Raw genomic sequence first — 72,089 nt, forward strand, 5'->3', positions numbered from 1 at the left:
CATTGCAGTCATAGTTACGAATGTTGTGATTAACAATGGCACATGCATGGGTCATTGGCTGCAGAGGCCCATCATTAGGAGTGTTTGGTGCACTGTGTGTTCAAACACACTTGTACTCTGCACAGCATTAAAGTATGATGTTAATACTGCCACAATTCACTGCCTGTCCTGTTTGACCAGTCTCCCCAGCCTATGACTTCTGACATCTGTAATGAGGAGTAGTTACCCAAACCCACAAGTCTGGATGTGGTTTCACCACACATTGAAGACAGTCACCACAGCACTCCTCAAACACCTGACAAGTCCTTCAGTTTTTGAAATGCTCATGCCAAGCCTCTGGCCCAAAACAATCTGCCCTCGGACAATCTCAGGAAGATTGCACACCTTCCCCATTCTACACATAGACAGCACAATCACGGATACTACATGCACCGTGCATATTTCTGACTAGCATTCATTCATCAGGTGATGCTGCCTTCACCTGGATGGGTTCATGTCGATGGTAGGTCAATGGTCATAATGTTCCGGCTGATCAGTGTAATTCTGGCATATTGCATCAGCACAAACAGCTGTTGTTTCAAAACTTTTAGCAGTCAGCAGAAATTTTATTACCACCCAATTTCAACTCAGTCAGTGGGAATATCAGCTATCTTTACGGCATCAAAATATTCGAGCACTAAATAGTAAAATTAATGTACTAATTATCTCCATTCATGAGTCACAGTCATCAAGCCCAGCTGACAAAATCTACCTCTCTGGACATTATATGACCACTGGTATAGGTGTGTTAAGTGTTAGGCACTTGATTTTGAATTGATGAGTAATCATGTACATGTAGATGTAAAAACTGACAGCCTGAAAAAAGCCTTCTTTCAAAGTGTAGTTGCACGAGTAGGACTAAAAAACAATGTGTTGATTAATGTTAACAATAATCATGTATAAGTATCCCATAAACTCACTCATTTCATGCCATTCTGATACAAGATTTTAAATTATCTACAGGGTATGTAAATTACTAACTAATACTTTTTTATTTATTATGCATTTTTAAGCAGTAAAAAAAATGTCTTTTGTGTACACACACACACACACACACACACACACACACACACACACACCTACATAAATAACATATGTGGTGTAACAGATATTTTAGATCCTTATTGTCTGTCAAGATACGAAATTGTCCATCATACTATGCATGATATACTCAACATAATACATAAGTTTAGTCTAAGTGAAATTATATCTCCTTTATTGTAAGTGAAATTATAATTAGTACTTAAGATCATCTTTAGGGCATATTTTGAGCCCTTTGATTGTACAAAATGCTTTTTCTCTAAGCCATTTCAGTGTGGTGTTTCTAAACATTCTCAGTGACACAGTATGTGCCTGCAACAAGTTAAATATTTTAACCCCCATGTGTCTGTAATTATCCTGAGCTTTCTTAAATCTAGCGACTGATATCAATCTGATCTTTTTGGCTTCCAAGTCTTTTCGAGCTGTAACAAAAGTGCTAGGGTATGGATTTACACAACATAATACAAGGCAAGTGATTTACATGTATTATGAAGAGTAAATGTCCAAACACAGTACCTTGTGGCACTCCCTGCTTTATATTCAAGACATTTAACTTCAAATTATTGAACTGCACAATTTGTTTACTGTCACACAGGAAGGATCTGATCAGGGAGTTCTGAGCCTCTAAAAATGTAACAGTAGTGTTTCTAATGGAATTCTATGACTGATAGAGTCAAATGCCTTACTGAGATCCACAAGCATAGCATTAAAAAATTCTCTAGATTCTAATGACGGTAGTGTAAATGAAACAATACTGTCAACTGCTTCTACTGTTGACAGGCTGGACTTGGAGCCATATTGTGAGTCACTTAGAATATTTTTTACTGACAGCTTTGACCGATTTGGAGCTTTATGTAATTTTTTTAGTTTTCAGTTTAGTTTATTAGCATACTTTGCATCACTTGTGTGATATGGGAACTGTCACAATTCTTCAAATTAATACAACAAAATATAAAATTATTATTTTACAATGTTTTAAAAATGACACAATGAACTAATGCAGTGGAGTTAAACATCCTCTCTGAACAAGTAAATAAGGATTCGACATACATATAGTACACTTCAAGAACACACATTTATCATATCATTTACAGTCAAAAGAGTAAACAAACGAAATATAAAATTTACAACGAGAACAGCATGATTGTACTGATAATGAAGAAAATACAAGTGTTTGTTGGTGATTTAGGGATACAAAATATCCCTCCATGTTATAAAGACATTTATTTAACAGTTAACTTTCTAATTTCAGACTTAAATTGTCCCTCCTCTACGATTCCCTTGATGCAAATTGGCAGAGCATTATACAGCTTTATTCCATAAAAACTCAAATGTTTTTCAGTTTTTTGTTTTTCTTGCTGTTTCTACTGCAGATTTTTACTGGCACATATATCATCATTTTGGAAATCTGAATTTATATGTAAACTACTCAAGTGTGTTCTTGTGCATAGTACTCTTTTGAATACATACAAATATGGTGCTGTATGTGTTTTTAACTGCATGAATGAGGGCCCGCAGTGTGTTTGTGGAGAGCTGTGTGTAATAATTCTAATGGCTCTTTTCTGTAATTTAAAAATGCTTCTCAAATGAGATTTTTTTACACCCCAGAACATTATTCCGTAAGATACAATAGAGCAGATATAAGAAAAATGCACTATCTTGCAAAATATGTGCTACAAGAGGAATTATTCTTAGTGCAAAACGAGCAGAACTGAGTTTTGAGGATATGCATATGACATGCTCTTTCCAGCTCAAGTCATGATCAGTATACATGCCCAAAATTTTTGTAAACTGTACTTTCTGTGTTCCTGGTCACCCAATAATAAATGGTCATCCTTTTCATTTACTTTACTATACTGGCATGCAATTTGTTTTGTTTAAATTAAGTGCTAACTTATTAGCATTAAACCACTGTTGCACATGATTCAGAACTTTTTCAGCTGTAGTGAATAAATATTTTCTGTCATCACTTATAATTTTGTTTGTGTCATCTCCAAATAACATAATTTTGGATGAACTGTTTGGGATTTTAATGTCATTATATAGATCAAGAAAAATAGTGGGCCAAGAACTCTAACCTGCAGGACACCTGCTTCCACTTTCTTAGCATGTGATGCTTTATTTTTACTTATTTTAAGGTGAGTTCCACAACTTAAGTTCTATCTTGGAGACAGGATTCAAACAATTTCCTCCCAATTCCTCCAATGCCTATTGCCTCCAATTTGTCAAGTATAATTTGATGGTTTACTGTATCAAAGGCCTTGGAAAGCTCTAGGTTGATTCTCACCACACTTTTGCTATTGTGTTAATTCATAACATACTCTTCTGTATAGGCTTGCATAGCTGTTTCTGTGTTGTAACCTGTTTGAAAGATATGCTGGCAATAATTCAGAATACTGAAGGTGTCAAGGTATCTTATGAGTTGGATTTTTATCAGTTTTTCAAATATTTTTGAAAAAGATTGAAGGAAGGACATAGGTCTGTAGTTTCCTACCTTAACCTTACATGCATCTCCATGTTTGAATAGTCGTCTAACCTGAAAGATTTTCAGCCTCTAGGGGAACACACCTTCACTGAATGAGAAACTGGCAATATCTATCAGTGGTTTTAAACTCTGTGAGGCAACTTTTTTTTTGTGACACTGGCACTTCATCCATTCCTGCAGACATTTTTGATTTCAGACTATTACTTGCTTTCAACATTTCATGTTCATCTGTGGGACTTACTCTCAAACTGCTGACTACTTCATTGTTGTTATTTTCTCTTGTTTGATAAAGTTCTTGCTTAGTTTCTCAGGTACACTTGGAAAGTAATTATTAGTGTAACTTTATATCTTATGGAAAACTATTTTTACTCAGTATCACAGTATCTTAAAAACTGAATTTGTAAATATACTGTACATCTGATGCCAGGAAGCTCTCTCCTGAAAAATATGTACATACAAGTATTGTAAAAATGAGAGTGCAAAAGTGCCAAATTGCATTATATGTGAAAGATATCCCACTTAACTAAAGAAAATTACGTAAAATGCCTAAGTAAAGAATTTTCTGTTGCAAATTATGCTCAGACAAACATCATAAAAATGACCCTACCAAATAATACTCAATATAACAGTATTGAAATTAATGAAATTTTGTCCAACATCTAGGGTAAAATATATGTACATAAAAGATCTTGGGATGTAAATAAATAAAGACAGACAAGGCTTCCATCTTTATTGTTATGTTATCTTTAGATTTAAGTACAATATCCTGTAGCTTACTGTCTCTTTCATTTCTCTTTGAACAATTTCTCATGGAGTTCTTGATTTATTGGCCGACTTCCTTATTAATCTAGCATTATTTAGTATTTTTGCTAGATTAATTATCCTTCTATACACTTTTTGTAGTTTGTTACTTTTTTTAATTAGAATCAGTACAGCCTTTCATTTCAGAGTCTTGGAAGAATTTTTTATATCAGATGTGATCCATGAATTTCTGTGTCTATGCCTATGTGAGTTGATTTTGACTAATCTTTTTGGAAAGAACATTTCAAAATCTGTCATGAAAAGATAAGGGAAAACATTGTATGAAGCAATACTGCACCTCAGGATTGGTTAGACAGTGTGATAGCAAACTGGCTACAGTTTTCAGTGGAGAAAATTGGTTTGTACATATGATGTACTGTTTTTGTATTTATCTGAACTGTGAAAACTTTAATGAGTGCATTGTGATCAGATATGCCTAGGTCAATATTCAAAACTTCTCTATCTGAGGTTTCTATATTTCAAAATAAATTTGCTATGAGACATTTTGAAGCATTTGTTAGCCTTTTAAGGTTATTTAAATTTGAATACAAATTCAAACTGTGTAAAACATTGTGTATTGTGGGATTGAATTTTAATTGGACTTTTTACCAACACATTGACCAAAAAAAAAAGGACCCTCCTGAACAGGCTATGAAGGCCCAACAGTACTGACTGGCCGCCGTGTAATTCTCAGCTCGTAGGCGTCACTGGACAGGGATATGAAGGGGCATGTGGGCAGCACACCGCTCTCCTGGCCATAGGTCAGTTTCTGAGACTGGAGCTGCTACTTGTCAATCAAATAGCTCCTCAGTTTGCCTCACAAGGGCTGAGTGCACCCCCACTTGCCAACAGTGCTCGGCAGACCGGATGGTCACCGATCCAAATGCTGGCCCAGCCCGACAGCACTTGACTTCGATGATCTGACGGGAACCGATGTTACCACTGTGATAAGGCCATTGGCACATTGTCATTAAAGTCCCCACATATAAATCTTGATGATTTCTCATCATGTGAGATGCTCAGCAGTGCCTCAATCTTATTAATAAAAAAAATTCGTCACTATGGTGTTCAGTACACTGACATGACCATTATTTTTCTCTTTTTTTCCATTCACTTGCATTGTTCTAGCCTCATTGTTCATATGCCACTGCCGGGAGTACTACATATTGCAGTATGGGTTTTTGCTCTCTCTGCTATTCTGTACCAATGAAAGAGGCGATTTGAAATGTAAACCACTGCTTGTTTACCATTCAGAAACTCCATGAGCCTTCAAGAAGAGCAAAATCCAGAAGAGGTTAAATGTGATGTGGAGATCAAACAACTACAAGTTTTGGGTGTCATGTGATCTTTTTTGTGATTGGATCAATGAAGTATCTGGTCCTTCGGTGAAAACATATTTGCTTGAGATGAATCTGCCATTCCCAATTCTTGCATGTTATGGACAATGCTCGTGCCCATTCTCAAGGCCTACGAGTCCAACTCCTTGAAGAATTTGAATTCATCAAGATCCAATTTCTGCCTCCCAACACCACTCTGTTACTCCAGTCTATGGACCTGCAGATTATTTCCAACTTTAAGGAGCTCTGCACCAAAGCACTCTTGGAAATTGCTTTGGGCTGACTGAAGCTATCAATCTCACTCCAGTGAGTTTTGGTAATATCACTTCAACATCATTGCCTGTGTCAAGATGATCTAAAAGTTGTGGGAAGGGGTTACCAAGCAAACTCTCACTTCTGCTTGGAAGAAGCTTTGGCTGGAGTGTATTGTTGAATGTGACAGGCATTTGAGGCAGTACCTGTGAATCCTGCATTCAACGAGATTGTGGCTTTGGCCAAAAGCATTGTACTAGAAGTGGATAGTAATGATACTGATGAGCTTGTGAAAATCACAGCCAAGAAATGACTACTGAAGAGCTTATGGAGTTGCAGCATGTTTCACAGCAGGATGTTGTGGAGAGGAGTTCTTCAGAGGAGGAGGAGGAGGAGGAGGAGGAGGAGGAGGAGGCAGTAACAGCAAAGAAGCAGTCTTCTGATGCAATAAGGGAAATGCTGAAAGCATGGGAATCGGTTGCATTGTACACTGAAAATCAACACACTATTAAAGTAGTGGCTACGTGCACTAGAAATTTATTTGACGATAATGCTGTATCGCAATTTCTCCAAGTGTTGAAGCATTAGCAGAAACGAATGACTATAGATAGCTTCCTAGTAAAAAAGAATTAGTTATGTTTAGTGGATAATAAAGTACATATACTGCCCTGGAACAAATTATGCTCGCTACTCAAGGTTCCACAGTACTACCAAGGAAGAAGTTAACGTTTGTAATTATCTGTAATGTACTTCTTAGCGCTCTTATGATAAGTGTATCTTCATTTCTATTAACATCATTAGCACCTCCTATTATTACACAGTTGATTCCAGGAGTCAGAAAATTTTCACAGAACTACCCGTAAGGGATACCTGGTTTCATTACTCCACCAACTTTGAGTGTAGCTTGTATGTTAGACATGGTGTCAGCTAAACCTTTTCCATGATTGCCTGAAAGTATGTAAATATCTTCTTTGTTCTTACTGATAATTGTTATGTTTGCGTGTTCCCAGCATTATCTATTATTTCCTTGCTTGTTATGACAGCGTTTCGTAAGTGAGTGATTTTTAGCCGATACATTTGTGGGAGTACTTCATTTGTTCTAGTATTTTCACATTTTTTGACTCACCACACGTTAAAAGTCCAAAATTATTTGCTACTGGGAGACTAGTGGTGTTCTCTTTACTATTAGCATGATGGAACTGTTTAGGCCTAATGAAGTTATCATTTTGTTCGGTTATGACAGTTTCACTACACACTGAATAGTCTTCGATGACTTTTTCAGGTTTCTATACATACAGTTTAGCTAACATAAGATCATATTTTAATACGGCAGTCACACAGTCCTCTTGGTATTCCTTTTGTAAACATAGAATATCATGAAAATCGCAGTGCACATTTCCACAATCACAAATTACATTTCTCTCTTCTAATGTACTTAAACATTAGCAATAGATCCATTGTTGTAACCACAGACATAACTTGACATCACATTTCACCTTCTTACTATGTTTCACACACACAAGGTTTAAAAAGTCATAGTTTTCTGCAAATCTGGTAATTAGTACGCTTACACACACAGTAACGCAGTAAGAAAAAAAGGATGGAGACAACACAGGCTGGGTGATAATTATTAGAACAAAACACATTACATTTTTGGGCAGAGAAGTAAAGGCTGTTATTTTTTAAGGATGCAGGGAAACAACCACTAACAAACATTCAGTTTATAAGAAGACATAATGGATGTGCTATTATATCCTCAGTTTTTTTCTCTCAAAAATAGACAATAAATGTCTTCTGATTTTGAGTAAGTTAGTATTGCTATTGCACTTTTATTATTGGCTACTTTTACCTCTTATCATTTAGAGACAGGAACTAGATCTTCAAAGTTTTGGAGGAAAAGAGTTTTCATGTTTTGAGTCATGGATGTTGTGATATTTACGATTGTGTTCAACTGCAGCAGTGTTATTCATACTGCCAGCATGAACAAAGTGTGTGTTGAAATCATCTGGTGTGATACCAGCATCACAGGAATTATTTTTGCTAATATCTTTACTTCTTCCCAGATGAGTCCTGACAACAGTCCAGGCTACTTTACATTTATTTTGCAACTTATTAATATAAACGTCATTAACGTTGCACTTGCTTAATCTGACTGATTTCTGCCTTATATTTCTTCTTTAATCATATGTGGTTTGCTCTTTCTTCTTCACTACCCCTTGATTTACCATAGGAAATTATTAACAGACTTAAAAGCTCTTGTAGATAGTGTGTGAACCGGCAATGCACAGATGTGAGACCATGTATCCTGGCAGTTCCCTTATTTTTTCTCACTACTTTAGGGCAATTAGTTTTAAACGTATCTGACAGTGCACTGACAATTAATGTAAATGCATTTTCAATGTGAGTAGGCCTACTTTCAAGCTGAATGTCATTAAAGTTTGTCATCTTTAGCCATGTTCTACACTTAATTTCACTGTAATCAGATTTTTAGTATTTAATTTAACGAAACACCTTTATGGACTGATAAAATGTGATTTATAAATTATAGAGCACAGCAATCAGTTGTCCTTTTTTTTTTGCAGCTTTTATTATGCAAAATCAGATTTTGGCTAGTGCCTAGCCATTATTAATGCACTAATTTCTGATCTCAGTGCATGGTAGTTCCCCATTGTTTGGGCGTCAGTCACAGTTCTTTGAATTGGTAGTATTCAATGAACTGTGACTGATGCCCAAACAACAGGGAACTAACATGCATCGAGATTAGAAAATAGTTCATTGATAATGGCTAGGCACTAGCCAAAATCTGGTTTTGCATAATAAAACCTGCAAAAATTAGGATGACTCATTGCTGCACTGTATAATTTATAAACCACATAACAGTCACTGAGTGAACCCACTTTCTGAATGGAAGGTAACCTGATGATAAAATGTGTATTGAACAACACCACTTGATAACTGATTTGTCTCAACATTAGTAAATACATTGTCAAGGCAAGTAGTTTGTCTTGTTAAGTGATCATTAATACAGAACAGGTCACATGCTTGTAGCATACTGTGTAGGTTAATTTGTTTGTATCCTTAGTCTTATATCAATACTTGAGTCACCAAAAATTAAAATCCTATATTTATGCCATTTCTCAAAGTGTACAATCACTTTCTGTAAAACCTGCACAGATACTTAAATATCACTATCTGTTGTGCAGTTATATAGGTACAATTATAAGTTTTTACATGGGCATTACAATGCCACTGTTTCCAGTAAATTTTCTATACAGTTATCACTCACAGTAATGCAAGTCTATGCCACTACTAACATACATTGGTGGATGACAGAGGGGCAGGGGGTGATAGAGTCCCTGTACATATTTAGCAATTGTGAAGCACTGCCAGGTAAATAAGTTTGGGTAAAACATCTTGCAGGTAAGATTAGCTCTCTGAACTGCTGTAGAAAGAGCAATGTATACATTCAACATGATGATCTTGTGTTTGTTGCTTCATTCCATTTTGCCATCAAAGTGAAAGTAGTCCCATACTCAGGAACTGAGCACAGGGGAGCAGATGCAGCAATCCTACATTGCTTCACTTGGTGAGGTTGCACTGGTCATGGTCTGCTTTTGTCTTCCTTTGACCTATAACAAAGTGTCAAGTATGTATCTGTGTTGTGTGAATGACTTTGATGAGTACATGTACAGTGTACTGCTGAGTTTGTGTTTTTATGGACAAAGGGAAGCAAGAGGGTGAAACCTGATGCGGGCACAGAGCCAACTCCTCCAAAATTGCACTGAGAGAGCTGCTGAGCTTAAACCCCCATCTGATGAACAGACAGTGTCACGTGCCGTCACATCGATAGACACTGTGAGAAGGTATGGAATTTAATCCAGGACACTGGCACAAAATGTGATCAGGAACTTTATGCCACCACCTATCATTCCTTTTCCAGCCGAATACTGGCAGTCAAAATTTTCCATCGCCGGAATGACTCACATCCAAGTAAAAATTGACCACACAGAAGTGTGTTAGCAACCTTGGGTATGGAGATGGGGCCATTTCACCACAGTTCTAGAAATTTCTACATGGTATGCCTACTGCAGTGTTAATATTGCCAATTCCTGTAAACATTCTCCTGTCAGTATAGTAATTCTGCTCCAAATGTCATGTAATGGTGGAATCAAACATACTTTCTACATCATTTATCCACAAAATTGAAATGCTCAGTGGAGATAAGGTGTTTATTTATTTTCATCCACTGATAAACATTTACTTGCTGTCAATTTCATCAGGAGTAAAGCTGACACCTGAACATGTGATTGAAGCCTCTTCAGTGATGTGCGGATTATTACATTTAAATTAAGAAAATAGTAACTCACAAACAAAATGTAAAAAACACGACTGACTCTTCCAGCTTACATTATTAAACTCAGGCAAAATATTGAGGATCTAAGTGTGCTACGTAAGTCAACTAAATTGCAAATATTTAAGGATAAGTACAATCAAGTTAAAAAACAATTTCAGCAACAACTCTCAAATTTAAGAAAACAGATCCTAGGTAAGGAAATAGCTCAGTCAACAAATATATGGAAGACTTCATGGAATATAATAAATAGATATTGCAAAGCCACCCCCAAGTTAGAGGCTCAAATTGTCAGAATCCAACATGAAGGAAACCTTATTAATGATCCAGATAAAATCTGCAATATATTTAATGAATATTTTATATCTTCAGCTGTGAATCCAGTTAACAACACAGGTCTGTCTTGGATGGTAAAGCCTTACCCTAGGGTGGCTACTGCTTTTGAATTTAAGGAATTGAGTATGGAGGAAATAGGAAAAATAATAAATAACTTAAAGAATAAGACCTCATCTGGCTGGGATGGACTGAGTAGTGTTATAATTAAAAAATGCAATAAGGAATTAGTCGGAATAATTACCTGTATGATCAACAGTAGTATCAGGGAGCACACATTTCCAAATATATTGAAGAAAAGTGCAGTTCAACCTGTGCATAAAAAAGGATCGATAGAAGAGCTATCAAACTTCAGGCCCATATCACTAATACCAACTTTTGGTAAAATATTTGAAATTGTTTTGTTGACACATCTTACTGATTATATCACAAGGAATAATTTACTAGCAGAAACACAGCATGGCTTCAGAAAGCATCACAGTACCATTACGGCAATTACCGACTTTCTCCACAAGGTGTATGATGCCGTGGATGAGGAAATGCAGACAGCAGGGATATTTCTAGACCTTACTAAAGCATTTGATTCAGTGAACCATGAGCTACTACTAGGCAAACTGGAAACTTACAATATAAATGCCACATCCATACAACTACTGATCACTTATCTAACCAATCATAAGCAGTGTACAAAGCTGAGTTATCAAATTAATGATCAGATTAAACATTTCCAATCCAGCTATGAAACAGTAAAACAAAGTGTACCTCAGGGCTCAGTAATGGGCCCTTTCCTTTTCCTGGTCTACATTAATGATTTAGGGGCACCTCTGTACCCCTGGTTAGTAAGTTATGCAGATGATACCTCACTTTTGTTCTTTTGCAAACAAATGAATGACTTAACATTAGCTGCAAGTGATGGCTTAAGTCGAATAACTACTTACTTCCATGATCAAGGTCTAAAAGTCAATATTAGCAAATCCCAGCTATTACCATTTAAACTTGGTAATTCATACCAAACCTGTATTGATAATATAAATGGCATCAAAAAAGTAGACAATGACAAATGTAAATTTTTGGGGATATACCTAGACAAAAATCTTAGATGGGTAGACTATATCGATTTTGTATGCAATAAAATCAGCAGTTCACTGCACTTAATTAGCAAATTATCAAAATTTGCCTCTGAACAAACATTAAAACTGCTTATTATGGGACAATATTTTCATATATTAACTATGGAATAGAGGTATGGGGATGTGCTGCTGATAGACACATGAACAGAGTCCTAACACTGCAGAAAAGAGCAATCAGGACCATGCATCGACTAGGAAACAGAGAGTCATGTAGGGAAACCTTTGTACAACATAAATATCTTAACAATATATTCCTTGTATCTGTACAAATTAATAACATTCTTTGTGGACCATAAAAATAATGAAACTAAGTGCTCTGATGTGCATACCCATAACACAAGACAAAAAGATTGCTTCTTCAGAAACAGAACTAAACTAAAGACAACAGATCATAGTCCTTGGATTAATGGCCAGATATGGTTTGACAAACTGCCAAGTGCTATAAGATGCCACAGAGGTAAAGTATTCAAAAGGGAATTAAAATAATTCTTAACTCTCAAATGTTTGTACTCATAGAATGAATACTGATATTAAAATGCAGCTATTCTTAAATGTAGGCCTAACTCTTCATTTATACGATGTACTATTCTGAGGTGATTGTAGTATATATTATTTTTGTAACAACATTCTGTAAATTCAAATACCCATACTATGTAACAACTGTAAGTTGCATTATGAAGTACTGTACCATATATTGCCAAGTGCATCACCCATAAAAGGCTTCTTGTACATGTGAATTGCAAATTCCTACTGTTTGTACAAAAATTGTATAAAAATGCTATGACATTTGCAAAAGTCACCAGTTGGTGACTACATGCAAAAAAAAGACAAAAAATAAACAAAAAAAGTCAATACATGTATTCCCAAATGGTGTTTGTGAATAATAATAGGTTTAGGATGAATTTAGCAGTTCACGGCCACAGTACTACAAGTGGAAATGATTTCTCCCTCTTGGTTCAAAATGGAGATTTGTATTCAAGTGCAAAAGATTGCAACAGGATGCCAGTGGACTGCAAGAAGAAAACTGAACATTCCCATGTATCCATATAAATGGAAAGTTGACATATCCAGACCACGTAGAGCTTTTAAAAGCAAGTGACCAGTCAGTGTGTAAAAATAGTTGAGATAAGGCACTAAAAGTAAGTGGTCAGTCAGTATGTGAAAATAATCAAACAGTGAAAGTGAAAGAAAAAATTACAAGTACCCAGTACATGTGTCAAAGCAAATAAGCTACTGTATATTTGTATTTTAGAACAAGTAAAGTTCCAAGGAGCAGCAGTGATTTTTTTATGGCAGGCACTGGGGAAATCACTTTGTCACTACCATATCTGTCCAGTATGATCAAGAAGCTAGACACAGATGTAAGCATGTAATCTGCTAGTGAAAGAAGAATGTACAAACAAAGTTAGTAAACTGATGTTCTGTTATAGAACAAACGAGACCTACTCCTCTTTGAGGATGACTCATTATTTGTACAGATAAATATCAGCCCTTGAAAAATAAAACTGATGATCTCAGGGTTTTGTTAGGAATAAACTAAATTATGTACTAGTGAATCTGGCAATGTTTTATAATTCCTAAACACGTATGGGAATTAGATATGGATCCTAATCTCCTTCCCCCGCCCCCTCCTCTCTGTTCATCTTCTCCCTACTGACCCCACCCCACCATATCTATCTCCTCTCCCCATTTCTCTCTGACCTCAAGTTTTGTTTGTTACTAAAAATTCAGATTGAATAGTAGTATTCTATTCATAAGCCTAGAAGCCATGAATACAACATTCTTGTTTCCTGTGAAAACCGACAGCAAGGAACAAAACAGTACTTTGCTGTGTATACAATTTGTGTTTAAAAATGAATATAATGAGAAACACGGTATAAGGAAGAAACAATTCATCTAACAGTGAGAAAGAAAACAAAACTGTACATTTTCACAGCAGAACACAGCAAACATTTTCTTTCTCACAGTCCATTTTAACAGAAAACTAGTATGTTGATCTTTAAAAGAATATATGGCCTATGACTGTCTAAATGTTTACTAGGGTACCATGTAAGAATTTGAAATAAACTAAACAAAAGAACTTCATGAGATTTTTGGTAACAATGTTTCCCTATTATATTTGTATGTCATATATATATTAAAAATATTTAGCCTACATACATGAAAATGTTTATTACAGTACTATGTAAAAGTCTGAAGGAAATCAGTGAAGAACATTTTGAGATTTCTACTAACATTGTTTCCCCTGATGACATGTATTAAAAAAGTTTGTAACCTCTTTCCATCTAAGTGTTTATTAGAGTGTTGTGCAAATATTCAAAGTAAATCGGTCAAGTACATTTCCAGATTTTTGGGAGCAATGTTAAATGATGACTTGTCTTTATACAGCGTGTTCCCATAAGAGCATGCAAAAATTTAGCAGGAAATAGAAGATGCTCCAGTGAACAATTTGAGGTAGGGAACCTGGGGTCAGAAGAGCCAGCTGAAGGAGGTAATAGGAACAAAATTACATTACTGTGTACGTTTTTACTTACATTTGTTAACTGCAGAAGCCATCATTGACACAATGAATGTACCATTTGTAATGTATCTTAGAAAATGTGCTAAAACTGATGGCCATGAACCTCAATGCAAGCATGACAAGATTGTGACACACACTGACAAGTATCTCCGGTGTGTATCGAATCACATCACAAGCAGTTACAATTCTGGAAACTAATTCCATCTCTGTATTGACTGGGGTCTCATACGTAAGTGACTTTAGATATCCCCATAGGAAATGATCAATGGGATTCAGGTCAAGTGCTCTTGCAGGCCACAGAACAGTACCTTCCTTTCCAATCCAGTGACCAGGATATACTGTACCAGTACTGCTCCATCGTATTGTACTGTACATCTCTGTATAGCACTGAGAAATGAATGAGTCTGTTGTTGATTCACAGCACGTTCTCTCAAGGGACAATGTAAGTATGATACAACAGAGTCACCTTATGGACAAGTAAAGTAAACTAAACCTGCATCATGACTTCCTGGTAATCAGATTCATCCTCCTCCTTTCCCTGTAAGAAATAATGAATATACATGTAAATAAACAGAACAGTACATGAACGCATGTTAGTTGCAAACTCATAATTGTGTCTGTATACTGCACAACAGATTGTGACATTGAAGTATTTGTGGAAGCTTTACAGAAAATGATTACACACCTGAGAAATGTCCTAAATAAAGGACTTAAATTTTTGATGATGTAAATACTGATGTAAGGCTAATGACACTTAAACAACTTAACCTTCTCAGTATGCTAAGATCACATGCCCTGTTCCATATTAATGATAACTATAGAGGCCAAATGGTTGCCTTCATAATGTAATTACTAATGTTGAGACAAATCAGTATGAAATAGGGTTGTTCAATACACATTTTATCATACCATACAGGTATTCAGTTACAATTAAAAACTAAAACGCCTGACTCCAATGAAATGAAGTACAGTAGGCTTCTGAATATGGATGTAGTGTTGCTAACCTCTTAAGCAAGTACTTTGTTTATGTTACTGACAACTTGGGGTTATCAGGTTCAGTAAACAGTGCAATGGAATATCTGAGGCCAGTCATTGCAAATAACTTCACTAAAATGGAAATGACACTCACTTCTCCTGAAGAAGTAACAGCTATAATAAAATCGTTAAAATCAAAGTACTCTAGTCGTTATGATAACATATCAATGAAGTTAATCAAAGAGTGTTCATCTGAGTTGAGTGCTGTCTTATGTTATTTGTGTACTCAGTCTCTTATCAGTTGAAAATTATGAGACTGGCTAAAATACACTGAAGTTAAGCTTCTTTACAAGATGAGGGATAAAGAGATACGGGCAAACTATTGATCACTTTCACTTTTGCCAGCTTTTTCAAAAATATTTGAAAAGGATGTGTGCAAGCATCTTCTTAATATACTGACAGTAAATAATATATCCCCATCACAGTCTGAGTTCCTTATGGGTTCCAATACAGAGAAGGCTATTTACACATACAGTGAGAATGTACTTAATTCATTAGATAAAAATTCAGAGTCAGCTGGCATTTTCTGCAACCTGTCAAAAGCCTTTTACTGTATGAATCATAGCATTCCCTTAAGTAAATTAGAATATAGGGTGCCCATTAAGTTTCTTTACAACTTCAAAATTTTATTACAACGGCAGTTGTAGAAATATTTTAACAACATTCCTTTTATTGTAATCAGTGTTTATAAAAGTTTTATTCACAGTGTTTAATAGCCCTCTATATGGGCACCTTTAGTTGCACGAAGCACATCAAGACAGTACTCGATTTCTTGCCATGTTTGCTGTAGCATAGTGTCATGAATGGTGGAAATGGCATTACGAATCATGTGCTTCAAGTCAGCAATGTCCCGTATCCGTGTTTGATACATGATATCTTTTGCATACCCCCATAATAAAAAGTCCAAGGGAGTGATATCTGGTGAGTGCAGTGGCCAAGGAATTGGCCCATCCCTCCCAATCCATTTGCCTGGAAATGTTTCATTGAGGAACTGACAAACATGCAGTCCCCAATATGGTGGTGCACCATCTTGCTGGAAAATGGTAGTTGGTTTTAAATCAGTCAGTTGTGGTGCTTCATATTCGGTCAGAAGGTCAAGGTAAATATCTGCAGTAATTGTTGACTTATTGAAGAAAAATGGACCAATTATTCGGTTGCACATGATTCCACACCACACATTCGCTTTTGGACTATCCCAGTGAAGCTCCCTAGTCACATAGGGGTGTTCAGATCCCCAGATTTTCACATAGTGTCTGTTTAATGTCCCAGAAACATGAAAAGTTGCCTCATCACTGAAACTAACTTGCTTGAGGAATGCTTCATCCTCTGAAAGGCGTTCCAGCATGTTGAGTGAAAACTCTGTCCATTTTGGCTTTCATTTGGCTCAAGTGTTGTAACAGTTGCTCTTTGTAAGTGTACAACCATAAGTTCTTGTGGAGGACCTTATGCATTGTTGAACGTGGTAGTTGCAGCTGTCTAGCAGCAGTGCAGATAGACTTCGTAGGTGAACGAGTGAAAGTGTTTAAAACGTGATCGATGTTTTTCTCGGATGTTCTTGGTCACCCGCTCCTCCCTTTATCTAACACTGTGCCTGTCTCTATAAATTTTTTGTGCCATGCACAGATTGAAGGGCGCAGTGGTGGATCTCTTCCATACTTCGTTCTGAAATTTCATTGAGTCTCAGTTAACCAGGACACACATTGTGCCTTGCCTTGAAGAGTTGCCATTTTGTAGAGGTTCAGTTCCTTCCATCAACAGAGTACCTGAAACACAAAATTTTAGTATATATAAAAACTTTAGTAAACAGTGATTACAATAAAAGAAATTTTGTTAAAATATTTCAACAGCTGCTGTTGCAATAAAATTTTGAAGTTGTAAAGAGACTTTATGGGCACCGTGTACTATGGTGTCACTGGCAGTGCTGCAAAATGGTTCGAGACTTACTTAGCTAACAGGAAACAAAGGGCGCCATTGCAAAGTACCTGTCGAGTAAGCAATCAGCCTTCATCTGATACGGAATTAATTACAGTGGTGTTCCTCAAGGTATGTCCACCACTCCCATTTCTGCTACAGATCTGGAGCCAGATCCAGATCCAAAACCACAACAACTAGGAAACAGTGTTCTACACACATTTGTGATGAATACTGGTGCTAGTGTTATAACAGCTTTAAATGTTCCACCTGCTTCTCCTGTAACTTACAAAGCCAAAGAATGCCACAACTCTAACTGTGATGATCATAATCGTAACAGTTTGATATGGTTCACGCAATTTCACATGCTTACCGATACTACATCTCTCTGGTACATGAGTTTAACACACAAACAAAGCTGTCAAGTGAAATGAAATGAAAAATGAAATGTCGTGTGGCTAAGGCCCCCCGTCGGGTAGACCGTTCGCCTGGTGCGGGTCTTTTGATTTGACGCCACTTCGGTGACCTGCATGTCGGTGGGGATGAAATGATGATGATTAGGACAACACAACACCCAGTCCCTGAGCGGAGAAAATCTCCGACCCAGCCGGGAATCGAACCCGGGACCTTAGGCTTGACATTCCGTCACGCTGACCACTCAGCTACCGGGGCCGGACTAAGCAAGCAGTTGACAGCACATGCATACAGCAGCTATGTTACAACTTATCTCATTAAATTGAAGCTACCTTAAAATAATTCAAATAGAATAATCAATAATGAGAGTGATGGGCTACTTATACACAACTCAGAGCCAATATCAATTAAATTAAATAAATCAAATTAAGATGAGACCTCACCAAAACCACAAGTGTTTCAAATTGTACATAGGACATCCCACATATGCAGCAGCTTTCTTATTGTACAGTCTTCTAGGTGTGAATATGCTGATGATAATTTATCGTCATCCAACAGTCCTCGGGATCCATATGTTAAAGTAAAATCAATAGAGAAGTACGGCATTGGTGTGTACACTGCCCTTTGGGTTGTTAATCAGTCTCCAGAATGAGTATAAGACATTTTCCAAAACTGAACATCTGATTAGCAATAGCGATTTCGACCTTTGTTTGTATGTATGAATTTGGTGGTACTTCACACGGAACATTTTACATTTATGCTGTAACTTGGAACTCACAGAACAGGTGTAGTTCTCACATGTCTTAGTACTATCCATTGAATTATCATGTTTAGGGTTCCTCATTTCTGCTGCAGACTCTAATCCACCACATCTTGGAAGCTGGACATTCCGTAGAAATATATGGTCAGCAGTATAATTTTTGAACTGGTAGACAATTTTTCCTCTTTCTAGAGTGAAATATATTCAGATGAAAACACTTCCTACTGAATCAGATGTATGCACACAAGGTGAGATCACAAGACATACACAGTGTAAATGTATTGATGATGATTTATTGCTACCTAAAACTCCTTAAACATACATTCAGCTAGCATGTTTCACACACTTTGGTCAAAGACTTTAAGAGGGTGAAATTACTATGTTGTACACCAAATACAACAGCAACTCTGTGATACAAGTCATTTATAGGTTTCTGGAAGCATGTAAAGAGAATTGTTTATGAAAGTTAGGCAGCAGTAGCCGCCCGAGACACAAGCAGCAACATGGATGTAACCGATTTTGTGACTTTTACGAGTTCCTAACCAGGAGAGAATTTTATAATATCATCTGTGTGCTTTAATAGTTTAGTTTCTTGAGATTCTGCATGTTTATGTAAAATCTAATAGCCACAGTTCTCACGTTTACATTTGCATCGGAAAGTAAAGCAATTTTCTGGCATATTACAAGTTCCTAATCAGGGACGAATTATTTAGTTTCACCTGAGTGCTTCAGTAGTTAGGTTTTTGAATCTCTGCATATTAATCTAATTTGTTGTTGTTGTTGTTGTGGTCTTCAGACCTGAGACTGGTTTGATGCAGTTCTCCATGCTACTCTATCCTGTGGAAGCTTCTTCATCTCCCAGTACTTACTGCAACCTACATCCTTCTGAATCTGCTTAGTGTATTCATCTCTTGGTCTCCCTCTATGATTTTTACCCTCCACGCTGCCTTCCAATGCTAAATTTGTGATCCATTGATGCCTCAGAACACGCCCTACCAACCGGTCCCTTCTTCTTGTCAAGTTGTGCCACAAACTCCTCTTCTCCCCAATTCTTTTCAATACCTCCTCATTACTTATGTGATCTACCCATCTAATCTTCAGCATTCTTCTGTAGCACCACATTTCAAAAGCTTCTATTCTCTTCTTGTCCAAACTATTTATCATCCATGTTTTAGTTCCATACATGGCTACACTCCATACAAATACTTTCAGAAATGACTTCCTGACACTTAAATTTATACTCGATGTTAACAAATTTCTGTTATTCGGAAATGCTTTTCTTGCCATTGCCAGTCTATATTTTATATCGTCTCTACTTTGACCATCATCAGTTATTTTGCTCCCCAAATAGCAGAACTCCTTTACTACTTTAAGTGTCTCATTTCCTAATCTAATTCACTCAGTATCACCTGACTTAATTCGACTACATTCAATTATCCTCATTTTGCTTTTGTTGATGTTCATCTTATATTCTCATTTCAAGACACTGTCCATTCCGTTCAACTGCTCTTCCAAGTCCTTTGCTGTCTCTGACAGAATTACAATGTCATCGGCGAACGACAAAGTTTATATTTCTTCTCCATGGATTTTAATACCTATTCCGAATTTCTCTTTTGTTTCCTTTACTGCTTGCTCAATATACAGATTGAATAACATCGGGGAGAGGCTACAACCCTGTCTCACTCTCTTCCCAACCACTGCTTCCCTTTCATGCCCCTCGACTCTTTTAACTGCCATCTGGTTTCTGTACAAATTGTAAATAGCCTTTCGCGCCCTGTATTTTACGCCTGCCACCTTTAGAATTTGAAAGAGAGTATTCCAGTCAACATTGTCAAAAGCTTTCTCTAAGTCTACAAATGCTAGAAATGTAGGTTTGCCTTTCCTTAATCTTTCTTCTAAGATAAATCGTAAGGTCAGTATTGCCTCACGTGTTGCAACATTTCTACGGAATCCAAACTGATCTTCCCCGAGGTCGGCTTCTACCAGTTTTTCCATTTGTCTGTAGAGAATTCACATTAGTATTTTGCAGCTGTTAGTATTTTGCAGCTGTAACTTATTAAATCTAATTTATTAGGCACAATTCCTGTGTTTTCGTCAGGGTCTGCAGTAGAGTTGCACAGCACATGCCGATAGTCTGTTTATCTGCATGGTTCAGTTTTCCATGATCTTTAATATGGACAGGGACTGCGATTGTTGAGTGCTGATGTGAGCCAAGTTAATGACATTTCTCTCTCTGCTTCAGGCTGTGATGGCTTTGGTTACACAGCTTGAGGCTGCAGTGGATGGGTACAACTGTTGTGGGCCGGCCGTGGGGATCCAACGGATGTCCAGCACATCTGACTCCTCCAATCAGTTCTTACTGGTGGCCAGCCCAGTTACTACTCGCACTGAGGTTGACCCTTTACCTGTGGTCGAGTGGAAGGTCGCCCTGCGGCGTACCAGGCAGTGAAAGACTTCCCAGGTGGCTGCACATAAGGCCTCCCCGATTTGTCTGACAAACAAGTTCCATGTGCTGTCTGTGGCTGACACTGTCACTGAGCCAGATGCTATTGCCTGACCTGTTTCAGAGGAAATCTCTCAGCCTGAAAGATCCACACAATCACAGAGGGTGAGATTATTGATAATTGGGAGCTCCAATGTTAGGCGTGTCATGGGGAACCTTAGGGACATGGCTGCCAAGAAGGGAAATAAAACCAATGTGCACTCTGTGTGCATACCAGATGGTGTCATTCCAGATGTGGAACGGGTCCTCCCAGATGCCATAAAGAGCACAGGGTGCACCCAACTGCAGGTGGTTGCTCACATCGGTACCAACGATGTGTGTCACTTCGGATCAGAAGAGATTTTCTCTGGTTTCAAATGACTAACAGAAGTGGTAAAGGCTGCCAGACTTGCTTGCAAGATGAAAGCAGAGCTGACCATTTGCAGCATAGTCAACAGGAACGATTGCGGACCTCTGGTACAGAGCCAAGTGGAGGGTCTGAATCAGAGCCTCAGACGGTTCTGCGACTGTGTAGGCTGTGGCTTCCTCGACTTGCGCCAAAGGGTGGTTGGGTTTCAGGTTTTGCTGAATAGGTCAGGTATCCACTATACGCAGGAGGCAGCTAGATGGCTAGCAGGGGCTGTTTAACATGGACTGGGCAGTTTTTTAGGTTAGAGGGTCTTGGGAAAACACATGGGCTTCAGTCACAAAGGGTGCAGGCCGAACACAGGAAGAATATAGATACAGGAACCATTGGCATAACAGTTGTAACTAGTCATAGCTGTGCTGGGAAAGTACCAGAGCTCTAAGTGCTAATAGAAAGCACTGATGCTTAAGTAATTATAGGCACTGAAAGCTGGCTAAAGTCAGAGATAAGCTCAGCCGAAATTTTTGCGGAGAACCTAAAGGTGTTTCGTAAGGATAGGCTACACACAGTTGGCGGTGGTATGTTTGTTGCTGTTAGAAGTAGTTTATCTTGTTGCAGAATTGAAGTAGATAGTTCCTGTAAGTTAGTACGGACAGAGGTCGTTCTTGGCAACCAGAATAAAATAATAATTGGATCCTTATACTGACCTCCCAATTCACATGATACAGTTGCTGAAAGGTTCAAGGAAAACTTGAGTTTGATTTCAAACATGTACCCAACTCATACGATTATAGGTGATGGTGACTTTAATTTACCCTCGATATGTTGGCGAAAATACATGTTTCATTCCAGAGGTACACACAAAACATCATCCGAAATTGTGCTAAATGCATTCTCTGAAAATTATTTTGAGTAGTTAGTTCATGAGCCCACACGAATAGTAAATGTTTGTGAAAACACACTTGACCTCTTAGCAACAAATAATCGTGGGTTAATAATGAGCACCAAAACGGATACAGGGATTAGTGAACATAGGGTTGTCATAGCAAGATTGAATATTGTAACCCCCAAATCCCCCAAAAATAAACCTATTTTAAAAAAGCAGATAAAAATTCACTTGACACCTTCCTGAGAGACAATGTCCACTCATTCCAAATTAACAATATACGTGTAGACCAGGTGTGGCTTGAATTCAAAGAAATAGTATCAGCAGCAATTGAGAGATTTATACCAAATAAATTAACAAACGATGGAGCTGATCCTCCTTGGTACACAAAATGGGTCGGAACACTGTTGCAGAAACAACAAAACAAACATGCCTAATTTAAACAGACGCAAAATCCCCAACATTGGCGATCTACAGAAGCTCAAATGCAAGATGCTTATAACAGTTTTCACAATGAAACTTTGCCTCAAAACCTGGCAGAAAATCCAAAGAGATTCTGGTCCCATGTGAAGTATGTTAGCAGCAAGACACAATCACTGCCTTCTCTGCGCGATAGCAATGGAGATACTATCGAAGATAGTGCTTCCATAGCAGAGTTACTAAACACAGCCTTCCGAAATGCATTCACAAGAGAAGATGAAGTAAATATTCCAGAATTCGAATCAAGAACAGCTGCCAACATGAGTAACGCAGAAGTAAATATCCTCGGAGCAGTGAAACAACTTAAATCACTTAATAAAAGCAAGTCTTCTGGTCCAGACTGTATACCAATTAGGTTCCTTTTAGAGTGTGCTGATGCATTAGCTTCATATTTAACAATCATATACAACTGTTTGCTTGACGAAAGATCCAAATCCAAAGACTGGAAATTTTCACAGGTCACACTAATATTCAAGAAAGGTAGTTGGAATAATCCCCTAAATTACAGGCACATATCATTAACATTGATATGCAGCAGGATCCTGGAACATATATTGTGTTCAAACATTATGAACATTTCCTGTAGGCTTTTGACAATGTACCACACAAGCAACTTGTAGTAAAATTGCGAGCTTATGGAATATCATCTCAGTTATGTGACTGGATTTGTGATTTCCTGTCAGAGAGGTCACAGTTTGTAGTAATTAACAGAAAGTCGGTTTGCAGATGATGCTGTTGTTTATCGACTAATAAAGTCATCAGAAGATCAAAACAAATTGCAAAATGATTTAGAAAAGATATCTGAATGGTGTGAAAATTGGCAGTTGACTCTAAATAACGAAAAGTGAGAGTTCATCCACATGAGTGGCAAAAGGAACTCAATAAACTTCAGTTACACCATAAATCAGTCAAATCTAAAGGTCGTAAATTCAACTAAATATTTAGGAATTACCATTATGAACAACTTAAATTGGAAGGCACACATAGAAAATGTTGTGGAGAAGGCTAACCAAAGACTGTGTTTTGTTGGCAGGACACTTAGAAAATGTAACAGATCTACTAACGAGATTGCCTACACTAAGCTTGTCTGTCCTGTTTTAGACTACTGCTGCACGGTGTGGGATCCTTACCAGATAAGATTGACAGAGTACATCGAAAAAGTTAAAAGAATGACAGCACATTTTGTATTACCGTGAACTATGGGAGAGAGTGTCACTGAAATGATACAGGATTTGGGCAGGACATCATTAAAAGAAAGGCGTTTTATGTTGTGATGGAATCTTCTCACGAAATTCCAATCACCAACTTTCTCCTCCTAATGTAAAAATATTTTGCTGACACTGACCTACATAGGGAGAAATGATCACCACCATAAAGTAAGGGAAATTAGAGCTTTTACAGAAAGATACAGGTGTTCATTCTTTTCGCACACTATACGAGATTGGAATAATAGAGAATTGTGAAGGTGGTTCGATGAACCCTTTGCCAGGCACTTAAATGTAGATGTAGAAATCCACATCCAATTATGACTCAAAAATTATGGTACATTCACATTATTCCTATAAAATGACAGTCAGCAATGGTGAATGTATGTGACGACACGGTGATATCTTACAAGAGTAAGACATTGCAACACAACATTTCAACATCAAAAACAGGCACCAGTGTGCGACACTAGTCCACAGCACACCCTGGATTTAATGCTGAGCAGAAGTCGGGAACACTAATCTTATTTTCCAACAGATAGTTGACAATGTAATCACAAAGCAGGTTAAGAAACGTCCCTCTCATACTGAGAATCTCCATAGGGATCCATATCTCAAGAGTTCAAGTCACACAGGTTCAACACATTTGAATGCTTAAAGTTACTTGAAAGTGGTCCACATCTGTTCTCCCATTGCTCCTTATGCAAGTGGAATTACAAAGGGGGCCAACTTAGCAGTGATGTAAGACATTCTCCACAATGTCTTATATGCAGGCATGCAGAGTATTCATTGTTGTTACTTTAAGGTTTAGGGATTAGCAGAAACAACATCAAATCATTTAACACCATGCATCAGAAACTGCACATCACACCTCTCCTTTGTGGTGAATTGTAATGGTGCTTGTACAGGAAAATGTGCTGTAATAGTTCATACAGACATATGTGTTGCTTTGACTCAGTTGGTATAGCACCACACTAGTGGCTGTAGAGTAGTAGTAGTAGATCATTCAACAGATTCGAACAGTATACCCCATGGCAAATCGGTATGATAGATTCATACTATGCATTGCAATAGGCTCACAACTAAGTGTAGTGGTAAATTCAGAAGGATTCTCAGCCAGCTGCACCACAGCGACTCTCACTATCTCGATGGTTGACATTATTATTTTTAAGTAACACTGATTTTCATCATAGGATGGCCATGTAAATTTGATATTGGTGGAAACAAAATGTTAAACAACAACTATATATTTAAGTGGTTCCTCACATGAATTATAAGTGTTTTACATTGTAAATAGTACATTTAACATTTCCGGCAGATTTATCTCCATCACTCAGCCATAGCGTCCAGCCCTACTAACTGTCAAGAATATATTGGCCAACTTGACCACCTAGATATAAGACTCAATTGCACTGGTGGAACTCGCAGACTGTTATGAATGAATGAATGAAATTTTATTGTCGTTTAGCTATTACAGCAATTGACAAAGTTAAGTTACACATATACAAGTTATACAGCATATATACAAGTGTTCAAGATCAATATGTCACTATTGGTTTTCCAGAAAATACAATATTTAAAATGAAATAATATGAAAACATTGCATCATGAATCACTCAGTTAAAGAAATTATGCTGCACTCTCCAAACTGGTACCACTATGATATTTTACAGCAATAAAATTCCTGAAGTGAGTAGCAAGGATTTGCACCTAATCAACTGAATAATTTGTCTTTAAATAAATCAAATTAAGCTTCTACCACATTCTAGTGGCAGTTTGTTAAACATCTTCATACCCACCACTTCGTAGCTGTTCAGTGACTTGGATAATCTGTAGTAAGGTATGTCGAGATGGCTACTATTTCTGGTTCCGTGAGAGTGTACATCTCTTCTATGATGGTACTCTGATAAGTTGCTCTTTATATGCAGTAGAGCAGTGTAAATATACATGTTTATAACATTTAATATTTTTAATAAACGATTTATTGCAGCAAAATAGCCATTATAGTTATACATTACATGACAATCATTTGAGAGTGAATTACAAGGATGTGTTGAGTGTCTGCATTTATAACAGTTAATATTTTTAAGTTGATAAAGAGTAGTTTGCAGTGGGCCTGTTTATCACTGTTTGTGATAATTCGAATTACTTTCCTCTGAAGTACCAAACTGTCCTGAAGGTGTGAGCTATTGCCCCATATTAAAAGCCCATAAGATATAATGCTTTGAAAAAAAGCAAAATAGGCTGATCTTACATAGGCCGCAGGTACATGGTTTTTTTTTAATTCCTTAACAAATTCACCACTCTAGACAGCCTTGCACTAATGTATTTTATATGTGGCTCCCAAGTCAATTTACTATTATGACAATACCTAAGAACTTAACACTATCCATGAAGTCTTCTACTGGCAGAACTCTTAAACTAAATACAGTATTTTGAGTTTTACTCTCATTAAGCAGGAACCAATTGGCTCGAAACCAGACTGATGCCTGTGATATTGTGTCATTTGCCACATTTGTCTGAGCTGATATTGAAAAAAGTGGTATCATCTGCATAGAGAATGGAGTGAGTATTTATGTAAGATGGTAAATCATTTGTCATTAGGATAAATAGCAGAGGTCCTAATACTGAGTCTTGTGGCACATCGCACTTAACTTCAGCTAGCTGTGATCTCTGTTTACCAATACAAACAATTTCTTTGCATTTGCTGAGGAAAGATTTGAAAATGATGTCAACTTCACTGTTTGTGATTCTGTAATAAACTAGTTTGTTGAGGAGTGAAATATGCTCCACACAATCGAAGGATTTGCTTAGATCACAAAATGTAGCCTGAGCAAAATTTTTTCGTTCATAAGCATTAAGCACTTTTTAAATCAGGGAGTCAATGGCATGGACTGTGGATTTTCCTTTCCTAAAGCCAAATTGTACCACAGTAATAATGTTATTACACGTCAGATAATCAAACAACTGGGAGTTGATGATGGATTCCAAAACTTTAGATAAAGTAGGTGTCACAGATATTGGGCGATAGCTAGATGGGCAATTTTTGTCTCCTTTTTGTAAATGGGCACCACCCTGGATAATTTTAATACATCTGGGAATACTCCTTCAACTAGACATCTGTTTATACATTTAGTAAGAGGATATACTATGTGCCCAATTATCTTTCTTAACATATTACAAGAAATACGGGAGGATGACGGTTCAATCCCGCATCCGGCCATCCTGATTTAGGTTTTCCGTGATTTCCCTAAATCACTCCAGGCAAATGCTGGGATGGTTCCTTTGATACGGCACAGCCGACTTCCTCCCCCGTCCTTCCATAATCCGATGAGACCGATGACGTCGCTGTTTGGTCTCTTCTCCCAAACAACCCAACAACCAACTACAAGAAATACCATATATATCTTCACTATCAGAGGGCCTAAAATTATTTACAATAGTTAAAACAACATCTGGTGTGACCTCTGTTAAAAAGAATTTATCTTTCAGGTTGTAGTCTACATTATGATATTTAATTAGATCAGCTACAGTTTCTTGAGGCCTCCCAATGCTTTCCCTAATTTGGTTAACAGATTTTATACAGTAGTTATTAAATTCCTCTACTGTAATTTCTACCCCAGCTTTCTGCTTGCTTTTGGCCACTGAATTTATTATAGTCCATGCTTTTTTGCATTTATTTTTTGATGACTCAATGCTGACTACGTTATGTCATTTTTTGGCCTCATTTAAAGCATACTTATGTTCCTTTTGTGCTCTTGAGTACCTTTGTTTAGCCATATCAGTTTTCTGAAGTCTGTAAGAATCTCTATACAACAACATCCTCCTTTTCATATTGGCCAGTTGAACAGTATACCATGGATTCTTATCCCTGTGCCTACTACTGTTTCTTTTAAGGTTAACTTTACATTTGCATTGAGGACAGTTGGTCTCCAATATATTTAAGAAAGAATGAAAAAATCTATTGAACAATGTATTGGCAGAGCCCTGAGCATTATTGTTAAACATATGTGACCAGTCATAATTACTGATTGAGACCATCAAATTAGACAATTTTTCTTGTGTTATTGGTCTTGTGATGACTATTTTAGGCTCTTTAAACTCCTTATAGTCCATATTACCTATTTTTACCCATACTGAGTCATGGTCCGAGAAATCGAAGACAACCACATCTGAAGACAGTAACTCTCTATTTACATTTGTAATTATGTTGTCGAGACAGGCATACTGTCTTTTGGGTTTGCAGTTCATAAAATGAAGCTGAATTGTTGTAACAGGTTTTTAAATTCTTTTACAGTGTGCATGTCTTTGTTTACATCAAAAGTGGCATTGATGTCACACCAATCACTATACTATATTTCTTCCACTGAGGACTAAGAAAGAAATTTAGTAAAGTCTCAGGTTTTTCTAAAAATATTAATGGAGTTCCATCTGGTGATATATAAAGAGATACAATAGCAAGTAACTAGCACTGTACACTATGGAATGTCTGTGTGGTACTGAGAGTGTTGACGGCGATCATGAAAGCTGTAGTTTGGGAAGTATTTTGCTACAGTTGGGGTGCGTTTTTGGATATTTTGGTACAGTTTGAAGATATTTTGATATGCTGTATTTTGATGTAACATATATGGCATGAAGTGTTGTGCAGCCTCCACTGCTCAGTTACCTACTTCAGATAAATTCATCAAAGGCCAAACGTCATCTCAATTTACTTCAGATTTATCAGACCACTTCAGTAGAAGTCTCCGCTATGAAAATTTATCATGTTACTCACATGAGACATTCTAAGAGAGTAAACCACTGAGCTGAGTAATGATATGATGTCACCCTACAGGTACCAACACGAATGGTTCTAAGTTTGGAATCTGTGACATCTTTGATGACATCAGAATGCTTGACCTAAGCATGTGGGCACAGTCCAAAATAATTGTTCCAACTCCCATGGTGCTGTAGTCATATAATGGTCACTGATCCCTCTCTCATCAGTGACACTGTTGAAGAGATTGCACTGCCTCAAACCCACTCATTAGAGATACAGATGCTAGCCTTTTGGTCACTAGACATGTACAAACTTTCTCAAAAAACAACTCCAACCTGCCAGCCCTGACATGTACAACCATTATCACAATTTATCTACAGACTGTGGCATGTCCTCCCAGTCACCATCCGATGACTGCATGGTGTCAGACTATGGTTTTATGCTGACCATGTCAGGAAAAAGTGACTTGCAAACTCTGTGGCTTGTTTGCAACAGGAGCCAGCCCCGTCACTCCATAACTGTCACAATTTGCTGCAGTAACTTTGCTATGAGCTGTGCTGCATGCACAGTGGAGTCATGCAACAACTCACCATTTAAAATCTGATCACCAGCAGGTATTTGTTATTTAGCATTTATCATTCCTAGAAAGTTTTCAAAATTTCTTATGTTTTTAATGTTTGTATTTTCTGGAATATTTCAGATTCTTATATATACCAGAGCCCTGCATTCACGAGGCAGTTCTGTTGTGTCTATATTATATGCTTTCAGTGCTAAGAGTTGTACTTCATTGACGACTGTGCTGTTGGATTTGAACTTGATTGTGGTTACGATGTCACAGTATGAAGCAGGTCAAGAGTGGCCAACATGGTTTCTAGCTGTTCATGAAAATGAGCCTACTCCTTCATTACGATACTGCAGTGGCTACAATCTGTATCCATTTCAGTATATGAACTTAGATCTTTCCAGGACAAAAAGACATAGGGGAATGAAGTGCAAGTGTAGGTTGTTCATATGTAAAAAGTATATTAGCAACAGTGCAAAGACTTAGATGCATCTGTTGAGGGAGTCACTGTGTCTATTGTTGATAACATGGGATCTGAGATTACCTTACTGAAAGCTATTTAATGGTCACCAGTTCAAGCTGAATAATATGACAGCGGCTTATAGTATGAGATCTGAAGCAGTTTTTGTGGGGCACAGCACCTAAGACTTTTTGGTTAAGTGACTACGTGTTGTACCCCGAGTTCCACCAGGTCGCTGTCTCTTATGAATAGGGCCTGCAAATCTACCACTGACTTGCCAGTCACACTCAAGTTGACAAGTGGTGATACATCCTGTATTTCATGGAGAGCAGACAGTACCCATGGGAGAAGATATTACTTGAGGTACCTTTAGTATCTCTTGTATACACCTCTCAGTAGCCTGCCCAAGACACTCATTTGCTGCAGGTTTCAGTCAGTTGACAGCAATTAGGGCAATTCACAGCTGCTCACAAACAAAAATTAACTTGTCCATTTCCTGAGAACAACATTTGTAGTGTTATGTTTGTCTTAGTTCAGTTTAGTTTGTGTAGTTTTGTGTGGATAATTAGTATAATATGTCATATGAAGTGTAAAAGTCAGTTTACAGGCTGTTTAACATGATTAGTAATTAAATATGGCTGTATGCTTAAGTTTTACAAACAAGTTTATAGAACAATAAAAAAATCATTTTAATAACAAAAGTAAGTATGCTATTGTTCTGCACTACACACAAAAAGGTTAATTGAGATTACTTTGATGGAATGTGAGTATAGGTCAAGAAGAATATTGTGTTGTACAATGCATGTTATGTTACAGTTTTACTCCAACCACTGTTTGGTGGTTGATTGTACCTGCTAGACTTTATCTGCTGTTGCTGGAGCCTATCAGCAATGGACTCTACAAAAGGCACTCACCTTCTTTACCTGGCAATGCTCAACTAAAACCCTCTACTGATTTTTAGGTACCCACCTTACTATTGCCTAAAATCAGGTTGAAACACATCACCTATGCTCTCCTACCAGAGTTAATAAAAATAAATCTTTCATAGCCTCCTTGCACTTGTGAAAAGAATGGGAGAGAACAATTTTGGAACTTAACAGTGTGTGCATTGGTTAACGATGTATGTATCGGTTTGTACATGATGAGGGCAACCACCTAGCAGACATGGAACCAGCTTAGTAATTCATCAACAGCACCAGAAATTCAATGAAAAGAGGATCTGAGAAATTACCATACTATCCCTGTCCTCCCAGTCATATCCAAAGTATTTGAGAAAAATAGCTGCATAACAGATAATAAATTTTATCACAAAACAATGAAATGGCAGGTGTGTTCAGTGACCTTACACAAGTATTTGACTGGGTGAATCACCCCATGCTGCTTCATAAACTAGACTGATACGGTATCAGACAAAGTGATCTGCAGTGGCACCAGTCTTACCTGACAAACAGGAAGCGAAGGATAATCAAAAATATAATGCTATAGATCATGCATCTCAATGGAACATAATTTTGCAAGGAGTCCCTCAAGCCTCAGTCTTAGGGCCATCTCTTTTACCTTTTACGAAAATGATTTACGTCTCAGTATCAGTGCTCAGTTAGTCATGGTTACCAATGATACTTCAGTACTTATTGAAAAAGAAAATGCAAGATAAATCATGGATAGTGTCATGAACACAAGAAACAACCTGAAATCATGGTTCCAACAACATGGTCTTAGCATTCACATTTCTAAGACACTGTTCTCACAGTTTAAAACAAAACAGTCAAAAATCAATACAATACATAAAAATCAAGTTATGAAAGAAGCTCAGTACATCAAATTCTTGGATTAAACTTAGACAAAAATCTAAGCTGGCGAGCACACATACAAATAGATTGTGTGGCTACTAAATTAAACAGCCTTGGTTTTGCAGTGGACATACTACCTGTGGTAACATTCATAAAGAGCAGGAATGTGGTGTGTCACCATTACTTTGAATCCATGATTAGATATGGTTTAATTTTTGAGGGGAATTCAATGTCATGAATATTGCTATTTCAAAAACAACTCATTAGAAAATGTGTGGTGCCCATCCAAGAGTGTCCTGTTGCCCATTATTCAAGTACCTAAAATCTTCCCTATCTCTACATTGTACATACTTCAAATTATTATCTTTTTGCACAGTAATCCTAAACTAAATGAAGAAAATCATTTCAAACAAATGTACAACACTAGGCAAAAATAAAATTTCATGCTTTCAAAACACCTCTTAAAACTCTACCAACAGGAACAACAATACATGGTTGAAAATCTACAAGGGGACATCTGAGTATGGAGATAGGTTCACTGAAGAGAAAAATACATGATCCTCTGGTCGAAAATGCTACTACTCAGTGGAGGGATTTATGAATGATAAGATGATAATCTGAACACTGCCTGTTTAATATCATAGTGTAGTGTTTAATATTGTATTTATAAATTAATGTGTGGCAAATTTAGATGCCAAGTACTGGTACATCATAAGAGAAACTATTTAATAATATTATTGTGTTACATACAAAACTGTGCTTGTAAAACCATGGTAGAGAATTAAGTAACTATCAATATCGTAAGACAAAAATTGACATGTGTCCTGTACAGTACAATCAGATTATCTATAAAATGAATGCTATGAGATGAATACCACACAATCCTCAACAGGTCAGTCATCAGTCAAATTCCGTACACATTAGTTTAATTATGGCCATACTGATGAGCTTGAAACAAATATCATATTCTTCTTTTACTAAATTATAATTTTACTGTGGGTAGTTCTCATGTTTCCTTTCTCACCACCATATTTTCTTCTCTAAAACTGGTCACACATGCTAAATAATTTTCACGTTGCATGACATTGCAGAAGCAAAATATTTATTGATCTTCCAGTGTTTTCCAAACAATTACCTAAATTGAAGTATTCTGTTGTGTAAAGTTTTGTAATTGAATCATATATATCCATGAACACAGTAAGTAAAATGTGGAAATAACATTTGAAAGGAGATTATACTGATGAGCATAAAACATTATTAATTAATTAATTCCTAAGAATTCTTCAAATTAGTAGAATTTGTTGCATTTCAGGTAAGATTCTAATACTTTCTTCCATTTATTTAATTGTGGTGACTGAGCTGACAATTGAAATCAGTGTCAGAACTTGTTGCAAAATTTTCTATTTGTCATTATTATGAATGAGGAGTAACCCTGAAGAAGATAAATCCAGCAGGTGACTCTTTGTAGTGTCAGGTATTTGCAAATCCCACCTCATGTTATGAGGTGCATTCAAGTTCTAAGGCCTCTGATTTTTTTTCTCCGGACTGGAAAGAGATAGAAACATACGCATTGTTTTAAAATGAGGCCGCATTCATTGTCAATATGTCCCAGAGATGGCAGCACCGTACGGCAGATGGAATTTTACTGCCAGCGGCGAGAATGAGAACTGTTTTAAATACTTAAAATGGCGAAGTTTTCCTTACTTGAACAGCATGCAATCATTCGTTTTCTGAAATTGCGTGGTGTGAAACCAATTGAAATTCATCAACAGTTGAAGCAGACTTGTGGTGATGGAGTTATGGATGTGTTGAAAGTGCATTCGTGGGTGCAACAGTTTAATGAAGGCAGAACATCGTGTGACAACAAACCAAAACAACCTCGGGCTCGCACAAGCCGGTTTGACGACATGATCGAGAAAGTGGAGAGAATTTTTTTGGGGGATCGCCAAATGACTGCTGAACAGATCACCTCCAGAGTTGGCATTTCTATGGGTTCTGTGCACACAATCCTGCATGACGACCTGAAAATGCGAAAAGTGTCATCCAGGTGGGTACCACGAATGCTGACGGATGACCACATGGCTGCCCGTGTGGCATGTTGCCAAGCAATGTTGACACGCAACGACAGCATGAATGGGACTTTCTTTTCGTCAGTTGTGACAATGGATGAGATGTGGATGCCATTTTTCAATCCAGAAACAAAGCGCCAGTCAGCTCAATGGAAGCACACAGATTCACCACCACCAAAAAATTTCGGGTAACCGCCAGTGCTGAAAAAATGAAGGTGTCCATGTTGTGGGACAGCGAGGGTGTAATCCTTACCCATTGCATTCCAAACGGCACTACGGTAACATGTTTTGAAGAACAAATTCCTTCCTGCACTGCAACAAAAACGTCCGGGAAGGGCTGCGCGTGTGCTTTTTCACCAAGACAATGCACCCGCACATCGAACTAACGTTACGCAACAGTTTCTTTGTGATAACAACTTTGAAGTGATTCCTCATGCTCCCTACGCACCTGACCTGGCTCCTAGTGACTTTTGGCTTTTTCCAACAATGAAAGACACTCTCCGCGGCCACACATTCACCAGCCGTGCTGCTATTGCCTCAGCGATTTTCCAGTGGTCAAAACAGACTCCTAAAGAAGCCTTCGCCGCTGCCATGGAATCATGGCGTCAGTGTTGTGAAAAATGGGTACGTCTGCAGGGCGATTACGTCAAGAAGTAATGCCAGTTTCATCAATTTCGGGTGAGTAGTTAATTAGAAAAAAAAATCGGAGGCCTTAGAACTTGAATGCACCTCGTAAATTCCTGGTGTTTAGTATTATAGAGAGAAGCCTATTGAACATGAAACCTGCTAAATGGTGCACATCTTTCTGTCCATTGCTTGAGGATGTGTTATTCAAGTGCATATAATTTTTCTGTCTAGCATTCACTGAATGAATGTTGCAATGTTTTCTGAATGAGTCACTATTAGCAACGACAAGTCTCATGATGGAATACATGTACATGGACGCCAGAGTTAGAATTCTGAGACACCAGAACAATAGCTTTTTATTTATTTATCTATTTATTTCTTTAGTCATCTGTAAACATATTAAAGTGTATGGATGTTGTCAGTTTGTGTACATTAACATAGTTATACCATTTTTCGTTACACCCAGTTTACAAATTGATACCTCAGATAAGAGCCTATTGAACATGAAACCTGCTAAATGGTGCACATCTTTCTGTCCATTGCTTGAGGATGTGTTATTCAAGTGCATATAATTTTTCTGTCTAGCATTCACTGAATGAATGTTGCAATGTTTTCTGAATGAGTCACTATTAGCAACGACAAGTCTCATGATGGAATACATGTACATGGACGCCAGAGTTAGAATTCTGAGACACCAGAACAATAGCTTTTTATTTATTTATCTATTTATTTCTTTAGTCATCTGTAAACATATTAAAGTGTATGGATGTTGTCAGTTTGTGTACATTAACATAGTTATACCATTTTTCGTTACACCCAGTTTACAAATTGATACCTCAGATAAGAGTCTTTTTCTGGGCTAGGAATATTCTTTGTGAGTGCACAGAATCTCCCCAAAATATAATACTGTACAATATAATACAATGAAAATAAGGAAAGTATACAAGAATGTCCTGAAGAAGTGTGTTCTGCAGTTTGTAAATATTGGAAGTATATATGGAGAGCATGTGAATTTGAGCCAGTCAGAGTTTCAATTTCTTTCCCCTTTTCTTTTCTTCCAGAAACCTTTCCATTAATTCACTGTTTTCCCCTCTTTTTCTCTGTCTCTTTTTTCTTGTTGTTTCTCTTCTTGGGATTTGTTCAATTTCTGTGTTTCTACTTTTATTTCTGAATTGTTTTCTGTCCTTAATTTTGTCTTCTGAGTGCTCCAATAACTGCAGCTCATCTTGTGTTTCTTTCATTTAACTATCTTTCAATTTACTTCCATTAACGGTGTTAAATTTTTCTTAGTAAGTCTGTTTTCATCCATCATACATAGGTCTCTGTAGAACTCTAGGCATCTTTCCCTTAACTTATCTCAGATGTTGTCTTATTTTTGTAGAGTTCCTTTGTAGGTTGACTTACTCAAATTCTGTCTCTGGGAATAGTGCCATGGATGTTTCTAAGAGTTTTCTGTTCTTGTTCTCAGTGCCATGAATTTTTATCATTCCTCTAATTACTGTGGTTTCTGCCACATGTAAGAGATCTGGTGAAACATTCATGTTGCAGTATCATAATTTTATATTTATGAAATACTGGTCATTTGTTGCATAGATTCTGCGTCAGTTTGTATACCTTTTGCAGTTTGAATACCATTTCTGTATTGGAAATCATGTTCAGTCCTTTGGGTTGGGAGGTTTCTCCTTCCCACTTGTGGTAAGTGACCTTTGAGGCTTCCCATACTGTGTTTTCAGTTATTCATTTGTTGTTGATGTAGTATTAGGCACTTACCCACCAATAGTGGTGTCTGCATTACAGTAAACAAAAGGTCTTTCAAAATACATTTATGGTACCTATAGCATATAGTGTTTTGTAGTACATACTATTTCTACTAGTGAAAAGCATATCCTGCTAAATATTTTGGAAAAAACTGAAATTTTCTCACATTTGATGAAACATCTGAACATAATTTTGATCCCTTCAGATAATGAAGTAGGCCTACTCATTTGCTGCACCCAAATGCACATTATTGAACTGACAGATATATTGTCTTAAAATATTTGCTGCACAAGATGTGTTGATATACAGCAAATATACAGCAAATATCCCTAAAATGGCACTTAAACCTCATCACCCAGCACACCCAAAAGCTTTAATACAGACTTTCTTGATGTTCCCATGGGAATGCAATCAAAGATATGGAAGCATTTGCCATATAACACTCTTTGTCAAGTTTTAAACTAGAATACTTACTTCCTAGTTTCTAGTTATACACATACCTGGAGGGGACTTTGCTCCATCTACAACATTAACTTCAAAATGCTCAGTTAAGTCTTCATAACAGTTTGTTTTTCATCAGTGTGTTATCACAAAAGACACAAAAACCATCATGATACAAAGCAACAATTTTAAGATTTTTACCTGACCATTAAATGAACGAACAACTTTTATGAGTATTCACATTAGCTATATCTAAAAGTACACTTTTTGCCTTTTCATTCCACTGCTGACCGTTTTAAACCATAGGTGATCTCAGATATTTTATTATCTTTTCATACAAAACCATTTGGTTGTTTGGTGAGAAGAGTTTTAGGATAAAAATGATTAATTTTAAGATCAGGCTTTACAGCTAAACTTCGGGGAGATCTAAGAGTACTTTAGCTTACAAATGATGAAAATGTTTCATCATAATCTATACCAAACATTTGAGTAAATCCCTTTAGCAGCAAGTCTAGCATGATAGCGTGCTGAGCAATCTGCACCCCTTTTCAACTTACTTACACATTTGTTTTCTATACCTCCACTCTTTCGTGGATCCACCATTGTTCTGGACTCACTTTATTTCCTCTTCCATGGTCTTTATCCATTCTTTACTGCCACTCCTTAACATGGCATTTCCCAGGTTGAAAGTATCTTCTCCTGAACTAGAAGAATCACTTACAAATAGGTGAAATAATGAGGGTACTCCTTGAGTTTGCCTATGTGAACTGACCTTCTGATTTGTCCATCATCTTCTGAGCATTGAGGTCCATCAGCACCATCTCAGTCTTCTCTGTGGCTGCCAGTGACTTAGCACCTTGGGTAAGGTCCAGGTCTTGATCAGTGTCTGCAGTATCACTCCCACCATTGATGACTTCCAATACTTCCTCTGACTCACCCCATCCAGCAAGCCATTCACTTGTCCAAAACACACAGTAATCTTTACTTTGAGCTGGTGACTTGGTATTGTCCGGAAAAACAATATTTCTGCCTTTGACTATTTTCTAGGGACTCTGTGGATCAGTTAGTCTGTAACTTTTGGTCATTTCACCATAACCGAAAGAAGTAAGTCTGTTAGTCTTGGTCTCCTACTCTCTTATATTTTGATATAAGGGCTCGACAACTTTTAAATGGTTAAAAAAAATATTATTGTCAAGCACACATGAGTTACACTTATCAAAAAGTCAGAAGGACAACACTTCAACTTGATGCCTCCACTCCGTAAACATGACTTAAGTTCTGTGTCAACTTTGACATGACCAAGTGTACTCTATCCTAAGTGTTCCAAGTTACTAATTTTACTAACAGCCAGAGCATGCTCAACTGTCACAGGCTGAACATTTTTAGTTAATAGATGCCATTTGACTACTTCTACATCTACATTTATACTCCGCAAGCCACCCAGCGGTGTGTGGTGGAGGGCATTTTACGTGCCACTGTCATTACCTCCCTTTCCTGTTCCAGTTGCGTATGATTCGTGGGAAGAACGACTGTCTGAAAGCCTCCGTGCGCGCTCTAATCTCTCTAATTTTACATTCGTGATCTCCTCGGGAGGTATAAGTAGGGGGAAGCAATATATTCGATACCTCATCCAGAAACGCACCCTCTCGAAACCTGGCGAGTAAGCTACACTGCGATGCAGAGCACCTCTCTTGCAGAGCCTGCCACTTGAGTTTGTTAAACATCTCCGTAACCCTATCACGGTTACCAAATAACCCTGTGACGAAATGCGCCGCTCTTCTTTGGATCTTCTCTATCTCCTCCATCAACCCGATCTGGTATGGATCCCACTCTGATGAGCAATACTCAAGTATAGGTCGAACGAGTGTTTTGTAAGCCACCTCCTTTGTTGATGGACTCCAATCAACTACAAAGTAGCTCACCCCTTTTGAGCATCTTACATGTATTATTGTCAAAAACAATATTTACGCCTCTCTTAACCAAAGGAGACACTGACAAAAATTTCTGGGAAAAGCCAGGGACAAGAATAACATAACTGACAGTAGAACTTCCTTTCCCTTCACTTACTAGTTAAACATTATCAGCACACTACAATTTTTTGTTTGCATTTTTCTGGCACAAAATCTCGAAACCACACCTTTCTTGAAGTCAAGTCAGCGATCCACTCTTTCTCATTGAAACCTGACACACAGTGCACAAAACAATGACTTGTTAACTTCCTTGGAATCCTTCTTTGAGTATGCGCCAGCCAGGGTGGCCGAGCAGTTCTAGGCGCTACAGTCTAAAACAGCATGACCGCTACAGTTGCAGGTTTGAGTCCTGCCTCGGGCATGGATGTGTGTGATGTCCTTAGGTTAGTTAGGTTTAAGTAGTTCTACGATCTAGGGGACTGATGACCTCAGAAGTGAAGTCCCATAGTGCTCTGAGCCATTTAATCCATTTTTGAACCTTCTTTGATGATCTGAATTGACCATAATTTAGGCGATTGAAACATTTTATTTTTTTAATTTCTTGTCTTTGGAAAACTGCTGCTCTGATTTCTTACAGTCCTTTGTGAATGAAGCACACTCACCACCATCTTTGTCCAAGTTGAATTATTCTTTCACACTTCCATTTAGCAGCTTTTATTTCGTGTTTTCCAGTGTGAAGTTTTCATCTGCTGTACTGGATTCTGTGCCCATCCAATAAGGCAGATAAACTTTTGGTAAACCTCTCAGCAGAATGTGTATAATTAGTCCATTATCAACTGGCTTGCCCATGCTGCATAGTTTTTTTAACTAAATCCAGAATATGGGCAACCTAATTCCGACCATTTCCTTTACAAGTGGATAATAAGGTGTCCCACCTAGCATCCCAGTGATCCATTCACCTGGTTTTATTCTTATCAGCAAACAATTTTTCTAGGGTGTCCTGAGCTAATTTTGCCTTTGTTGTGTTTTCCATATGTGCATACAGAGATTTGTTGATATGCAAAAGAATAAGTGTCCATGTGTTGTTACTGACCATCTCTTTAGCTACAAATGTCTCAACTGCCGAATTATTAGCAGCTCTGGGAAGTGGAACTGTCATAGAGGAGTGGTGCACATGTGCCTCTTTGGATGCACACTTGTCTCAGACCCAGCATCAATTAAGAATAGGTCACTGGATTTCCTGTCCTTTACAAATAGTCGAGATGAGCCTGCAACTGCTGACAGTATTGCATTTCTGCTGCACTTCAGACGTTTTGAGTGGCCTGCATGACTGTGTGTGCCTATTGGCATTCATCAGTTGAGTTTGGGTAGAGACATGGGCTTGTGCATTGTCTTCCTGCCTCACCTAAGCATCAACAGGCCAATAATATTTTAAATTCTGTCATTTACTATTAAAGGCTTGAAAATGGTTGTTATCTTCCTGTCTCTGTAGCCTGGCATTCATCCTAGCTAACTTGTTCATACATGGCTCTTTCCCCAGCACTTCCATTTGTGGCAAAGCAATGCATGAGTCCAGCCTCCTTGCCACTGCAAGTGTCAGAATGTGAAGTTTTGTGCCTCACAGCATAACCTCTTCAACTGCTGCACAAGAATTATTGCCCGTACATGCAATGGCGATAGCATGTGTCTTGTGCACCAAATCATCACTAGGACACTCCGCGAAGATGGATAGAATAGACCTAACATTTTGGGCAATGTTTGTAAACAAAAAATCTTCATTCTCTAGTTAGATAGGAGCTTACAGGTCACCAGCATTTGCAGTAAACAATGTACTTATGAGGAAGAACCACTGGTAAAAGGATCACTTTCAATAATTCTGTGTAGTTGATACTCTGGTGGTAACACAAAATGGTGGAGCACTGCCTCTTTAAAAACAACATATGGCTGTTGGTGGAAAACCTCACCCAAAAGCTCGATAACACTCAAATCCAGCTGTAATAGAACCAATGTAAATTGATTTGTGTTCAACATCAGTCCATGTAAATGAAAGATGCTCTCAGCCAATAGGAACAGAGTTTCCTTCTCTCCCCTTCTTAAAACCCAATTGCCTCTCATTCCAGGTCTGTACATTATAATTAAAGGATAAAGTGCTATTAGCAGGGTCCAGCCCCTGCCCGTGGCCAGAATAAAAACATAGGTAGACTGTTTCGTTTGAAAGTAAGTATATGTCTGTCAGTTATTAAGAATAATGCTGTTGTTAATATACTTCTTTATACTTATGTTTTGTTATTTTTCCCAGCAACACAATAAGTAACTGATCTAGAACTAGCAGAAATGCAAGTGTTGCCTACACCACTATATAAACAGGAGTCCATAGTCAGTCTTCCAGATTTATCAGACCTGCTACCACCACCACCACCACCACACTTGACACTATTGGAACTTCCTCAACTTGCTGAACCTCAGTTAAGTGCCAGCAGAACACTGCTATTTGCCAATACATATAATTTGACTGCCACTGGCTCTAAAATGTGTGAATGTTGGCCTAACACCTGACAGTGACTCTGATCTAGTAATTTAAGTAGAAAACATTCAACACATTTTGATTTCAGTGCAGTATTTGTGATATGAATGGGACTATCTATGTGTCTATGTATCTATGTGTCCGCAGCTCATGGTCTCACGGTAGCGTTCTCACTTCCCGAGCACGGGGTCCCAGGTTCGATTCCCAGCGGGGTCAGGGATTTTTCCTGCCTCAAGATGACTGGGTGTTGTGTCGTCTTCATCATCATCATTCATCTCCATTACGGTCAGAGGAAGGCAATGGCAAACCACTTCCACTAGGACCTTGCCTAGTAAGGTGACGCGGGTCTCCCGCGTCTCTCCCCTATGCTCTGTAAAGAAGTATGGGACTCATCATCATCGTCATCATCTGTGCAGTATGATAGAGCATACAGTGAATAATATGGTGGTGGAGTATGATCCATCCCATATACATATCAACATTCATATGTTTGGGAGTAAATTTTCAGTAGTTGATACATATAGAGAAGCTGTACCTGAATTAACATCAGGGACACATACATTTACATAAAACATTCTGATGTTGTGAATTTGAATGATCTATGCTGTGTATTAATGATTACTTTGAAGAGACTAAGCCATTGGTGTTGATATGTTGGAGCTGCATTCTATGATTTTGTAGAATATGTATCCAGGCATAGTGTAAATATGGGGCAACCAGAACAGTGTATAAATACCTGTATTCATCCAGTGCCAAACGTGGGATGTGTTGAGCTTTTAACTATAAAATCACTAGAAGGGAATTTAAGGATTAAGTTCCTATGTATTATGTGGCTCCTGTAGGCCTGAATATGATTCAAGCCAAATTTAAGGAGTATAGAAAGTAATATCTAGCTAAATATTTCAGAAGTGAATGATTGTAAGGATGTATATATCTAAATTTTTTAAAATGTCCTACAAAAATTGTTCTTTTTCTCCACTGCATCCCAGTCCTATAAATCAGATGTTTTTTGGTCTCCACACTCTAGTGAGAAGGCAACCAACAGCAGAGTTATCCTGTGATAATTCATTGTGTAGGATACTTTGACAGTATAAATTAATGATGTCATGGCATATTCTGCAAAAAAAAGCTGGCAAAGTTGTTGCATGCATGTCATATTGAAGGAGATATGAAGATGGTAAGGTAATGACCACAGTTCTCTCTTCTAATCATCAATATTTTATTACACAACAAATGTACAGGTCGAAGACTAGGTTGGAACTGAGATCCAGGAAGTATACAAAACAAAGCTCAACTCGAAGACATAGTACACATATGATGTTCTGGCCTATCGATCAACGCCACATAGCTCCCCCCTACAGTATGGAGTATGTATCCAAAGACGAGGGGGGGGGGGGGTTGGCGAGAGTTTAAGTGGGTTACAGTGAGTTCCTCCACGTCTGTGTGGGAGGAGAGTGTGCAGCAAATCCTGGAATGCTGATGCTGAAGTCTTGAAGCGACGATGGCGGTCGTAGCCGTTGGCCGATGCGGGAGTGCTGGTGTGGAACGGTGTCATTGGCAGGGACCAGGGACCCTAATGATCACCTTTCCACTTGGCCTAATGTAAGCATGTAGGTTGCCACACGTAGCACTTTGAGAGATTTTGAAACATTGCACTACACGTTGTGACATACCACCTAACGAGTTACACGAATCGTCACACACAAGCAGCACTAATGTGGTATCACCACTAACGACGACAGATAAACCACAAATGTCATTAGGATGAATGTGGGTAGACAGCTTGTAAGTGGCGCCTGCTAATGGAGATGTATGCTGAGCTGGTGGGGTGGGGAAACCGTAGCTCGGTGAGGGCGGTACGCGAATAAACAGCTGATGGTGGTAAATCAAAAACATTAACCTGCGCCTGGGAAGTTAGCTGCCCAAGCGAGGAGGGGGATGAATGTGCACTCGAATTAACACAGTTAGAGCTGGCGGGAGTGCAGACACTGTACAGTTTATGTGGCACCAAGTCACAAATGCACTCGGGCGCGAGAACTCTGTAGTGGCACCGACTAACCTTGTGTATTGCCGAGGCATCGTCTGCTGCAAGTTGCTGCTGTGCCGAAGATAACTTCTTACTTAAGTTGTTGGGGCGACGGCGTAGCTCAAGTTGTTCCAAGCGCAGGTGTGTAGTATCGACACGCTCCATGAGCCAGTTATTGGTCCATGACAAGAGCTCAGAGGAGGGGTTATTACACTTCCTAGCCCAGTGGACCTGTTTAGCAGTACTATTGACACTCGACGAAGCACACGGGATGTGTTCCTGCGTAGGGTGGTAGAACACTGTATTCTTGATGAGGTCAGGCCACAGTTTGTGTTGTCGTAGAAAGTCGATGCCCAAAATGAGATCGTTGATGTCAGCCACCAGGAAGGACCACTTCAGGTTGCACTCAGGCGAGAGGGACACTGCATATGAAGTAGAACCTAAGCACGACAAACTAGATGAGTTTACAGCACGTAATACAGTTTTGTGTAGTATGATCTTTTCGACAGCAATTCGAGATGGAAGTAGGGAAACATCTGCACCCTTGTCGATGAGAAAGTTTATGCCAGAGTTGAAATTGCGGATGTAGACTCGTCCATTCGAAGCATTAGTGTTGGACACAGAATGGAGCGTGATACGGCGCCTGTTGTTTATGTCGCAGGAGGTGGCACCGCTGCCTACCTGCGGTTTAAGTTTGGGTAGGAGCATGGCGGTTTACAATTTCGTGCTTGTTCCCCTAATTTTGCATGGAAGAAACAGTATTTATGGGCGGGTGTCTGCTCCTGCGAGTGGTCAGATGGAGGCAGCCCAGAATCTTCCACAGAGTCAGATGTGCTGTTGTTGACAGACTTAGTTTTAGTGGGACGTCCACGTTGGGGCCCTGGTTGTGGGTGAAAACTGACGTAGCTGCCGGACTATCTTTATAGGCAGAGATGGCCATTTGAACAGACAGATGCAGCTTTTCCGTCCAAATCTCAGTGAGCATGGCATCTGGCATGTCACATTCATCGGTGAGAAGTCGAAGGCATCGCCACAGCTGGGACAGAGATCTGTCGCCGAGGCGTTCTTCGTAGACAAGCTGTCGAACGTTTTCTCTTCTTGTCTTGGAGACACGTTCCAGTATTTCTTGTTTAGCTGTAGCATACTTCTCGTTCGGAGGAGGTGACTTAACCAGGTCATAAATTAAGTCGACACGGTCGTGGAGGTGGTTCGTGAGGCATGTGAAACGGGCATTGTCATCAAGTGCACAGACACTGAAAGTTTGCTCGACCAGGTTGAACCAGAATTCTGGGTGAGCAGGTTCGAATGCCAGAAGTTTTGGTAGATTCGACGAACTGGTGCTCGAAGAATGCGGGCTGCTGCTCACAGACGCCGGAGTGGGCAAGTCAAAGTTAACTCTGCATTGTAAGCCGGTACAGAGGAAGCAGACGTGCCGGCTGTTTTCATGGTAGCTGGAGCAGGACTGGTTGTTGCGACGGAAGGTCAAAGTGGTCACGGCAGTTGCTTGACAGGTTATTATGCAACTGGTGCTCCACATCTGCAGCGAAATTGTCCCTCACGGAATCACTGATGAGCTTGGTGGAACGTGATGCGCTCAGATTACTGCACTGATGAACACTCGGAGTAACAGGCTGGCGAATGTCATTCACATAGTGTGCAACTGGCATGGAGTGATACACACGTGGAGCTTGCACATTCAAAAAGGTGTCCTGTTGTGGCACAATATGAAAACTATGCTCCCCACTATTTACAGTACTTGCATTAAAGTTCGGTATCAGTGTGTAGTGGTTTCTTGTACTGCTGTGCGGCGAAAACTGAAGCACTTCAGGGCTAACAAAGGTGGAGTTGGAGACCGCTGGCGTCATGTTCAAAACCACTGCACCTGACGAGGTCCCTGGGTTCTCAAGGCTATAGGACTGCGGAAATTCACGTTGGGCACTGACTACAGCTGGTGCGCTTGAATTTAGTTGCTGTTGCTGGTGAAAACTGGACGGCAGCGGCGTGTTGTAGAAGGCCATTGTGTAGTGGACAAAGGTCCATGCGGAACGTGGAAGCCGGTGTGGTAGTCACTTTGTACCCGGTTTGTCGGATTATTCGAACTTCGGGGTCACCACTGAAGGAGATATCAAAGTGGTAAGGTAATGACCACGGTTCTCTCTTCTAATCATCAATACTTTTATTACACAACAAACGTACAGGTCAAAGACTAGGTTGGAACTGAGGTCCCAGAAGTATACAAAACAAAGCTCAACTCGAAGACATAGTACACAAATGATGTTCTGGCCTATCGATCCATGGATCGATGCCACAGCATAATGCGTCCTCGGCTCGCTACTGAAGTACCGCACACACATGCGTGAGCAGTGTGCCTGCTCCCCAGATAAGATTATGAAAGTCTCAGCTGGTCTCTTGGTGACTACTGCAGTTTTCTTTTTCACACTGTGCAGCAGTGTAGTTATTCAACAATATGCTTCCATTTTAGCAAGATGCAAATCTAAACTGTATATGATCCAAGTGTCCAAACATTAATATGAGATATGTTTACTGGTGTGTGTAAACCAGTAAGTGAAGAGTATGTCAGCCAGTGCTCTCTGGCAGACTTAAAAAGATCCTTAAGTACAATTAACCTACCACAATACAATATTTAAACAAATAAACTCCTGCTACATGTCACATCTGCATCACCGCTACATTACTAGTGTGTGTAAAACCAAGCATGTTGTCCTATCAACAGAATTACTCTGTTTTGGATAAAATAATTTTGGGTATTGGGCCACAACATTGTAACTACTAAAACAGCTAACTTGCTGATATTTCAAATGACTTGTGGCAGTCCTCTTCGGGTGGTTCACTGCTGTATACTGGTGAATGTCTTTCTTTACATACTGTTATTTTCAGTTATCTAGTGGCTACCAATGTCTCAAATCTGTGATGTCATTGGACAATTTAAAGAGATTGTTATGGCAGTGGCTGTATGGTACACTATTGCCTATGCTGGAAGGCAACTCTAGTAGTGATGACTGTATCAGTTTTCTGTTACCTGTGCCACTCTGGTAATGATTGGTCAGCAACCCTTGTTGGTGGTTGGAATGAAATAGCAAATCGGCAGCTTGTTTCCAGGGAATGGTGTTTTCCTGCAGTGAGGTTTTATGGCTGCATGGCAGTTCTCTCATGGTTGCTGTCTACACTGCCAAACCCCAGCCAAATGGTGCCGCTGGCCAGTGAACACACATGATCCACTGGGCTGGAATCGCTGGCAGCCAGACCCCAGGTAACTTGTAACCATACTCCCTGTTCATGTTGTTAGCGTGTTTAATTATTTCAGTAGCCTCTCTTATTTTCCATTGCTGCAAACACAGCTGGTGAGGAAGCACGCAAGGTTCTTGAAACTTGGTAGGATGGCCGCATTGCTAATGATGTTCCACTTCAGCTGACTTGTTAATCTGTCCCAGTCATATGTAACTTTCATGCTAGAAAATGGGAGTGTTAATGGGTCTTCTGGTTTCACCAACATAGATTTTATGGCATTCACACCAAAGTTCATACACATGTGCAATGAGGAGAGCATTCACGGGATCCTTAGTGGGCGTCAACAAATCTTGCGGCCACTCTGATATGTAGGTCTCATTCCTGCGTGATACAGAACCTTGCCTACATGGTCGCTGATGCCTCTCACATAGCAATAACTTATATCAGAATCTAATGATGTCTAATGATGTCATGTAATTTTCTGTAAGCATTACAAATCATGACCACAGCCCAGTATTCCAAAACACATACATAAAATAAGATACTTGAATGTTTAGGAAATGCTGCTATGCATCATTTAGCAAGAAATGTGTATCATGTCCATATTATCCTCACTTTATTAGTGTGGTGTCACTATAACATTGCCTTAGTATAATAAACAATGGCAAACTGGAGTATTTTCACATAGTACACATTGATATTTACAATATTTTACCTATTTGTTTTCTCCATACTATTCCAAAGTCACATGCACAAAAAAACAAGGCTCGACAACAAGCATGCTGCAGGACTTAAAACTATTACTATGAATAACAGATAACAGCCTACAGAACATACCTTAACTACCAAATCACAAAATGCAGTTGGTGAATAGCTACACTACAGCAAAGTGATGGTCTACCTGGTATAAAGCTGCTGTTTCTGAATACTGAGCTGCTGTTGTCATCAATGTCAGCATCACATTTGAAACCTCTACAATGGCATATCTTGACTATTAAGGTGAGGTTATTCTGTATAACATAAAATCTAAATGCATATGGTTGTATGTTTATCCTCAGATTATGGCTTCAACACAGCAGAAAAGAATTGAAGATCCTCAATACAACAGTCTGAATGCAATGCTTTCACACTATAAATGATGTATATTATCTCAGTATTTATCAAATATATATGTGCAATGTGCAACAGTCAAATGTCTTCTGTGTTTATTTATTTAGTCCTTTGATCATATGTAGTATGATGTGCAAGATCATATTGGACTTACGTCTAGTCATTACAGATAACAGTTTTCAAGATTATATATAGTTCCACATGTTATACATTACAAAAGTTGCAGATCTATACAGTTATTGCAGTTCAAGTATTCAATTACTGAAAAGAAGCAATTGGGCTGTACATATTCTCAAACAGATCTTTCAAAAGCGTTAACTTCTAGTATACAGGGTGGTCCATTGATCATGACTGGGCCAAATATCTCATGAAATAAGTGTCAAATGAAAAACTACAAAGAACGAAAATTGTCTAGCTTGAAGGGGAAAACCAGATGGCACTATGGTTGGCCTGCTAGATGGTGCTGCCATAGGTCAAACGGATATAAACTGCGTTTTTTTAAAAATAGGAACCCCTATTTTTTATTACATATTCATGTAGTACGTAAAGAAATATGAATGATTTAGTTGGACCACTTTTTTTGCTTTGTGATAGATGGCGCTGTAATAGCCACAAACATATGGCTCACAATTTTAGATGAACAGTTGGTAACAGGAAGGTTTTTTAAATTAAAATACAGAAAGTAGATACGTTTGAACATTTTATTTTGGTTGTGCCATGTGATACATGTAACTTTGTGAACTTATCATTTCTGAGAATTCATCCTGTTACAGCGTGATTACCTGTAAATACCACATTAATGCAATAAATGCTCAAAATGATGTCCATCAACCTCAATGCATTTAGCAATACATCTAATGACATTCCTCTCAACAGCGAGTAGTTCGCCTTCCATAATGTTCACATATGCATTGACAATGCATTGATGCATGTTGTCAGGGGTTGTCAGTGGTTCACGATAGCAAATATCCTTTAACTTTCCCCACAGAAAGAAATCCAAGGATGTCGACGACCAATCCACCTGTCATGAAATATGCTATTCAATACCACTTCAACCGCACGTGAGCTTTTTGCCGGACATCCATCATGTTGGAAGTACGTCATCATTCTATCATGCAGTGAAACATCTTGTAGTAACATCGGTAGAACATTACACATGAAATCAGCATACATTGCACCATTTCGATTGCCATCGATAAAATGGGGGCCAATTATCCTTCCTTCCATAATGCTGCACCATACATTAACCCGCCAAGGTCGCTGATGTTCCACTTGTCGCAGCCATCATGGATTTTCCATTGCCTAATAGTGCATATTATATCGGTTTACATTACCACTGTTGGTGAATGATGCTTCGTTGCTAAATCGAACATCCCGTAATTTCTCTTGTGCCCAGTAGCAGAACTGTACACGACGTTTGAAGTTGTCGCCATGCAATTCCTGGTGCATAGAAATATGGCACGGGTGCAATCGATGTTGATGTAGCATTCTCAACACCGATGTTTTTGAGATTCCCGATTCTCGAGCACTTCGTCTGCTACTGATGTGCAGTTTAGCTGTGACAGCAGCTAAAACACCTACTTGGGTATCATCATTTGTTGCAGGCCACGGTTGACATTTCACATGTGGCTGAACACTTCCTGTTTCCTACAATAATGTAACTATCCGGTGAACGGTCTGGACACTTGGATGATGTCATCTAGGATACCGAACAGCATACATACATAGCACATGCCCATTGGGCATTTTGATCACAATAGCCATACATCAACACAATATCGACCTTTTTCACAATTGGTAAACAGTCCATTTTAACACGGGTAATGTATCACAAAGCAAATACTGTCCGCACTAGTGGAATGTTACATGATACCACATACTCATACATTTGTGACTATTACAGCACCATCTATCACAAATCGAAAAAAGTGGTCCAACTAAAACATTCATATTTCTTTATGTACTACACGAATATCTAATAAAAAATGGGAGTTCCTATTTTAAAAAATGCAGTTAATATCCGTTTGACCTATGGCAGCGCCATCTAGCGAGCCAACCATAGCGCCATCTGGTTTCCCCCTTCAAGCTAGATGAGTTTCGTTCTTGTAGTTTTTTCATTTGATGCTTATTTTATGAGATATTTGGCCCGGTAACTATCAATGGACCATCCTGTATATTTTACAGTGTGTTCAGCTTAAAAGAGGTTACGTGACTTATTTTATTCTATAAGAAATATTTTTATTGGCAGACTTACATATTAAGTTAGTATAAATTGCATCATGTGTTTGAAATGTTGTCCATCCATTTCTATGCACTTGTTTACACAGTTGACTATGCTCCTGGCTACTCTTGTTAGCCTTACAATGTCAATTTTGTTGATGGCTTTTGTGATATTTGTCTTTAATTCCTGCAGGGTATGTGGATTGCTCCTGTAAACAATATCTTTTAAGTAGCCCATCAGAAAGAAATCTGGACTACTAAGATCATGGTGGGCACAATTGTGTTGAAATGATTCTTTCACCAAAAAAATTCTGTATTATCTCCTTAGTAGAGCAAGCTCCATGGCATGTAGTGTTGACAAGTTGCAGCAGCAGTCACACTTATCCTCTTGCACTAAGGATATGAATTGTTGGATAATGTCTTTATGGATGGCAGCATCCACAGATGTTTTAAAAAATTCCTGTTGTTCATCACATTGAAATAACACTTCAGACACCAATTTTTGTGGGTGTAGGGGAGACTCAGTGAAAGTGTAGGGGGTGGCAGTACCCCAGGTTTGGTAGTTCTGGCTATTAAAATACCCAACAAGACGAAACAAAGCTTTGTTTGTTAAAAACTCTTGTTCTAAAATGATGATGTTCCCTCTAATAAGGGTCCTGAACCATTGACAGCAGTGAACAATTCTGACATAATCAGCATTATTAAGCTCATGGAAAACCTCCATGTGGAATGCATAACATTTCAGTATTCTTCTCACTGCAATGTGGGCTGAACCAATTGAAATATTCTTTCCCTGGCTTACTTTACACAAAGATATACAGGGAAATGTTGTAACTGCTGCTTTAATATCCTGAATGACCTGGATCATGAAAACAGACCTTTGTCTAACACCTTTCTTGTTGAACACTGAGCTTGTTTCACAAAATTTCTAAATAACACTTTCCACTGGTGCTTCCTTTTCAGATTTCTCCATGAACTTTCACTGACACACACACACACACACACACACACACACACACACACACACACACACACACACACACATTAATCTTTGTTCCATAGATCATGAATGTGACATTTTGTAATGATGTGGAATATGCCACTTTAACATAAGTTTTCTTTACACAAAATAATTAACAATTTTTTTCTTTTTTCTTTTTTTATTTTTATTTTTTATTTTTTGCAGTTACTACATTATATTTACGAATTCATCTATTGAGTAGAAGGAGATGTAATTCAGAAATTATTTTAATTTGCTTTTAAATGTTTGTTGGCTATCTGTCAGACTTTTAATACTATTTGGTAAATGACCAAAGATTTTTGTGGCAGCATAATTCGCTCCTTTCTGTGCCAAAGTGTGATTTAATCCAGAATAGTGAAGATCATCCTTTCTTATAGTGTTGTAGCTATGTTCTTTGCTGTTACTTTTGAATTGGGATGGGTTATTAATGACAAATTTCATAAGTGAATATACGTATTGCGAAGGTACTGTAAATATCCCGAGTTCCTTAAATAAATGTCTGGAAGGTGATCTTGGGTAGGCTCCAGCTATTATTCTGATTACATGCTTTTGTGCAATGAGTAATTTCTCTCTTAATGATGAATCACCCCAAAATGATGCCATATGAAAGCAGTGAATGAAAATAGGTACAGTTGGCTAATTTACTGATATGTATATCACCAAAATTTGCAATAACCCTAATAGCATAAATAGCTGAACCTAACCATTTCAGCAGATCATCAATGTGTTTCTTCCAAATCAATTTCTCATCAGTGCACACGCCCAGAAATTTTGGGTATTCTGCATTAGCAACACACTTCTGTTTGTAGCCTAGATTTATCAGTGGTGTTATGCCATTTCCTGTACAGAATTGTATGTAGTGTGTTTTCTCAAAATTTAATGAGAGTCCATTTGCAGAGAACCACTTAATAATTTTCTGAAAGACATTATTTCAATTTGCTCAGGTGATTCTTCCTTGTTGGGTGTGATTACTATACTTGTATCATCAGTAAAAAGAACTAGTTTTGCATCTTAATGAAAATAGAGTGGCAAGTCGTTAATACATAATAAGAACAATAAGGGACCCAAGACTTAACCCTGTGTGACACCATTCTTGATACTTCCCCAGTTAGAGGACTCTGCTGATTTTTGCAGACTATCTGTACTGTTAATTTCAACCTTCTACATTTTTCCAGTTAAGTATGAATCAAACCATATGTGCACTGTCCCACTCATACTACAAGTCTTAAGCTTATCTAGAAGAATTTCATTATTCACACAATCAAAAGCTTTTGAGGGATCTCAAAATATCCCAATGGGTGATGTTCAGTTATTCAATGCATTTAATATATGATCAGTGAAAGCATGTATAGCATTTTCTGTTGAAAAGTCCATCTGAAAACCAAATTGACATTTTGTTAGTACTTCATTTTTACAAATATGTGATGCTACTCTTGAATACATTACTTTTTCAAGAATTTTGGATAAAGCTGTCAGAAGTAAGATTGGGCAGTAACTGTTAGCATCTGACCTATCTCCTTTTTTATGCAATGGTTTAACAATAGCGTATTTCAGTCTATCTGGAAAAATTCTCTGTTTCAGTGAGCTACTACTTTTGTGGCTGAGTTGTTGAGAACAAGCTTTTAGCACTCTGTTGGAAATGCCATCAATTCCATGTTAGCTTTTACTTTTGAGTGAATTTATTATTTTCCTAATTTCAGTAGGAGAGGTGGGTTGAATTTCAATTTTATCAAATTGCATAGAAACTGCCTCTTCCGTATACTGCCTTGCATTTTCTAATGAATAGCTGGATCCTATTTTCTCTACAACATTTAAAATGGTTATTAAAATGTTTTCTACTTCTGACTTCTTGTTAACAAACTTTTCATTGTTTTTGATAGAAATACAGTCTTCCTGTGCTCTCGGTTGTCCTGTTTCCCTTTTATTAATTTTCCAAATTGTCTTAATTTTATTATCAGATGTGCTAATCTCAGACATAATGCACATACTTCTGGACTTTTTAATAACTTTTCTTAATACAGTGCAGCAGTTTTTATAATGTTTCACTATTTTGGAGTCATTACTTCTCCTAACTAAAAGATACATTTCCCTTTTCTGTTTCCAAGATATTATTATCCCTTTAGTAAGCCATGATTTTTTACATGATTTCTTACAATTATATTTCACTGTTTTCTTAGGGAAACTGTTTTCAAATTTACTCACAAAGGTATCATGATATAGGTTAAATTTTAAATTAGCATCATGTCCCATGTACACTTTATCCCAGTCTAACTGTTGCAAGCTTTCCCTAAAATTTTGAATTGTTAAATCGTTAATTGAATGCACTATTTTGGAGGATTGTTTTGCATTAATGTATGGAGCTATATCTCATACTGTTACTAGTTGTGCATCATGATCAGACAGACCATTCTTAACAGGAAAAGTTTTAAGTTGATTAAATTTATCTTGGTCTATGAAAGCTTTATCTATCAGTGTGCTGCTTTCCATTACCACCCAAGTAGGAAAATCAATAACTGATGTCAAATTGAAAGAACCAAGTAATACTTCAAAGTCAAGCTTTCCATCAGACTCTTTCAGAAAATCTACATAGAAATCCACACAAACAATAATTTGCTTTCTTCAGTCTGACAGATAGCACAACAAAGAATCTGAGTTTTTCAAAAATAGTTCAAAATTTCCCAATGGGGACCTATACACAGCTAAAATTGCCATTATTTAGTTTAAGCACACATGCACATGCTTCTATATGTTGCTCTATGCAAAATTTTTGAGTTTCCAAATTTCTCACACTATGACAGATTTTAACATATGTAATTCCTCCTCTCTCCATAGTGTCTCTACTTACATGTGCTGAAAGCTTATATCCACCTACATTTACCATTTCCATACCCGTGACTATATGATGTTCGGACAGGCATAGTAGACCTATGCCACCCTTAGTTTCTAAATCTTCTAAACAAACAAGAAGCTCATCTACTTTGTTTTTTAATCCCCCTGATATTCTGATGCAATATACTAACATTATTTTTCACTGTGCTTTTATGTTAATCTTGTGACATACTAACATTATTTTTCACTGTACTGTTATGAGAATCTTGCGATATTTTAACATCTCTAGTACCTGCCCCTCTGAAGTTCTCATTAAACTTAATTTCAATCAATGTATGATGATTGGACACTGATCTTAGTTTCAGTGCCCCCCTCCCCCTTAAAGATTTTGCTATCATCCCATCCAGTTTAACCTTACCTTTCCTATTGAGATGCAGGCCATGTCTTGTGAAGTCCAACCTATCAATACCATCAACAGGAACCAAACCTATGCCTGACAAAGTAGCCGCCCTAAGCAGCTGATCTAGCTCCATATTGACCCTCCTGACAGAGCTGTTCAATTGGGGCCGATCATACCGCATGAAAGCAGGAACCAACCCAACATTTGTATGGTTCATTGCAGATGCTATTTTTACAAGGTCATGCTCAATATTGTAGCCCTGGTCCCTATCAATACTGTTTCCCGCTCCACCCACTATCACAACATGATCCAGCTTTGTAAAACCCTTGCACAATGATCCTGCATCCTCTGTCACTTGGCTAAGACATGCACTGGACTTGAAAATACTTGTGTCCTGGTACCTGTCACCTAATTTTTCCTGCAAGATCCAGCCCACACTTCTTCCATGGCTACTACCTAACAACAGAACTTTCCTCCTACTTTCAACTTTTTTGCAACAGTTGGTGTCCTAGTGAAAGTCTCTTGAGTGCTGAATACACTTACATCTACATACTTGAGCCTCTTCCTTAGTTGACTGAGGTAGGAAGGCAAATATATTGTTTGTGCCAATGATGAAACTGTCATATACTGTTCTCTTTCTGTGGCTTCTGTTCCTTGCTACCATTTCCCATCTGTCTTCACCATTCTTCCCCCTTAACCTCATTAGTTCCTCCCTAGCACTATCCAGTTCAGCCTGAAGGGCTCTAATCTTCCCTTTCTGTTCCAATATTTTCCTATCCCTTGAACATAATCTGTAGTACCATGGAAGAGACCCATTTACTTCCCCGATTCCCATGCCACTACATTCACCCCAATGTGACCATCTGCTGCAACAGCTGCACAGAACCCCAGAAATGACTTTCCTATGGCAGCTCAAACACTTCTCATTCATGGTTGTTTACAATATTTTTACAAAATTTATCCAGGCAATAACAATAATATTCTATTAACTACAAATCTCACATAACAAGATTTCATCACAGAAGAAGTTTCAATCACAAGTACACATTCCTTGACAGTTAAGTGCAGTTTAAGAAACATCATACATGATTACACAACCTTGTTCAAAAGCTAGTCCTCAACAATCATTTTTCAACTTAAGCGTGCAAGCAAAAAATTACCCTTCTGCTCTAGCTTCAATCATACCAACAATATGAACACTATTTCACCCATCTCCAATATATGCATTTCAAAAACAATATTCATTCAATATAAACTAATGAAAGATGGGGCCCCTTTTAAGTCAAACACTCTGTATATCATTTGGCAACTTATTGAATAGTTTTATTCCCATGTAGCATGTAACCTTCTGATACAAACTTGTATGGGCTTTATATAAATGCAAGCTACCTTTTAATCTGGTGTTGTTATTATGAAAGTCACATTATTTTCTAGGACAGATATTATTTCCAATTAAATTTATTAATATAAATTAGTGTGTCAAGAATAAACATGATTGATAGTGGTAGCACTTTCAGTGTTTTAAATATCAGTTTACATCTCTCTCTCTCTCTCTCTCTCTCTGGGAGGGGGGAGTCTGATCGTCCCCAAAACTGCTGGTCAATTCCTTCAGAATATGAGTCCATATTTTAGATGTGCATTAAAATATGTATAATATGCAGATATTGGAGCCTGTTCATTTATGTATTCTTTCAGAGACCTTAAAAGATGGCAGCCTGTACTCTGCTTGGCATTAATGTGTTCAGTATGTTTGTCCAATTTTAAGTCACTTTGATTTCAAATGCCAAGAAATTTTGTTACTTCTTTATTTATTTCATTCATTTATTAATTGATGATGATATCTGGATAATGCAGGGTGGTGTTTTGAGAGTATTGGAAATTTAATGCTAATGTTTTCCTGTTGTTTATTATAAGCTGGTTCATTGTTGACCATTTACTTTCTTGATTTGTAACAGAGTTTACTTCATGTTGAATATCATCATTGCTGCTGTTTTTACTAATATAATTGTGTCATCAGCAAATTGAATTATTTTGTCTGATTCAACATGGACATTCAGAACAACAATATATTTCAGGTAAAGAACAGTTCCCATTACTAACACTTGAGGTACCACACAGGTGGCTGGATCTTCCTCTGACAGGTATTCTTCCTTTTTCATCTACATGTCTTATGCTCACTTTTTTCTTGGGGTTACTGAGAAATGAACAAATATACCCATTTCATAATCCTGTAATGCCATAGTACTCAAGCTTATTTAGAAGAGTTCTGTGGCTTAACATGTTGACAGCTTTATTTAAGTCTAAAAATATACCTGTTGTTTTCTGTTTTTCATCAAAAGAAAACAGTGGTTATGGATTCATGGATTACTGTCTTCGTTGATTTCTTACTTTGGAAACCATGTTGAGAACCAGTTTTGTTTATATAGTTTATTAACTTATTATACATCATTTTTTCCAATACTTTTAAAAAACAGGATGGTAATGTAATGGAGCGACAGTTAATCACTTCAACTTTGCCACCAGTTTTGAATATTGGAATAACTTTGGATTCTTTTTGCTAATTAGTAAAGATGTCCATCTCTAATGAGCAGTTACATAATGAATGATGGGGTGGGTAATATTTTGGAGGAAGAGCTGTAAGATTCTGGTGGATATGCTAGCAACTCCTGCTGGGAACCACATCTTGTTTTTAGATCTGTAACAGCCTTGACTATATCCTCACTGCTTTCATGATCCACAAACACTGATAACTTACAGCTGTTGATCTTGTTTTCTGTTGGCCACTTGATAACCACACAGTATTCATTGGTGACTACCTAAGCACAACTGAAAGACTGACATTTGCAGTTAGCATATTCTGCAAAATGATGATAAATATTGACATAAGATACTTTAACATTACAGTATGTGGTTGAGTTGCTAGTAAGTAAGGCACAAGACTACAACATATTCATTACAAAGCATGGCACTGCTTGTAAATACCCACACTTCCATTCTCGAATATATAAATACATAAGATGTCATAACATATTCTGCAAATTGTTCAAAAATGTTAATCCTCTAGGTGAATCATGAGTGACAACATGATATTCCCCAATCATGTAATGTGGATTTAAAAGTAGCAATGTTACATATTATAATTTTAGCATTCATAACCAGAAGTGATGTCATAATCTTGTGATGAACTTGGAATACATATATTGTGGTTTGCAAGGATTGAGAAATAGTTGCTGTCATCTATCTGTAACCTATGCTTATACCACAGTACTCCTTTGCTATGTACAGTATTCTCTGCGAGTATGGATGTGAAGTTCTGGAAAGTGGTGGTAGATATTCCATGGTATATTCTGCAAAAATGAACATAACAAATAGACACCTATCGTATGTTAAACAAGTAACACACTACAACCAGTTATTACCGGTACCAAGTATACATTATCAGTGTATGTGATGTCATTTAATTTGCCTCTAGTATTATTGTAGATAAATGATGGAGAAACCTGAGTAAAATCACTATAGATTGTCTGGCTTTTGCAGCTGATATGGCATTAGTTACTGACTCACTGGATAGCAGCAAAGAACAAATCACATAACTACAGAAACAAGCAGGCAAAACAAGGTTAAAAATATCATTTGGAAAAACACACTTCATGAGAAATACCAATGACGCCCCTCCAGATCTTAAAATTAATAACAACACAATATCTAAAACAAACTGTTTTAAATACCAGTACCAAGGAAAAAGGATAACAAGCAATGAAACAGGAAAGATAGCCATAGAAAGCAGAGTACCTTACATAAAATGGAAAGGGAATTTCAAATGACAAAAAACATTATAGCCAAAAAAAAAAAAAACAACATTTAAACTAACAAGACTTGGGGAGATAGAAAAACTGGAAATAGTTGAAAGAGGAATTCTAAGGAAAATATTGGGACCTAGAAGTAATAGTTATGTAGAATACAAATTAAGATAAAACACAGAGTTCTACTAGAAAACAGAAACCCGTAATGAGGAAAAGAAGACTAGTTCAATGGGCACATATGTCGAATGGGTAGTGACAGACTAAGCATGCCGGGCTTCAACTTACTGAACAGTTACAAATCTGAACCCACGTGATTCACCGAAAATGACAAAGACATAAAAAAGGCTGAAATAAGAGCATGTTTAATAGATAAAAGAATACTTTTTAGAGAAGCAACACAAAAGGCAGACATTCAGGAAAGAAAGAGGTCTGAAAAAGGAAGAAAGTGGACCGTGGGAGAGAAGGAACGACACTCTCGGAGAATAAAAGAACTCTGAAAGTGACAAAAATTAAACACAAAGAAGTAAATCCAATGCTGATTTATCATACCCAACAAAAGGTTTATTCTCATCAATAAATAAATAAGTAAATAAAGCGAAAAGTCGAAAACTTGCTTGACATGTGCAGTATGTCTTGATTTTCATTTTATCTCAGCATACATTTATTAAGAGATGTGATAAAAATACCAAAATCCAATAAGCACCATGAAAATCATAGATAACAAATGGTCTATGGAAAAAATATAGTTGCACCAAGGAGGTTGGAATAACTACCTTGAGGTGATGTGGCTCTCGGGCCCCGAGGAATCGTGATGTCATATCATATCATGACGTCGTCTCACGCTAGCCAATATCTCTGGTAGTTGTCGAACCATGGCTATTCTTTGAGCCAAGCATTTCTGTGGTGATGGCTTGTGTGTTGTGGGTGTATGTATAATGGCGGATTTTGTGTTTTATGTGAGATAAAGCATTTCAGTTACAGAAAACTTTGTATCATGCACTTTTCCTGGTGTGTGCATATAGAGCCAAATACGGAAGGTATGATGAAGTGCCTGCAGGATGACTGCAGTTTTTCTTTCAACATCTTGGCTAATTTGAGAGCACTTATGCAGCCTTTCCAGTAGTTGCAGGGGCAACGGTCTGGATGATTGACTGATATGGCCTTGTAATATTAACCAAAACGGCCTTACTGTGTTGGTACTGTGATTGGCCAAAAGCAAGCCCTAATTTTTCCTGAGGGCACGGAGCTTTACTGTATGGTTAAATGATGATAGCATCCTCTTGGGTAAAATATTCTGGAAGTAAAATAGTCCCCCATTTGGATCTCCTGATGGGGACTATTCAGGAGGACATCATTATCAGGAGAAAGAAAACTGGCACTCTATGGATCGGAGTGTAGAATATCAGATCCCTTAATTGGGCAGGTAGCTTAGAAAATTTAAAAAGGGAATTGGATAGGTTAAAGCTAGATATAGTGGGAATTAGTGAAGCTCAGTGGCAGGAGGAACAAGACTTCTGGTCAGGTGAATACAGGGTTATAAATATAAAATCAAATAGGCATAATGCAGGAGCAGGTTTAATAATGAATTAAAAAATAGGAGTGCTGGTAAGCTACTATGAACAGCATAGTGAACACAATATTGTAGCAAAGATAGACATGAAGTCCACAACTACCACAGTAGTACAAGTTTATATGCCAACTAGCTCCACAGATGACGAAGAGATTGAAGAAGTTTATGATGAGATAAAGGAAATTATTCAGATTTAATAGTCATGGGGGACTGGAACTCGATAGTAGGAAAAGGAAGAGAGGGAAAAGTAGTAGGTGAATATGGAATGGGGGTAAGGAATTAAAGAGGAAGACACCTGGTAGAATTTTGCACAGAGCATAACTTAATCATTGCTTGGTTTAAGAGCCATGGAAGATGGTTGTATACATGGAAGAGGCCTGGAGACACTGGAAGGGTTCAGATAGATTATATTATGGTAAGACAGAGATGTAGGAACCAGGTTTTAAATTGTAAGGCATTTCCAGGGGCAGATGTGGACTCTGACCATAATGTATTGGTTATGAACTGTAGATTAAAACTGAAGAAACTGCAAAAAGGTGGAAATATAAGGGGATGGGACCTGGGTAAACTGAAAGAACCAGAGGTTGTAGAGAGTTTCAGAGAGAGCATTAGGGAATGATTGACAAGAATGGGGGAAAGAAATACAATAGAAGAAGAATGGGTAGCTTTGAGAGATGAAATCAAGTAGGTAAAAAGACAAGATCCTTGGGTAACAGAAGAGATATTGAATTTAATGAATGAAAGGAGAAAATATAAAAATGCAATAAATGAAGCAGGCAAAAAGGAATACAAATGTCTCAAAAATGAGAATAACAGGAAATGCAAAATGACTAAGCAGGAATCGCTACAGGACAAATGTTAGGATGTAGAGGCATATGTCACTAGGAGTAGGATAGATACTGCCAACAGGAAAATTAAAGAGATCTTTGGAGAAGAGAGAACCACTTGTATGAATATCAAGAGCTCAGATGGAAAACCAGTTCTAAGCAAAAAAGGGAAGGCAGAAGGGTGGAAGGAGTATATAGATGGTCTATACAAGGGTGATGTACTCGAAGACAATATTATGGAAATGGAAGAGGAGGTAGATGAAGATGAAATGGGAGATATGATACTACATGAAGAGTTTGACAGAGCACTGAATGACCTAAGTCGAAACAAGGCACTGGGAGTAGATAACATTCCATTGGAACTACTAATGGCCTTGGGAGAGCCAGCCCTAACAAAACTCTACCATCTGGTGAGCAAGATTTATGAGACAGGCAAAATACCCTCAGACTTCAAGAAGAATACAGGAAGTTTGAAAAAGAACTCCCTAGTTTTAATGTGTCCTACAATCTGTACAAAGTGACATACACTAATCTAGTTTGTGGTATTTGATTCAACTCTCCAAATTTGGCTCCCCTGCAGTTGGCAGGTCTGCTTGACCTTGAGATGGCACCAGTGCTGTTTTTTCCTCTGTTCCCTCAGTTCACTGCAGGCGTGCGGCAACAGAAAGTCCAGTGTGTTATTTGGCTTGTGAAAAGTGAGTCAGTTATAACAGTGAAACGTAATTTTAGACACATGGTGGTGAACTGCCTACTGCAAAAACTATCCATTGTTGGATAAAGTCTTTCAAGGAAACCAATAGTGTTTTAAAACAGGGGCGTTTACTGTGACACATTGACAGAATACCTCTTTCCCCAAATGGACGATACTGAGGTGGAAAAGGGGCTTGTGTTTTTCCAACAAGATGGCCCACCTCATTACAGTAACCATGTGTGTGCAGCTCTTGACACTTGCTTTCCAGGAAGGTGGATAGGCAGGGCTGTCCCAATACCTCGGCCACCACTTAACCCCACTGGACTTTTCCTTTTGCGGCCACATAAAAAATGTTATGTACAGTGAAAAGATCAGAGACATCAATCATTTCTGGCAAAGAATCATCTTGGTGGTTGGGACAGTTACACCTGAAATGTTGGTGAATATGTGGTGAGAAGTGAAATATCGTCTTGATGTGTGCAGGGCAGCGAATGGATCTCACATTGAAGTCTACTAACATTAAACAAAACTTGAAGGAATTCTCTTCCATGATATGTACTCATTGATGTAATTTCTCATTAATTTCCCCATTAAATTTATACTTAAAACTAGGGATTTCTTTTTCAAAAGCCCTGTATAATAATTCCAATCCCAAAGAAAGCAAGTGTTGACAGGTGTGAAAATTACTGAACTATCAGTTTAATAAGTCACAGCTGCAAAATACTAACATGAATTCCTTACAGATAAATGGAAAAACTGGTAGAAACTGACCTTGGGGAATATCAGTTTGGATTCCGTAGAAATGCTGTAACATGTGAGGCAATACTGACCCTATGACTTATCTTAGAAGATAGATTAAGGAAAGGCAAACCTGTGTTTCTAGCATTTGTAGACTTAGAGAAAGCTTTTGACAATGTTGTCTGGATTATTCTCTTTCAAATTCTGAAGGTGGCAGGGGTCAAATACAGGGAGCAAAAGGCCATTTACAATTTGTACAGAAACCAGATGGCAATTATAAGAATCGAGAGGCATGGAAGGGAAGCACTGGTTGCGAAGGGAGTGAGACAGGGTTGTAGCCTATCTCCGGTGTTATTCAATCTGTATATTGAGCAAGCAGTAAAGGAAACAAAAGAAAAATTTGGCGTAGGAATTAAAAGCCATTGAGAAGAAATAAAAACTTTTGAGGTTTGCTGACAGCATTGTAATTCTGTCAGAGACATCAAAGGACCTGGAAGAGCAGTTGAACGGAATGGACAGTGTCTTGAAAGGATGATAGAAGATGAACCTCAACAAAAGCAAAATGAGGATAATGAAATGTAGTCAAATTAAGTCAGGTGATGAGGGAATTAGATTAGGAAATGAGACACTTAAACTAGTAGATGAGTTTTGCTATTTGGGGAGCAAAATAACTGATGATGGTCGAAGTAGAGAGGATATAAAATGTAGACAGGCAATGGCAAGGAAAGCATTTCTGAGGAAGAGAAATTTGTTAACATTGAGTGTAGATTTAAGTTTATTTTTTATTTATTTATTGTTCCATGGGACCACATTAAGCAGAAGTCTCCATGGTCATGGAACAAGTCAATACATGAAATTATAACATGATTGTAGAAACAGATAAAATGAAATATAAGAAACATATTCAGTTGTAGATTGTAGAAACAGATAAAATGAAATATAAGAAACATATTCAGGTGACAAGTCGTTAGTTTAAATAAAGAAAATCAAGAATGTAACACTGGAATTTGCTTAATTTTTTAGCTCTTCCAGGAGCTCCTCGACAGAATAGAAGGAGTGAGCCATGAGGAAACTCTTCAGTTTAGACTTAAAAGTGTTTGGGCTACTGCTAAGATTTTTGAGTTCTTGTGGTAGCTTATTGAAAATGGATGCAGCAGAATACTACACTCCTTTCTGCACAAGAGTCAAGGAAGTGCATTCCACATGCAGATTTGATTTCTGCCTAGTATTAACTGAGTGAAAGCTGCTAACTCTTGGGAATAAGCTAATATTGCTAACAACAAACGACATTAAAGAAAATATATACTGTGAGGGCAATGTCAAAATTCCCAGACTATTGAATAGGGGTCGACAAGAGGTTTTCGAACTTACACCACACATAGCTCAAACAGCCTGTTTTTGAGCCAAAAATACCCTTTTTGAATCAGAAGAATTACCCCAAAAAATAATACCATATGACATAAGCGTATGAAAATATGCGAAGTAAACTACTTTTCGTGTTGAAATGTCACTTATTTCAGATACTGTTCTAATGGTAAATAAAACGGCATTTAGTTTCTGAACAAGTTCCTGAACATGGGCTTTCCACAACAGCTTACTATCTATCCGAACGCCTAGGAACTTGAACTGTTCCATCTCGCTTATAATATGCCCATTCTGTCTGATTAAAATATCAGTTCTTGTTGAATTGTGAGATAGAAACTGTAAAAACTGAGTCTTACTGTGATTTAGCATCAAATTATTTTCCACAAGCCACGAACTTATTTCCTGCACTACATTATTCGATAATGTTTCAATATTACACACAAGATCCTTCACTACCAAGCTGGTGTCATCAGCAAACAGAAATATTTTCGAATCACCTGTAATACTAGAAGGCATATCATTTATATAAATAGGCCCCCCTGCGGGTTCGGGGGTTAGAATAGGCCCGCGGTATTCCTGCCTGTCGTAAGAGGCGACTAAAAGGAGTCTCACATGTTTCGGCCTTATGTGATGGTCCCCTCTCGGGTTTGACCTCCATCTTTCTAAATTTATCCGAAGAGCGAGCCAATTGGGGAAGGGCGCCTTACATGGTGCACTGTATCCGTCGTGCAATTAGACCTTTAGCCGGATTTCTCGTCGTTGCAATGGTGTTCCGCTCGTTTTCGATCTCTTGGGCGAGGATACGTCCCTGGGTGCGATTACCACGCTGCCCTCTGCAGTGTTTCTTTTCACTACGACGACGACCTTGGACATTTTTGCACCTAAGATCCAGCACGGTAGCCAGCCCGTTGTGGTGGGGCCGCCATGTACCCTCTTGGTTGTAGCCCCCTGACAACACAGGGATCGCTCTACTGATGCCTGCGCCGTTAACTCCCCACATATGCCAAGGAGTAGATGCCTATCCTCCTGGGGTATCGGGACTCCCAGCAACAGCCATCCTGCCAGGTGGCCTTTGCTGTGGCTGGGTGGCGCCCGTGGGGAGGGCCCTTGGTCGGAGTAGGTGGCATCAGGGCGGATGACACGCAATGAAGCGTGGTACATCATCTCTCGCTGGCGGCCAGCCGCCAGCAGTCTCTAAGCGTTCTCGGGCTCAATTTAATGCTCAGAAGTACGATCTGACAACGTTCCCCTCCCAGGCCACGCCGTGGGAAGAGCGTAAGTCTCAGGATGGAGGTAACAGTTATTCGCCCCGATTCTTAGTTTGTACGAGAGCTGATGGGGAGTCATTTCTCTCCACAAAGCCTCAGTTCTTCGTTGAGCATTTAGAGGACAAGTTTGGGGAGGTGGAGGGCTTGTCTAAAATGAGCTCTGGGTCAGTACTGATACAAACGGCATCCTCCGCCCAGTCACGCAGGTTGCTTGCTTGTGACAAGTTGGGGGATGTTAACGTTACTATTACACCACATAAGAGTTTAAATATGGTCCAGGGTGTTATTTTCCATAGGGACCTCCTTTTGCAGTCTGATGACGAGCTGCGCGCCAACTTAGAACGTAGAGGTGTTCATTTCGTCCGGCGCGTTCATCGGGGTCCGAGGGACAATCAGGTTGCTACCGGTGCCTTCATCGTGGCCTTCGAGGGTGATACGTTACCGGAAAAGGTCAAGGTGATGGTCTACCGATGTGACGTCAAACCCTATATCCCTCCCCCGATGCGGTGCTTCAAGTGCTGGAAGTTCGGCCATATGTCTTCCCGCTGCACTTCCAGCCTCACATGTCGAGATTGCGGACGCCCATCTCATCCTGATACTCCATGTGCCCCGCCTCTTATCTGCGTCAACTGTGGGGAGCACCATTCACCTTGCTCGCCAGACTGCAAAGTCTTTCAGAAAGAGCGCAAAATCATGGAATATAAGACCCTGGACCGGCTGACCTATACTGAGGCCAAGAGGAAATATGACAGACTTCATCCTGTGAGAATGACATCTTCTTATGCAGCTGCTACAACACCTGTGCTAGCCCCATCAGTTTCGAGGCTTCGAGCCAGCTCGATAAGCAGTAAGACTCCTCCTGCCCCCTTGCCAGTGGGGGGCTCTACCCACCGGGTTGCTCCTGCGCCACCTACCTCAGGGGCAACACCATCCCCCCCACCAGGGACGTCCGTCCCTGCTTCTAAGCCGGAGAAGTGTCCAACTTCTTCGGCTTCTCACGCTCGCAAGGGGTCCCTCGGGTCCCTACCTTCCCAGGTTTCCACCAGTGGGAAGGCTGACGACCGCCAGTGGCGTAAGTGCCCGCAATCAGCTGGTCGACGGGCTTCACGATCCTCCTCAGTCCCGGAGACTGAATTGGTGAAGCCCTCCCAGCCAGTTAAACCCAAGGAGCAGCGTGAGAAATCAAAGAAGAAGAGCTCTATGCCCAAGGAACTCGCGGTGGCAGCCACCCCACCGCCACCTTCCAGATCTGCGTCTGAGGACGAGGTGGAGATCCTGGCGTCCGCTGAGGACCTCGATCTCGCCAGTCCCTCAGACGCCATGGATAGCACTAGCACGGGTGCTCAATCGGAGGCAGCAGGTGACCCAGCGGCGTAATCTGCCTTCCCAGTCCCGTCACGCCTTTGTCCGCCATGGACACTGCCATCCTCCAGTGGAACTGCAGCGGTTTCTTCCACCATTTAGCTGAGCTCCGCCAACTTCTCAGCCTTCGCCCTTTCTTCTGCATTGCTCTCCAGGAAACTTGGTTTCCAGCGATGCGAACCCCCGCCCTCCGTGGCTTTCGGGGTTATTATAAGAACCGAGCAGCTTATGAAAGGGTGTCTGGTGGCGTCTGCATATATGTCCTTCACACTCTGCACAGCGAGTCTGTCCCTCTCCAGACGCCTTTAGAGGCTGTCGCTGTACGCGTGTGGACGCCACAGGCTGTTACCGTCTGCAGTCTTTACATTCCACCGGATGGTGATGTCTCGCAGCCTGTCCTGGCTGCACTGGTCGCCCAATTGCCGCCACCTTTCTTGCTATTGGGCGACTTCAACGCCCATAACCCTCTGTGGGGTGGGTCAGTGGCCACAGGTCGGGACGCCATTGTTGAGCATTTCTTGTCGCAGCTCGATCTCTCGCTGTTAAATGATGGTGCCTTCACACACTTCAGTGTGGCGCATGGCACCTACTCCGCCATTGACCTTTCCATCTGTAGCCATAGCCTCTTACCATCTGTCCAATGGAGTGTGCATGACGACCTGTGTGGTAGTGACCACTTTCCGCTCTTTTTGTCACTGCCACAGCGTCACTCTTCTCATAGCCCTAGCAGATGGGCTATGAATAAGGTTGACTGGGATTTGTTCTCCTCCACTGCCTCTTTTGAGCCTCTCTCTACTGATGACATTGATGCGGTGGTTCAATCGGTCACCACCGGAATCGTTACTGCCGCCGAATCTGCCATTCCCCGTTCTTCTGGGTCCCCTCGGCGGAAGGCTGTGCCTTGGTGGTCGCCTGAGATCGCTGAAGCGATTAAAGATCGCCGGCGGGCGCTCCAGCGTCACAAGCGACATCCATCCTTAGCCCACCTTATCGCCTTCAAACGGCTGCGTGCGCGGGCCCGCCTCCTTATCCACCAAGGCAAGAAGGAGTGCTGGGAGCGGTATGTGTCCACCATTGGCCTCCATGTCACTCCCTCGCAGGTCTGGGCCAAGATTCGACGCGTCTACGGCTATCGGACCCCTGCCAGCATCCCTGCGCTCTCACTGAATGGAGCCGTTTGTACTGACTCCGACGTCATTGCAAATCGCTTAGCAGAGCATTTTGCTATGAGTTCCGCTTCTGCGAATTACCCCCAGGCCTTCCGCTCCATTAAAGAGCGGCTGGAACGTCGGAGCCTTTCGTTTCACACCAACCACCCGGAATCTTACAATGCTCCATTCAGTGAGTGGGAATTTCGCAGTGCCCTAGCTGCTTGCCCTGATACCGCTCCCGGGCCAGATGGCATCCACTGTCAGATGCTGAAACACCTTTCAGTGGACTGCCAGCGGCGCCTTCTCGATCTTTACAACTGTCTTTGGGTCGAGGGGGAGTTTCCGTCGCAATGGCGGGAAGGCATTGTCATCCCCGTTTTGAAACCTGGACAGACCCCTCTGGAGGTGGACAGCTACCGTCCCATTAGCCTCACCAACGTTCTTTGTAAGTTGCTTGAACGGATGGTGAGCCGGCGCTTGCATTGGGTACTGGAGTCTCGGGGCCTTCTGGCTCCGTCTCAGGGTGGGTTCCATAAAGGCCGCTCCGCCACCGACAATCTGGTGAGCCTGGAGTCGGCTATCCGTACTGCTTTTGCCCGCCGTCAGCACCTGGTCGCTGTCTTTTTCGACATGCGGAAGGCGTACGATACGACATGGCGTCATCACATTCTTTCTACACTTCATGGATGGGGTCTTCGGGGTCCTCTGCCGATTTTTATCCGCAATTTTCTGTCGTGTCGTACCTTCCGCGTGCAAGTCGCGGCCTCGTATAGTTCCTCCTACGTCCAGGAGAACGGTGTGCCACAGGGCTCTGTTTTAAGGTCTGTCTGTTTTTAATAGCCATTAACGGGCTTGCTGCGGCCGTGGGAAATTCTGTCTCCGCTTCCCTGTATGCTGACGACTTCTGCCTTTACTACAGCTCTACTGGCATTGCAGCTGTTGAACGTCAGCTACAGGGCGCTATCCGTAAGGCGCAGTCTTGGGCTGTAGCGCATGGGTTTCAGTTTTCGGCAGCCAAGACCCGCGTTATGCATTTCTGCCAGCGCCGAACAGTCCATCCTGAGCCGCGGCTTTATCTTGCCGACGAACTCCTTGCTGTGGTGGAGACCCACAGGTTTTTGGGGGTGGTTTTTGATGCCCGGTTGACTTGGCTGCCTCATATCCGGCAGCTGAAACAGACATGTTGGCGGCATCTAAACGCTCTGAGATGCTTGAGCCACACCCGCTGGGGCGCCGACCGCTCTACCCTGTTGCGGCTCTACCAGGCATTAATCCAGTCCCGTCTGGATTATGGGAGCCTGGCTTATGGCTCAGCATCCCCATCTGCGTTACGGGTGCTGGACCCAATTCTCCACAGCGGGATACGCCTTGCCACTGGTGCTTTCAGCACCAGCCCTGTGGACAGTGTACTAGTGGAGGCAGGTGTACCTCCACTGCGGGTACGACGCCAACAATTACTGGCTGCTTATGCTGCCCATGTTTTTAGTTTGCCCGGGCATCCAAATTACCGTGTCCTGTTCCCACAGTCGGTCGTCCATCTGCCGGACCGTCGGCCCCGGTCGGGTTGTCCGATCGTCGTACGCGTCAAGGAGCTTCTCTGCGGGCTTGGGTTTTTCCCTGTTCCGCCTCCTTTCCAGGCGCCTCTGCGTACACCCCCGTGGTGTGTTCCTCGCCCTTGCCTTCGGCTCGACTTGGCACAGGGCTCGAAGGACTCGGTCCCTCCAGAGGCCTTCCGCCGCCGCTTTTATTCCATCCTTGCCACGTATCAGGGCTCTGGAATTGTTTACACCGACGGTTCGATGGTTGCTGGTCGTGTCGGGTATGCGCTAACTCTAGGGGACCATTCCGAACAACGGTCCTTGGCGGCTGGCTGCAGCGTTTACACTGCTGAGCTAGCCGCTATATTTCGGGCCCTAGAGTATATCCGCTCCTGCTCAGGTGAGTCCTTCATGATCTGTAGCGATTCCCTGAGTGGTTTATGAGCTCTCGACCAGTGTTTTCCTCGTTCTCATCTGGTGATGGCTACCCATGAGTCCCTGCATACTCTTGCGCGTTGCGGCCGCTCTGTGGTCTTTGTGTGGACCCCCGGTCATGTCGGTATCCCGGGCAATGAACATGTTGACCGCCTGGCGAAAGAGGCCACGTGTAAACCATCTCTGGATGTTGGCCTCCCAGAGACTGATTTGCGGGCAGTCCTCCGCCGAAAAGTTTTTGCGCTTTGGGACGCTGAATGGCGCGATCGGATTACACCCAATAACCTCTGTGCCATTAAGGAGACGATGACTGTGTGGCGGTCATCCATGCGAGCCAACCGCAGGGACTCCGTCGTCCTTTGTTGGCTCCGCATTGGCCACTCCCGGCTAACACACAGTTGTTTCCTGCGCCGGGAGGACCCTCCTCTGTGTCGCTGTGGGGCAGCTTTGACAGTGGCCCACATTCTGTTGGCCTGCCCCCTATAGCTGTGGTCAGGCAGACATTTGCGCTGCCTGATACGCTTCCTGCCCTTTTAACAGACTACTCCACTATGGCTGACTTAGTTTTACGTTTTATTCGGGCAGGGGGATTTTATCATTTAATCTGAGTGTTTCTGTTTTATTTTATTGTTTTGTGTTGATTCTGGCCTTTGGCCTATGATTTTAAACTGATTTTTTAATGTGTTTCTCAGTGGTTGGCTTTTCCTTTTTTATTTCTATGGTTGGCCAACCACCGTCACACTCTGTGTGGTTTTAGTTCGTTTTGTCTTGCCTTTGTCTCAGTTTCTCTTGTTCTGTAACGTCTGTGATCCCTTCTGTTCCTTGTTTTTATTCTCTGTGGGTGTTCTTTGTCTTTGGAAAAAGGGACCGATGACCATAGCAGTCTGGTCCCTTTAATCCCCCAAACCAACCAACCAACCACCCTGGTCTCGGACAATGGACCGCAGTTTATATCGCAGACCTTCCAGGATTTTTGTAGGCGCTTCGGTATTTGGCACGTTTGCTCTCCCCCCTTCCATCCACAATCGAATGGGGAAGCTGAGCGCATGGTGCGCACATTTAAGACGCAGATGAAAAAGTATGTGCACGAATTTCCTGCGGAGGAAGCATTGACGATTTTCTTGATGGCATACCGGACCACACCAATGGGAGAACGCAGCCCTGCAGAGCTCCTCCATGGGCGTCAACCTAGGACTCTGCTGCACCTCCTCCGGCCTGGTCCTCGCCAGTCTTCACAAAACGGCGTGCCTGGCTTTCCACTGGGTATGTCAGTCTGGGCCCATGGGTTTGGTTGCAATCCATGTTGGATACCAGCGGTGGTCCTGCGCCGACATGGCCGCCGGCTCTATACCTTGCAGGCGGGGGACCGGGTGGTACGTCGTCACCAAAATCAGCTATGTCCACGTTCGGGCACCCACCCTCCGACCTCTCGGACACTGGCTTCCCCATTGCCGGCACCTGTGTTGGTTTCACAGGGGACGTTACCTCCTCTCCCCGCTGTGACTCTGCCGCACTGCGATGGTTCTCAGCCTTGGCAGCCTCCAGTAGCTCCAGCACCGGCATCACCATCGTTCGAGATGCCACAGCGAGAGCCGGCCCCCCTAGCAGGCCCGGTTTCTCAGGAGGCTGGTTCACCTGGGGTCGTCCCTTCCCCTTCGTCCCCTCCACTGGGTCTTGCCCCCCCCCCCCCCCCCCGAGGTGGAACAGGATCTGGCGTTCGACAGCTTGTCGCCCGTTCTGTCCCGGGCTCCAGTTGTGGGACGACGGGGGCCTCTCTTCGTGTGGGTCACTTCCAGCCGTATTCGAAGGTTCCGGCTCGAGGGTTGGCAGATCCCCTCGACTCCGGCCATCCAATGGATGTGGAGGTCATCACTCCGGCCCGACGCTCCACCTTCTGACGCAGTGGATCACAGTGGCTGCACCCCCCGAAGGAGGAGGAGTGCTGTAGCCACCAGAAAGATCGCGGGAGGCGCACATTGGCACGGCGCGTCACGGACGGTAGTTGCTGCAAGTAGAGTCCCGTCCACCAGAGGGCACGCGGGAATTCGGACGCGACCTCTGCCGGCATAACAACAACAACAACAACAACAACAACTCCGGCAGCACGGGCCGGGCCCAGTCAGTTCACATCGGGCAGGTCTAGCAGACAGTTCCCAGTCTACACTAGGTGAAGTGCGATGGAAACGTGAATCGTGTTACTACATCCCTAAATTGCTTCAGGCAAATGTTTAGATGGTTTGTTCTAAAGGACATGGCCAATTTCCTTCTCCATCCTTCCCTTGTCAAATGGGACTGATGACCTCACAGTTTGGTCCCCTCCACCAAATCAACCAACCAACCAATTTCACTACTACACGATTCAATGCACTTGCACCATTTCTTCTGGCTTGGCTCATAAGTGGCAATAATTTCTGTTTTAAATTTCTATGATGATGTAATTCAATAACTGAAGTAAAAAGGACATACAGTGTTGAGAAGATACAAGAAAACGAAACTCAAAATATCTTAATTTTCAGAGCTAAAAAATATTAACATTAGCAGAGTACATAAAAATGTATTCAGACATTACATTAAAGAACAAAAATGCAGAAATGTCCACATAAATGGAGATGAATGCCAATTTCTGATGTAGCAATACATTTATAAAGATTTGATGTAGCACTCTGGCTGACAATGAAGTCACTTATATAGTTTTGTGTTTTCTTCCTAAAGTTGTGTGATTTTTCTTTTAGCAGTAGCTATATTGGTACACCCAGTTTTTACGTTTCTGTCTTGTGTATTGCTCTTGCTGTTTTATAACTCAGTTCTGTAATGAAACTTCTAGACTTGGCCATAGTGTGCAAAACAAGAAGTGTCTCTGGCAGATAACAGTTGAGGAATGCAAGAGTTTAGATTAGTGAGTTTTCCTAGCTTAGACCTAGCCTGGTCCTGAAGTTGTAACTAAGCGAAAGCAACAGTCACTAAGCAGTGACTGTACTATTTATATGTTACAAAGTATGATCAGTAGGCCTATAATCAATGTTCCAGAGTCTATGGCATTCTGCTTCAGATACTTATATCTTTGCTGTGTCATGTTATCTTCTTTAGAAAAGCTTGAATTTTCTGAAGTGTATGTATTACTGTCTTTTATGGATTACACCTTCCAGTACATACTTTGAGGTTTAATGGCTTCTATGCTGACTTATTGCAGCCTCTGATCCTGTTCTTGCTTCTGGCACACAAAACAGATTCCTTCACGTTTCAGTGTAGGTGCGCATGTGTAAATCTCATCTAGAACCTACAAGCTACAAAAATATCTATATCTCAAAAACTTGATACATCAGATCTTTTTTATGTAGACCTGTGGACACAAATCAGTGATCTACACATGGGTAATTGCAGGTCTTCAGTTTCTGTTTTTGTTTTCAGTTTCTTGTAATTCGTAATTGGTTGCACATTTAGGTAAGAAACTAAGAACTAACAACTATCACATGTGGGTGGAAGAACAAGGACGTGTTGGCAGGAAGTGCAGGTAGAGGAGACAAAGAGGTGATAATTGCTTTCAAATACTTGAGTTCATAGTATTTTCTGTTGGAAGTGAGCTGCCACTTGATAGCAGATTCATATGTAGGACAAAAATTCCCATGGAATTAAATCTGATGAAGATTCTTATCTGTCAGAAGCTGTGTGCAGCTGCAAGATTTCATACAATCATGGGCTGTCATTACTTTGCCATTACATTTGGTTGATCCCATGTGGCTCCACTGAAAATATTGT

This window comes from Schistocerca piceifrons, chromosome X (assembly GCF_021461385.2).
Source record: "Schistocerca piceifrons isolate TAMUIC-IGC-003096 chromosome X, iqSchPice1.1, whole genome shotgun sequence".
Classification (NCBI taxonomy): Eukaryota; Metazoa; Arthropoda; class Insecta; order Orthoptera; family Acrididae; genus Schistocerca; species Schistocerca piceifrons.